Below are 72089 nucleotides of genomic sequence, written 5' to 3'. Positions count from 1 at the left end.
AAATTCAAACTGAAATTTGGGTATGAAGTGACTTGAGATTTTGAATCTTTCTTACTCCATTCCTCCCTTTGCTTAGCATCTTCAAAGCCATGGGGCAGTTCCTGCCAGAAGAGGAGCAGGAGAAGCTGCTACGCATCTGTTCCATTTATACCCAGAGTGGAGAAAATCTGGTGCAGGAGGGTTCAGAGGCTTCCCCCATTGGGAAGTCTCCATACACAGTGGACAACCTGTATTTGATCCTCAAACCAGCAGGCTCAAGCTCTGGGCCTGAAGGAGAAACCCAGCAACAGGAGGAGCAGGGCAATCTGAATGATGTCAAGGAAGATGAGAAGGAGAACAAAGAAGCTGTGGAAGACCAGGTAGAAGAGAATGAAGAAGAGGAAGAGGAAAATGATCACCAGAAGTGGGAAGAAGAGGAAGAAGATGATGGTGACGATGACAACGATGACGATGATGAAGATGAGGAAGACAGGATGGAGGTGGGACCTTTCTCTACAGAGGAAGAGTCCCCCACTGCTGAGAATGCCAGGCTCCTAGCCCAGAAAAGAGGAGCTTTGCAGGACTCTGCATGGCAAGTTAGCTCAGGTAAGAAGCCTGTTAACTATTTCTCCCCACATCTGTCTTCCCTCTCTGGCTGGCTCTTGAAGCTTCCTTTCAACCCTCAAGAAAGGATGGCAAGTAGCAGGAAGTAGCCAGCATGAGGCAGTATGTGGATGACAGCTGGTTTCCCTCCCGCTTAGGATGGAACATGTGAGCATCAGAGACCTTAGCACTGTCATGCTGCCAGCTACCCCATGCAGATATTGCATTCAGAGGAGTTGGTGTGAATGTAGGCACTGGGAAGCAAAACAGAAGGTGACAAGTTGGGGGAGGATATATGTGTGATTCTGCATGTGTGTTTTGCATGCAGTGTTTAGGTGCAGGGAGCTGAAGTATAGTGCTATCTGTGTATAAGTGAATGTATATGGGCATGTGGAGGCTGAGTGGTGATAGGACAGGATTTTGCTGTATGTATAAGAAGGAACCCAGAGGTATTCAGTTAGAGGAAGTGGAAATGAGATCAGAAGGGGGAGAATAAGGAACAGGACAGTTTTTTCGGTGAGCGTACAAGTTAGTGAGACAAAGCCAGTAGGAAGCAGGGGACTCGGATGATAGGTGAGGGGAACATGAATCTGTTCCTGAGGGTGGTGAATGTCCTCGTTTGGGTTGGGAAGCAGGGACCTTAAGGTAGGGGGATGCCAAAGGAATGAAAAGTCTGAGATGTTGCACATAGGCATGTGTACACACTTGAGGCAGGGGTAGATGTTGGGCATAGCCTATGTGATGGAGCCTGGGGGAGGGATGGAAGGAAAACAGCTGGGACTGGGTGTGGTATGGGGTAGACATGGTAGATTATAGAGGGAGAGGCAGAGGCAGTGAGGAGCTTAGGGTAAAAATGAAGTCTTTGCTTTTACATGGATGGAAGGGCTGGGACCCTGAGTGCTAGGGACCAAGGAACATGTTCATGTTTGCGTGTATGCACATGGGTATGTGCCTGCATGTGCTGGACACACCAAGGCACAGTGACAGAGAACTGTCTTAGGATAGGGAGGACTACTATGCTTGAAAATATCTAAAGGGAGGGGCAGTGACTGAGGAGAAGTATGTGTGTGAGAGAGAGAGAGTGAAGTGGAAGGAGGGAGAGAGAGTAAGGGTTGTAAAAAGAGAAGGTGTAAAGTGGGCTGTAGGTGCATCTGTACATACATGGTCATATATGTTTTTGGAAAAGGAAACAGGGTTGCCAAGACCCATGGGGACCAGGAGGCATATGTATGTGGGAGAGAAATGGAAGCAATAAGGCGGGGAGTAATATGGAAAGGCCTGAGAACAGGCAGTGAGACAGCCATCCATAGATGGCCTGTGTGGTCTGTGCTATCACTGAGGGGACATGTACAAGGGTATAAGGCTATAGAGGGGCAGGGGCAATGATGTAGACATAATTGGGAACATTAGTGATGGGGAGGGAGGGAGAATGGTCAGGTCAGTGGCAGACATGGAGGGAGTGGTTCCTGTGTACAGAGGTATCTTTGTATGCATAGGGCAATGCAGTCACAAATTCCTTCTTGTAAGAGAACCAGGGGTTAGGGGATGGGCAGGCAGAGGTACATCCCTTCCTGAGGGAGCTCTTTGAGTAACATAAAAGTTTGTAGTCCTGGGTTGATACTTTCCAGAATGCCAGGGGAGAGTTCTTTGGGTACCAGGGAGATGTAAGAGGCCAGAAACTGGATCTGTTTGGAAGAACTCACCAGTGAAGGCTTTGCTTGCAAACACTGAATGTACTAGTGTAAGGATGGGGAAGGGATTTTTTGGGGGGGATTTAGTATAATACTGTGTGGAAGGTACTTAAATGATAGGACATAATAGATGGGGAGTGCCTGACATCATCCATTCCTAAGTGGAGTATGGGGGCCTGGGCCAGGTTGGGGGTGGTGGTATTGTGAATGGGGAAAGGCTAGGGCATTGAAATCTTTCCCTCTCCCCCTCACTGTTGCTTCCTCTGTATGTGTATATACATATGTGGGGATGCAGGGACATTAAGATTTCTATATGAGAAAGATTTGTGTATGAGAGGCAGAGAGTAAAACTGGAAACATTGAGTGGAGGATTAGGTCTGTGTGCTTATGTATGTATATTTAGGTGTCTGTAGGGTGTGGGATATGCACTGAAACAGCCCTTCCTTAGAGAAGGGATGTTCTTTGTGTATACATCTGGGGGCAGTAGGACCTTGCAGTGGGGAGGAAGAGCAGGATACCTCTGAGAGAATATTCACCTTGAGGTAGTATGTGGGCCTGTATATGTGTCTCATATCTATCTCTCAAGGCAAGGCCACTAAGAAATGGTGTGGCTCTCAGACATACTGGGGGGACATATGTATGTAGGATATCCAGGTTATTCAGATATACAGAGGTATCTGGTTTTGAGGAGGAGATGCAATGGGAATTCTATTTGTGTAGGGACATGTTTGGGGAAATGGAAGAAGAACAGAGAGGAACAAAAATGTCTATAGTTGTGTACATGGTATGCAGGGGGTGGGCTGTGGTGGGGGTGCTGCTTGTGAACACACAGAACAGACATGAAGAGTGTATGGGGTACTATGGAAGAGATAGGGAGCACCAAGGTGGAGAAAAGCTCATGAGAAATGATGCATAGAGGAGTGGGGTTGGAGTTACACAGAGAACCTGTGCTACGTGGGGAAGTAAAGTGGGTAGATGGACAGGATAGGTGGGCTTGTGCAGCCATCAGAGAACTAGCTCATCAGCCCTCTCTTGCCTCCTCCTTTTGTTCCACAGAAGATGTGCGATGGGACACTTTCCCCTTAGGTCGAATGCCAGGTCAGACTGAGGACCCAGCAGAGCTTATGCTGGAGAATTACGACACCATGTATCTTTTGGACCAGCCTGTGTTAGAGCAGCGGCTGGAACCCCCAGCATGCAAGATTGGGTGAGTGCCCATGGCAGCAGGATTTCTCACCCCTTTCTTTGCCTCCTGCAGGAGGGAGGAAGGGAGGGAGGGAAGAACATAGAATGGGGTGGATGGGGGAGGTAACTGTCCCCAGTCAGGGTCTAAATGAATGAAATATAAGCTCTAGTCCCTGGCTGGGCCCTTACCAAGACTCCCAGCCCCTAGTGTGGAGGGCCAGTGAGGCACCCCCACACAAAACTGGCTTGGCATCCCTCTCAGAAGTGTCTGGTTTGTGTGTGGATACGTGTGTGTGTGTGTGTGTTTGTATGTATGTGTGTGTCTGTATTTTGGGAAGGGTCCATAGCTTTCAACAGATTCTCTAAAGGGATCCACTACTCCTAAAAAGTCAAGAACACCCGAGTGCTCTAATTCAGCTCTTCTTGTTCCTGAGGTGAAAACTGAGGCTCAGAAAAGGGTAGGGATTTGAGCAAAGGTGCACAGAGTAATCAATAGGCCTCCCTGTACTGTCCAGGCATCTTGGTAGCAAGGCCTATGCAGGGTTCCATGCTGTCCCTCGAAACTCACCTCTGGATCACAAGTGTAGGAGCCCTTGTGTCATCAGGTAGCCAGGAACCAAGCAACCCTTGCTGAGGGGTTCTGCTGGTAACACAAAGGAGCCCATCCAGAGGGCCTGTACGTTCTGGAATGCGGGGCTTTTGTGACCAGGACAATCCTGTGAGTACAAGACAGAGACCTCTGTGGGCCCCTGAAATAATCTGTCCCTGTGCCACCTGCCCACTTCATAGGAGATAAGCCCCTCTTCCCCTATACATTCAGAGAATGGGCTATGGAACACAGGGACCCCAGCAGCATGCCAGGCCCAAGGCAGTGTTGTGGACTCTGTTGTAGGTCGGGGCAGCAGGCCTCTTGGAGAGGAGAGGAAGCAGCTGGGGAAGCCAGGTGCTCTGTAGTTGGAAGTGGGTCCCATATGTCTTGCAAGAGAGCCCTCCTCTTCTTTGGGTAAGGCTGTCTTGATGAACATCAAGTTATCAAGGGTGAAGTGTGGGCAGGTAGAGCTATTAAATCCAGAAGGAGGCCCAGTCCTACATCCCTTGTAGTAGGGAGAATTCTTTAGCTGGGGCTGGCATGCCCACTCCTGCTCCTTGTCTCAGCTCTACTCTCACTTGTCTATGTGACCTTGAGCAAGTCCCTTCTCATCTCTGAGCCTCAGTTCCCTTGCCTGTGAGATGATGAATGATGGGAGGGGATGAGGCTAGATCATCTCTCAGGGTTTTTCAGCTACATTAGTGTAACCATGGATCTGAGAGGAAGGATGATGGCTTTGCTCTTAACTTTCACCCTTATCTACCTGGAATGACTTGACCTGCAGGAAGAAGGGGAAGCAAAGAGTATTCTAAGCAGGACCAGGGAAGGGGAAGGCAGACTTCTCCCTAGGGTAGTTTTGCAATCCTAGGATGGGAGCTGGGCCAAGCCCTGCAGCCTATAACTGGCCATGGGCCCCTTAATCAGCTATTGGAGTGGGAGGGATCCAACCCACTGTCCTCTGTGCTCCCAAGATCTAGCACCTTAGAAGAAAGCCTTTTAAGGCAGTCACTTTCAATACCTACCCAGGAGTGGGGTGGTGTGGTCTCCCTTTCCTACTTCAACCCAAATAGCTCTGCTTTAATCTGATTTATGTACTGGGATTCTAGATAAAGTTTCATTTGAAAAGTTCAATTCCTTTGCCTCTTCCTTCAACTGATGGGAAGGCAGAGCCACCCCTGGGGCCCATCTTGAAGTGGTTTCTCAGATATATTCCAGTCTCTTTGTAAAGCCAGGCAAGAAGGGAGGTCCTTCCCATAGACACACACATCAAGCACCCTTAACCCCTCCAGAGCCTAAAACTGCCTCCTTCCCTGACTGACCACTCTTCTCCGCTCTCTCTGTAGCACCCTAGGCCTGAGCTGCAGCAGTGGCAGCAATGAAAGTGGCAACTTGGACCAACTTCTGTGGAGCCAGGATGAGCTTCATATGCTCAAAACTGGCGTACAGCTCTTCTGATGACTGCCCTGGTATAGGTGTTCATTAAGTGTTAGTGGGCCAATAGCCTACCCTCCTTTGCTCCCCCAGTGTACCCACCTAATGCTCCAGAAAACAACCTGGGAGATAGCCTGCATCAGCCATATCAGCTCAGCTTTCCATCATAGTAGAATTTTGAATATATGTTGTTTTCTTTTATTTTGAAAAACAATAAACAGGCCAGAGTTGTTTTGTGAGATCTGGGGTTGTGTGCTTCTCCCTTTATTCTGGGGGCTCCTTAGAAGGTGGGATCATAACAGCAGAAGTAGGTCTACTGCCCCTTTTAAGCCTTTTTCCTGACTCAAACCATTTTTACTCCCTTTACTCAAATTTAATGTGGGGCCAGTTCACTTAGAAGCATCAGACCTCGGAAGAGACATTGGTCATAAAGCCCAGCCAGCATCAGGGGAATCAGCTCAGAACCTCCCTGACAGCTGGAAGATCCAGGTCTTCCTGTTGCTACCCAGCATGCTTCTGACCCATTTCCCTGCCTTCCCTCACTGGGCACCAAACAACAGTTGAAAGCCAAAGAGAAATCTTCCTTTGTCACTTGTCTTCTCCTTTTGCCTTGAAAAGATAAAATGGACCTCCCTGTGGTGGGCAGTGGAGCAGAGAAATGTCCTAGGGACTGACCCAGAGCTTTTCTGTGGTCACACAATTCCTTAAGACCCTCAGTGCCTACCCTGTCAGTCCTGAGCTGTCAAGAGACAGGGATGAATAAATTATGTTCTCACCCCTCAGAGCCCTCTGCCCAGTGAAAAAGAACAAAATTCACCAATTATAACCTGATGCCTTTATTAAGTATCTTAAGAAAGCCCTGGTGTACATGAGTTCTTTGTTTTTCTCTGGTGATATTTCCAGGGTGGTGGTTGGCTGAAGGTAAAATTGACTATAATATCCCCCACTCCAACTTAGGAGAGTGATAGCTGGCTGAAAGAGTGGGCACCTGCGAGGCCAGTTTGGGCCCGCACAAAACGAAACAAGGGACAGAACCAGGCCATATTCCAGCCAAGATGCTTGCTCTGTAAATGATTAAGATAAGCAATGATGAAGAGGAGAAGGCATATGCTATAAAATGCTAAGTAGGAATTGAATGGAAGTGTCCTGCCAGAGACTAGTCAAGGTTTTAAACTTGAGTTAGGACACTAGGGAGTTCACTTAGAGGATATCCTGAATATCTTCATGGGTATGTGTATGTAATCATTTTTCTAGAGCTAGTTCACAGATTTAATCAGATTATTGAAGGGACCCATGAGCCCAACAGCCCCAAAGGTTAAGATTTCCTGTGCTGTGTGGACCCAACCATCAGGCATGGGCAGAGCAGTCTGCACAGGTTAATGCACAGGTAAGTTTCCCTCCAGTGCTTCCCTCTCCTGTGAAATGCTGTCTTAGTGGCCAAAAATGTCAGAAGAGAGCCCTCAAGGAGCATCTAGGCCACATCTTTTCAAGGGATTTGCAAATATATATTCTGGGACACAGCCTCAGCATCTGCTCTGTGGGAAGATGGCTGCTGCAAACCCTTGGTTCTTCTCCAGCGCTTCTCTAAAGCACCCTGGATTTTTATTGTGTATGTATTGGTATCATATATAAAATTTCTATTTTTTCAAAATGGGCTTTGATGCTAAAAAAATGTTAGGAAATCTAGTCCCCTAATTTAGTACATTGAGACATTAATTCAGAGAAAAAGGGTAGGGGTTTGCCCAAGGACACAGGTTAACAGTTTGGTGTAGATCTGAGTTTCTGGTAATATCAGTACCACCTGGGTAATTGTTTAGTTACTAAGTTGTGTCTGACTCTGCGACCCCATGGACTGCTGCACACCAGGCTTCCGTATCTCCCAGAGTTTGCTCAAACTCATGTCCATTGGGTTGGTAATGCTATCCAACCATCTCATCCTCTGTTGGCCCCTTCTGTCTTCAATCTTTCCCAATATCAAGGTCTTTTCCAATGAGTTGGCTCTTTGCATCAGGTGGCCAAAGTATTGGAGCTTCAGCTTCAGCATCAGTCCTTCCAATGAATATTCAGGTTTGATTTCCTTAATAATTGACTGGTTTGATCTTGCTGTCCAGGGACTCTCAAGAGTCTTTCCAGTACCACAGTTCAAAATCACCAATTCTTTGGTGCTCAGCCTTCTTTATGGTCCAACTCATATCCAAATATAATGGCCAGAAAAGTCATAGCTTTGACTATATAGACCTTTATCAGCAGGTTGATGTCTCTGCTTTTTTATTTTTATTTTTTTAGTTTTTTATTTTTTAAATTTTAAAATCTTTAATTCTTACATGCATTCCCAAACATGAACCCCCCTCCCACCTCCCTCCCCATAACATCTTTCTGGGTCATCCCCATGCACCAGCCCCAAGCATGCTGCATCCTGCGTCAGACATAGACTGGCGATTCAATTCACATGATAGTATACATGTTAGAATGTTATTCTCCCAAATCATCCCACCCTCTCCCTCTCCCTCTGAGTCCAAAAGTCTGTTATACACATCTGTGTCTCTTTCCCTGTCTTGCATACAGGGTCGTCATTGCCATCTTCCTAAATTCCATATATATGTGTTAGTATACTGTATTGGTGTTTTTCTTTCTGGCTTACTTCACTCTGTATAATCGGCTCCAGTTTCATCCATCTCATCAGAACTGATTCAAATGAATTCTTTTTAACGGCTGAGTAATACTCCATTGTGTATATGTACCACAGCTTTCTTATCCATTCATCTGCTGATGGACATCTAGGTTGTTTCCATGTCCTGGCTATTATAAACAGTGCTGCGATGAACATTGGGGTACATGTGTCTCTTCCAATTCTGGTTTCCTCGGTGTGTATGCCCAGAAGTGGGATTGCTGGGTCATAAGGTAGTTCTATTTGCAATTTTTTAAGGAATCTCCACACTGTTCTCCATAGTGGCTGTACTAGTTTGCATTCCCACCAACAGTGTAGGAGGGTTCCCTTTTCTCCACACCCTCTCCAGCATTTATTGCTTGCAGATTTTTGGATCACAGCCATTCTGACTGGTGTGAAGTGGTACCTCATTGTGGTTTTGATTTGCATTTCTCTAATCATGAGTGATGTTGAGCATCTTTTCATGTGTTTGTTAGCCATCCGTATGTCTTCTTTGGAGAAATGTCTATTTAGTTCTTTGGCCCATTTTTTGATTGGGTCGTTTATTTTTCTGGAGTTGAGCTGCATAAGTTGCTTGTATATTTTTGAGATTAGTTGTTTGTCAGTTGCTTCATTTGCTATTATTTTCTCCCATTCAGAAGGCTGTCTTTTCACCTTGCTTATAGTTTCCTTTGTTGTGCAGAAGCTTTTAATTTTAATTAGATCCCATTTGTTTATTTTTGCTTTTATTTCCAGAATTCTGGGAGGTGGATCATAGAGGATCCTGCTGTGATTTATGTCTGAGAGTGTTTTGCCTATGTTCTCCTCTAGGAGTTTTATAGTTCTGTTTATGTTTGTCATAGATTTTCTTTCAAGGAGCAAGTGTTTTAACTTAATGGCTGCATTCATTGTCCCCAGTGATTTTTGGAGCCCAAGAAAATAAAGTCTGTCATTGTTTCCATAGTTTGCCCATCTATGTACCATGAAGTAATGGGACCAGATGCCATGATCTTCGTTTTTTGAATGTTGAGTTTTAAGCAGGTTTTATCACTCTCCTCTTTCACATTCATCAAGAGGCTCTTTACTTCCTCTTCACTTTGTGCCATTAAGGCGGTATCTGCATATCTGAGGTTGTTGATATTCCTCCTGGCAGTCATGAATCCAGCTTGTGATTGATTCATCCAGCCTGGCATTTGGCATGATGTACTCTGCATAGAAGTTAAATAAGCAGGGTGACAATAGATAGCCGTGATGTACTTCTTTCCCAATTTGGAACAATTCTGTTGTTCCATGTCTAGTTCTAACTGTTGCTTCCTGACCTGCATATAGGTTTCTCAGGAGACAGGTTAGGTGGTCTGGTATTCCAATCTCTTTAAGAATTGTCCACAGTTTGTTGTCATCCACACAGTCAAAGGCTTTAGTATAGTCAATGATGCAGATGTTTTTTCTGAAATTCTCTTGCTTTTTCTATGATCCAACAGATGTTGGCAATTTGATCTCTAGTTGCTCTACATGTTCTAAATGCTGCTCATATATCTGGAAGTTCTCAGTTCATGTAATGTTGAAGCCTAGCTTGAAGGAATTTGAGTATTACCTTGCTAGCATTTGAAATGAGCTCAGTTGTGCAGTAGTTTGGACATTCTTTGGCATTGCCCTTCTTTGAGATTGGAATGAAAGCTGACCTTTTACAGTCCTGTGGCCACTGCTGAGTTTTCCACATTTGCTGACATACTGAGTGCAGCACTTTAACAGCATCATCTTTTACGGTTTGAAATAGCTCATCTGGAATTCCATCACCTCCACTAGCTTTGTTTGTAGTAATGCTTCCTAAGGCCCACTTGACTTCACACTCCAGGATGTCTGGCTCTTGGTGAGTGACCACACCATCAAGGTTATCCAGGTCATTAAGATCTTTTTTTGTACAGTTCTTATGTGTATTCTTGCCACCTCTTCTTAATGTCTTCTGCTTTTGTTAGATCCTTGCCATTTCTGTCCTTTAGTGTGCCATCTTTGCATGAAATGTTTCTTTGGTGTCTCCAGGTTTCTTAAAGAAGTCTCTAATCTTTCCCATTTTATTGTTTTCCTCTATTTCTTTGCATTGTTCATTTAAGAAGGCCTTCTTATCTCTTCTTGCTATTCTTTGGAACTCTACATTCAGTTGGATTATCTTTCCCTTTCTCCTTTGCCTTTTGAGTCTCTTCTTTTCTCAGTTATTTGTAAGGCCTCCTCAGACAACCATTTTGCCTTCTTGCATTTCTCTTTCTTTGAGATGGTTTTGGTCACTACCTCCCGTACAATGTTACAAACCTCCATCCATAGTTCTTCAAGCACTCTATCAGATCTAATCCCTTGAATCTATTTGTCACTTCCACTGTATAATCGTAAGGGATTTGATTTAGATCATACCTGAATGGTCTATTGGTTTCTGTACTTTCTTCAATTTGTGTATGAATTTTGCAATAAGAAGTTCATAATCTGAGCCATAGTTGATTCCACATCTCATTTTTTTCTTACTGTATAGAGCTTCTTCATCTTCAGCTGCAAAGAAATAATCAATCTGATTTCAGTATTGACCCTCTGGTGATGTCCATGTGTATAGTCATCTCTTGTGTTGTTGGAAGAAGTTGTTTGCTATGACCAGTGTGTTCTTTTCACAAAACTCTGTTAGCCTTTGCCCTGTTTCATTTTGTGCTGCAAGGCCAAACTTTCCTGTTACTCCAGGTATCTTTTGTCTTCCTACTTTGTATTCAAATCCCCTGTGATGAAAAGTACATCTTTTTTTGGTGTTAGTACTTGTTAGACATACAAATTACTGAACCTCACTCCAGATGTACTTCAGAATGGCTGACAGTGGCCAGCAGTCTGGTTTAACAAGCCCTTCAGATAATTCTGAAGCACACTAAAGTCTGAATTGCTCTGGTGCAGAGGAAGAAGCTACCCAAAAATATAGGTTCCAGGCCTTGGAAGAAAAGAGCTGTGATGAACCTAGACAGCAAGTTAAAAAGCTTAGACATCACTTTGCTGACAAAGGTCCATATAGTCAAAGTTATGGTTTTTCAAGTAATCATGTATGAATGTGAGAGTTGGACCATAAAGAAGGTTGAGCACTGAAGAATTGCTGCCAATGCTTAATATTCTTTGGAAGGACTGATGCTGAAGCTCCAATACTTTGGCCATCTGTTGTGAAGAGCCAACTCATTGGAAAAAACCCTGATGCTAGGAATGATTGAGGGCTGGATAAGAAGGTGGTGACAGAGGATGAGATGGTTGGATGGCATCACTAACTTGATGGACATGAATTTGAGCAAACTCTGGGAGATACTGAAGTACAGGGAAACCAGGTGTGCTGCAGTCCATGGGGTTGCAGAGTTGGACACGACTGAGCGACTGAACAACAACACACTCTACCACTTAATGAGAACAACCTTGGGCAAATCATGCCACAGTTTCTTCATTTGTTGAAGAAGGATATTTACCTCATGGGCTTGTAAAGATCAAAAAGATCATAGATATGAAGTTTCTCTTAAAGCTTTCTATGTGTGATTTCTGTGGATTCATGCCAGGGTTGGTAGACTTGAACTCAGGACTCAAGTCTTCATATAACCCAGGAAAAAGTGCTCTTCTGTAGCCCTCAAAGACTGACCTAAAGATAAGAAGTAAGCTATTGAAGCCCATTTCTAAGTCCATGGAGAGTAAGCCCATTTCTAAGTCCATGGAGAGTAAGAAGCAAAGGTCGTCACTGGTTGTAGTCCTCCTGAAACCTGAGATTTCTGAAGCCAGGTTCATGGAAGAGCAGACACCACTGTGATAAAGGGCTCACTGGCTTGAGAGCAATGAGGCTTGGGGTTCTACTCTTGGCCCTGTTCAGCCTCAATCAAATCTCTTCAGTTCTTAGTGCCTCAGTTCTCATACCTATACCTTGATGGTGTCCATGCAGCTGAGCGCTCCCCACGGTCCCCACGTGACTTCTCTATGAACTATAGGGTTCTCTAGGCTGCTTTTCGCTCTGATATTTTGGCTAAGGCTCAGCAGATGATGTCTCTGTGGACCTGAGGCTATTCAGTGGGGAAACGGTGAGTCATTTAGAGAAATAAGCCTGACCCCTTATCCCTCCACCAAGTTCTAACCCACCAGTTGGAGGCCTGGTCCAGCCCAGCCCTGTTGGAAAAGCCAACTGATTTGCACTTTTAGCTTTGTTAGTATAAAAAAATTAGCATATATTTACTGTGAGGGCTTCCCCGGTGGATCAGTGGTAAAGAATCTGCTTGCAAATGCAGGAGATGCAGGTTCACTCCCTGAGTCGGGAAGATCCCCTGGAGAAGGAAATTGCACCGCACTCCAGTATTGTTGCCTGGAGAATCCCATGGACAGAGGAGCCTGACAGGCTACAGTCCATGGGGTCACAAAAGAATCGGATATGACTTAGTGACTAAATAAAAATGTTTACTGTGACAAAATTCAGATGAACTCACTTGGGGAGATCCCTCCTCTTATTGCTTATCTCAAGATGCAAATCCAAGGACAGAAATCTAAATCTTTAGGAGGTGAGTGTGTGGTATGGCTTTTATTACTGATATTTGTAAAGAGACAGAGCCATTAGTGGTTAGTAAACAAAAAGTTTATGCAGTAATTAAATGTAGTTACAGTTCATTGTTGTCAAGGATACAGCATTTTCCATCATGACTATAAGTGAAACAAAACCTCATGAAGTAGTCAGCACATTCATGCTAGTGAGAACATATTGCAAAACATTGCACATGCATTTCAGGTGCAGACAAAACTGGGAACAGGATATGTTTTCTCTCACCTCTGGTTAGCTTTGTGCACTTTGTCATTAAGACTTACATTTATGTTTGGGTCAAACAAAGAACCCAAAGATATTTTATAAAAGCTTACAGCCATTATACAGTATCATTTAATCCCACAAATGGATAAAGCAAACTTCTATAGCTCAAAGATATGCAAACCAGGGCTAAAATTAGTCAATCTGCCTATGTATATAGCTAGCTGCAGTATGATAGATATGGAATATGCTGAGTCTTTTGGCATCAACTATTTAGACAAGCAAGTTCCCAAAATATACTGGTTTGATTTCCAGTGAGAACTAAGTGTAGTGCCATTTTAGTTGCAGATTATGCACACCTCAGTGTCAAGCCTGAGGAAAAACCAACTAGGGGAAGGTAGAGAAGGGTTGGAAGGACACCTGAGCAGGGCTCTTTGGACAACTTGACATTACTTTCCCTGTGCAGCTCCAGACCTGGTTCCCAGAGTTAAACAAAGTGTATTGAAATTGTTGGCCCTCAAAAAGGGTGTTTATACAAAGTCCCATACTTAAAGCATACATAAAACAGTAACTGAGTGCCTCTCAAAATGAGCTCTTCTATATAAGAAGAAAACCCAGTGCCAAGAGTTAATGGATGTAAGTGTTTTAATTACTGTATAAAGATAATTTATTCTAAAATAGAAAAAATGGATTTAGAAGTATTCTCCTGGAAACTAGGAGAGAGTGTGTGTGTGTGTATATATATATATATATATATATATATATATATATATATATATATCCACATTTCATTACTTAGAAGAAAAGTTTTGTATACCATTTCCATAAGGCATGTGTCATCCCCCCTTCCATTTCTTGCACCTTAAGAGAGCATGCAATGGCTGTATGTTACCTTTGAAAAGGCTCCTTTTCCTTTGAGCCATCTTACAGAAATGGTGCTCTGGATTGACTATGCCACTCCAGAGTCACACTTCTTCAGGTTGAAATAAAAATAACAATAAAACAACAAAATCACAAAAATAAAATCACAAAATCTATAAAATCTAAGGCCTGAACAGGCACAGACTTGCTATGAGTTCAGAAAGTCAGTGAAGGAATTAAAATTACAAAGCACCTCTTGCAAAATATACTTCTTGAAAACCACACAAAACACTGTGCAGTAACCCCTACTTAGTACTTGGAGGTAAGTATCCTGAAGAACACACACTTAGCCCCAGGATGGAAGCTTGATTTCATTATCAAGAATACCAAAGGGGTTTCAATGTTTCTTTGTATTTGCTATTTTATAATTGCAGACAAAATGGAACAGTCAAGTGTGCAGACCTCAATATAAACAAGCTCAATTTATGCATTCTTAGTTGTACAGCTCCATTTATAGGTTCTTACAGGTGAACAACTAACACAATTTTGTACACAAAATCTCTTTTGCAAGGACATATTAAATTTAATAGGCTAAAGAGAAACTTATGCCATATAGTGCTTGAAACTATGCACAATATCTATTGCACATAGTAATCAAGAGGCCTTGAAAAATTGTCTTTATCTATAAACTACTGCCCTTTGTAAATAAAAGCTCCCTCATGATCCTGGGCTATTCCCTTGTGACACACAGTGCCACAAACATCATAATGAAAAGTCAGTACCAAACCTAGTTTAAGATGAGTTTTGTACATTTGTTTCTATACAGTCAGGAGAAAAAGAGATACAATTTGTATCAACAGAAGGTCATTTCTGGTTATTTGAGGCATTGCTCCTAGCTGCTTTGATTCATACACATTTTATGAGAAGAATGACAATTGTTTTTAGGAAATAAATACATATGCTGCCTTAAAAAATATTTCCTATATTGGGAGGAGCTTACATTTTTTTTTGATTGCTTAACATAAATATGTTCCAGATGAACTGTATCCAAGAAGATTAATCTTGTGCTTCTCTGTACAGTGTGCAGCTAGTGGATACTGTGGTACCATTGATGATTTTTGTAGGAAGGTGAACTATCTGGCACGAAGGCAGTAGAGTCATCTAAGATTGTCACATACCCTGACTTAGACATGGGACAGATTTAGAAGGTCCAAAAAGTTGAAGGTATGAAATGGTGTTTGTGTGAAACAGCAAGCACTTCGCTCTCTAGGGACCTGCTGCTAAGTCGCTTCAGTCGTGTTCAACTCTGTGCAACCCCATAGACGGCAGCCCACCAGGCTCCCCTGTCTCTGGGATTCTCCAGGCAAGAACACTGGAGTGGGTTGCCATTTCCTTCTCCAATTCATGAAAGTGAAGTCACTCAGTCCTGTCCGACTCTTCACAACCCCACGGACTGCGGCCTACCAGGCTCCTCCGTCCATGGGATTTTCCAGGCAAGAGTACTGGAGTGGGGTGCCGTTGCCTTCTCCACTCTATGGACCTTCCTGGCAGAAAATACTTTTACTCCTCAGTACACTGGGAGATAGAAAGATAAAAGGGTAGGAGATGAATGTGAACTGTGGTAAACTGAAAAGAAACACCGAGAGGAAGTTTTGATTAACCAGGACAGAGACAGAAAGCCAGAAAGCAGCATGCAAGCCGTTATCAAACCACCAGAAATAACCCTGACTACAGTCTCACATTCGGAGTGTTTCACAGTAAGAAACATTTATAGGCAGTGTCACACCTTCTCATGAAGAAACAAAAGGCCAAGACCAGGCCTTCTCAACTTTCATGAAAAAAACTACCATAGAAATTAGCAAGTTCCAGCTCAAGAAATAGTGAGCTGGTCATGGTTCAAAATGTTGCAATATACAATGGATTCAAAAAGGGGTTTATTTAGTGCAGCTGTTTAAAAAAACAAAAACAATAAATGCCTCTTCTAGAGGCATTTAGCTACAAAGGTTCCCACCCTGAGCAAGATACAAGTTGCCCATATAGTGCTGTCAACTCAAAGTCCTGCCTTCCTTAGTAATCCATTTAAGAATTACCTAAGGTCAAGTGCACCCTCTGCATGCATTTGAAGTATGTAACTGAGCCAGCTATTAGCAAAGATGTAGTATCCCCTTTTGGAAGCTTTTTCCGCCTAGAAAATCCCCTGATTTTGTTTCCTAAAGAAGTTCTGCTCCACCAATGATAGACCTTATTGCCCAAAGGTTAGATGGCAGGAGAAAGTGGATTACATGATGGTGCACTGTCCTTCAATGCCTTTCATCCTGTGATGTTTAATACTGCATAGGTCAGAAGTCCAAAGAGCATCCATTGGACCCCCCCCCCCCTTGAATGCAGCTTTTTGTGTTTGTCATTTAATCTCTCCTGGGATTAAGGGAAGCAAATTCTGGTAGTAAATCCCTTGGTCCTGGTCCAACTCTTCTGTGCTTGTCTAGCACACGCAACTACTATGCTTCGAACTTGAGAGTATCAACTTGGAACTATCCATCACCTCTTCTGCAGAAGGCATCAATCTGATCCCTAATTTACTAAGGTGAAGAGACTTAAAAGTGAAGAACTCTCAATAAATGTTGACAAGTAAAAAGTGCAAAGGAAATAGAGCCAGTTTGCTCTGGTGCCTAAGAAAGCAAGATTCAAATATTGGGATGTAGTTTCACTTTCAAAACTAGTTGAAACTATGAAATATGATGTAAAATCATCAACTCAGATTTGTGATGTATACAGCTATAGACTAAAGACTGTGCAAAGTCTGTCTTTTTATCACCACTGTTCAAAAGGTTATATAGAGATACACATACACACACCTCAAATTAAATACATACAGTCATACATGCAATATAATTGCTAACAATAGGTTTGAAATATAACTCTAGAAACTTCAATGTGACCCTATATCTGAGTTAATAAAGGTATTGAATGGTCAGATATCCATGCAATAAAGTATGTCTTTACTTTTAAATAGATTTAAATATTCTTATTAAAAAGCCTAAATGGATTGATCCTGATACTCTTGCTCTATAAATTAGATATGCCATTGATACTTCATAATATAGAATGTGTGACTAAGAAAACAGTTGGTAATGGAATCCCTTGGAGCCTCTTGCATTTAGGCCTTTCCCCTGGGTTTTGTCCTCCATTACCTGCATGGTGCAGTGCAAAAGGGTATAGGACTTGGAGTCAGAGGACTTGGGTGTGAGTCTTGACTTGGTCACTTGCTAGCAGTGTGACTTCAGCAAGTTACTTTTAAACTCACTGAGCTTCAGTTTCCTTGTCTAGAAAACAAGACATTAGTAAGACTTTCCTCACAGGGTTGTTATGCACTTCAATGACAAACAGTTTGTAACTTGTAAAGTGTAACACAAAACTATTAGTTACTATTATCATAGTATTAGTGCATTATTGGTATTCATATTTATATAAAGAAATAAGTCCTATGTCATGTCAACGTGCAGCCCTAAGCTTAGAAACAATCAAGGCTGCTAGTTGCTGGGCATCTGCTGTGTGGGGATTCTTCTCCATCACTGAAAGAACAATGTTTGAAGGGAAAATATTGCAGAGGTTCTTGTAGGTCTGATACTGGTGCTCTGGGATCATTTGCTCCCTGGAATCATTGCACATTCCAATCCAAGGATTCATCCAAAGCTGCTCCATCTTTTCAGGCACACTCCGTACCATGACTGGCTCATAGCATGGTTGCATGAGGCTGTTACTCAAGGGATAGGAGTGGTAGCCATAGGAGTCAGTTGCACAGGGCAGTGGGTCCCAGCTGGCATGCTGTTCCCGACACAGAGGAGGACGTCTTTGCCTCATGGGATTGTTCTCATATAGGCGAGAATCAGAAATGCTGTCCATCCGAGTCATCACCAGGGCACGTCCTGGCTGGGGAGTTGCCCCAGGATGGATATTGGGAGGCATGGGATAGTCTCCAGGACAGCTGGAGCGTGCTCCAGTTGTTGGGTGCTGGGCATGCAGAACTAAATGGGAGACTGATTGCTTGTGGGGGGCTTGCTTAGAGTCTTCTGGGCCATAGCTCTGCACTCGCGTTAAGGCTTCATGGTAACCATGAGGAAAAGGCTGAAGATGGTTCTGAGATGCTGAGCGATGCAGCTTCAAACTGCCTTCAGGATGAGTATCAGCTACAGCCAAGTACAGGTTGTTGTAAGAGGAATAGTTGTCGTTCCTGGTATGGCTCATACGATTGTCAGGACAGAGGTTGGGATTCCGGGCATACAACCCCCGGTCTGCTTCAGCCATGTAGTACTCTCGATTATGCATGCTGTTGATGTTCAGTTTGGAGAAGTCGCCTAACACTGAATAGTAGCTGTGGTCCCCTAAGGGCTCAAACTTTGGGTATTGCTCAGCATAGCTAATAGGGTTCCCGTGGCTATTGGTAACCAGGATGGGTGGGTACTGCATGCTGGTCATGTGCTCCAAAGAGGACTTCTGGTGGGAGAAATGAGAGGATCCTGGTACTGGGCTGCTGGCTGAACGGGTGTTGAGGGCACCCACTGCATGGCTTTTGGGGGGTGGGATTGTGGGGACACTTAAAGCAGTCACAAGTGAGGGGACAGAGCTGGCCTCAGGCTTACGGGCAATGGACAGCCATTCCTCAGGCTCCACAGCCACGGACCGGATGCTGGGATCCGATTGACGCTTGGGGGTCACGCGTTTGACTTCTGAGGTTATATCACCTTTGGCACTAGACAGCCCTGTGCCACACTTGGCCAGGGTGCCTTCACTCATGGTTTTTATTGTGGACAGTTTGGCACTGATGCGGAGCTCATCAGCCACCGAACGCTGCGGTTGGTTGGCCCGCTCCGGATGGTAGTATTTGCACTTGTGGCCGTAGGTGCATTTTTTGCCTGAAAAATAATGCCCTGGGGTAAGACTCTCTCTCACAGTGGTGCAACTCTCTGTGCCAGAGGCTGTTTTAACAATCTGGTCACTCAGGTTAGAGTTTTACTTTATTAACTGTTCTTAAAGACGGGAGACAGACAACACCATGGTGGCATCACACACTGTGAGTGGAGAGGAAAGAAGTGGAAACCTAGGGAGGAAACTGCAATGTGAAAGGTAACAGTGGTCATTGAACAGTCTTCATTTTCCTGAAATTCACAACTTTGTCTAGGCATAACCTGCATGCTGAGGCATAGAACAGTAGCAGGCAGGGTGGTTCAGTGCAAAGAGCATTGGCCTGGAGGCTGGTCAGATCTGAGCTTTAATTCCAGCTATGTCACTTACTAGCCATGTGAACTTGGTAAGTGATTTTTAATTTCTGTGCCTCATTTTCCTATTCTGTAAACAAGGTTCATAATAATGTCTTTATTATAAGGTCATTGTGAGGATTAAATGAAGATAGTGAACATGAAATATTCTATGATATGAATAAATGATAGGTGAGAACAAACACCTAGATGTCTTATAAATAAATGATTATTCAAAAGCAGTGAACATTCAAATTTGCCTCAGACCAGGCAGCACATATCTTACTGTTAGGCTCACAAACTTTGTGTCACAGGGACTTGCATAAGATCATGAAAGCACTCTAGAAAGCTATATTTATTTATTTACTTTATTTTATTTTGAATTAATTAATTTACTTTAATTGGAGGCTAATTACTTTACAATATTGTAGTGGTTTTTGCCATACATTGACATGAATCAGCCATGGGTGTAGAAAACTATATTTGAAATAGGAAATGAAGATAAAGTTTGGAAGCAAACTGGAAAATGCAGATTGGAAGAAAAGGGTAATATTGAAAGAGGGCACAGTCACCTGCCTGAAAGACACATCCTTCTTGGGGCCAAATGCAGTTTGTCATTGCCCTTTCTTCTTCCACAGATCAAGTAAGTTTCTGCACTTCCCTGCCCCCAACAACACTACTCAGGACAGAGACAGTTAGAAGACAAAAATCATTTTAACTAGTGACAATTATTCTTTCCTTCAATTCTAGTTACCTGTTTCTCAGGAAATTTCTAGGATGGTTCTTTAAATGCCTAATTGAAAATATATGAAAACACAGACTTTAACTCACAGAATGGACAAGCCAGGATTTTCCCTTTGAAAGGGAAACCTTGAAGAGAAGAGTATTCACAGACTTCTTCAGTTTTGCATATAGGTACTCACCATAAGGACATGGTTGCTTCTTGTGTTCAGGAACAACGGGTCTCTTTCTTAAGAAGTTTTCAAGGCTTGGGCCATGACGTCCTAAAGGATCATCTGGAGGCATAAACCTGAAAGCAAGCAAGCAAGAGGTAAACTATCCCTTATCAGGAGTTCAGGCCTTCATTACATGTTGCTTATACTATTGTCATAGCCTTCTAATAGCCCTTTGTACCTCAAGTTTATCTTCTGCTAAGTCAGCAGTTCTTCCCTCTGTTTCCACTTGAAGACAAGAAAGGAATGATTTTTCCTATACATCATTCTTCTGTGGATTATAAGTTCCAACCACACTGACATGTCTGCCGGTTCCCCAAACGTGCAACCCATTTTCACATTTTTATAGCTTTATTCATGATGTTCTCTTTAGCTATAATGCCCAGAAGCCCTCTTTCCTCTGTCTGTAAACTCCATCTCAGATGTTATTTCCTCTGTGAGACTTTGTCATATCATTTCACATAGACAAAGCAATTTAAAAAATTCTAACCATAGAGTTTATCCCAATACTTTGTGGGAATCTCTTCTCTAAGTACACTTTGAGCTTCTTAAGGGTGAGTCTTGTTATTTATTCAGCCTTTTATTATCATGGCAACCAGCATAATGCACAATATACAGTAAGTGTTCAGTAAATGTTTATTGAAATGAAATTAAATCTGTCCTTAGTGGTAATTTGGATTTAGGCTATTCAGAACCTATAGGAAAGAAACGTACTTGTCATTCACAAAAGAATACATCAGCAAGCGCTCCTCTATAAACTTCTTCCATTCTGGCTTTTCGACTTGAAGGTCTCGGTAGTTATCATTGGATACAATGATGCCATCAGAATCAAAAGCCAGTTTGACTATGAACCGGTCATCATAGCAAACAACTCTTCTGCCCTGGACCCTTCGGGATGGTGTGAAGACAAGAATCTTTTCCTTTTCCAGTTTACGTAGGATATCTTGATCTGTTGAAATATGGATTATATGCCACAGAATACAAATCATCTTTGGAAATCAACAGCATTATACCCATATTAAAAAATATAAAAGTTGATACTAGCTTAATATATTATTTGCTCTTAGAGAAAATGCAGCCACTATTCCTGGCTATGGCACCATTTTGGACTGTAATTTTAGCCAAGTTGCTTTCCCCTTTCCACTCCAGTTTTCTTTCAGATAAAACAAAGGAAATAGATTAAATTGCATCTAAGTTTTTTGAAACTAGCATGAACAGTAAGAAATAACATTGATATCCTAACATTTTTGAGGCTTATTTTGCCCTTTGGCTGCAGCACCAGGTTTTGGTTGCTGAAGAAGCCAGGGAAGTATGATGAGAATGTGTCTGGCAGGAGGAAAACAATGTATCTTTCTTAGGGACAAACATTTTTGCCTTCTGCCTGAAGGAAAGCCACCACTAAGGAAAACTATTAAGTGGTAGCATATGAGTACTGACCCTCTTTACTTTTAGCCTCTTTAATAATGAAGAAAGAAGTTTGAGTAGGGCCAGGATACACTCTTGAAGAAGGCAATGGCAACCCACTGCAGTACTCTTGCCTGGAAAGTCCCATGGACGGAGGAGCCTGGTGGGCGGCAGTCCATGGGGTCGTTGAGAGTCGGACATGACTGAGCGACTTCACTTTCACTTTTCACTTTCATGCCTTGGAGAAGGAAATGGCAACCCACTCCAGTGTTCTTGCCTGGAGAATCCCAGGGACAGCAGAGCCTGGTGGGCTGCCGTCTATGGGGTTGCACAGAGTTGGACACGACTGAATTGACTTAGCTGCAGCTTAGCAGCAGGATCCACTCAGACTGAGGCTTGGAGCCTGTTCAGCAGTTGGCAGACAACCCCATGACACTGAACCTTCTCATTTTGTAAATAAGGCAAGACCTGATACTCAGAGAATTGGGGTATTGATGCTCTCAAATGCTGTTAAGAGCTAGCTTTATATACTATTATAAGTGAATGTAGTGATCCTCCTGCCAATAGGGCCACATCATAACTTTTGTGGACTTTAGGCACTTTTGCCTTCATGGGTCTTTTCTTCCATAAAGAAATGTTAGGTTTATACTTTACAACTATGTTGGTATAAACACAAATAATCCAGTTAGGTACATTATTATATATTTACTGCTATATTCAATTTTCCCCTCTGATGTTAAAAAGCTAATAAAATTAAACCATTTACACGGGATCCTATAAGTATATATTATGAACCCTAGGCACTTGGCCTACTGTGCTTCATGGATAAATTAGCTTTGAATGCTGTGGTACTTTTCTCTTTTTCTGTTCTAACCCCTAATTTGCAAATCCCACAATAACTTATCTGCTACAGGATGAGATCCATTGTCTATGGTGGTTTCTTTAGTATTTTGGAAAACTCAAGTCATGTTCGTAATCAAATTCATCCCCCTTTTTGTCTGAAGCTTATGGTCAAATAGAAACAAACACTCTTTTTTTCAACTATGTGCTTTATTTTTTGCTTGAAATTCAAGTCTCTATTTAACTGCTCTGTGCCATAGCACAACAGATTATTTGGATCAGGAGAAATCTGCTTTAAAATACACTTAATAAAAAAAACATTTTAAGTGTACTCAATAGATTTAGAAAAGTACTTATCTAATTTAGGAGCATTGGGCTCTCACCAAACTATCTTGCCAGCTTTGCTTCTGGATGAGAAGAAATGTCTTAATTGAATTAGTACCTGTAATTGGTGCATCAGGGCGGGATTGCTCCTTTCTCCATGCAGGCACAAATACAGTAATATCTTTATGGCCTTTATCTAGGAACCAATCCACAGCAAGTTGTATTCCTCTGCAGGAGAACTCTTCTTTATTCCCATGGCTTCAGGAAGATAGGGAATGAGAGTAGAGAGGATTGATAACAAGTAACAAAGAAATACTCCAAATAGGCTTTTTCTTAGTGCGAAGACATTAACAACAGATATATTACTTTTTGAGGATGCCAAAAATGTATTTTTTAAGAGAATAAATAAAATTCTTTTAAAAATTCCATTATTACAAATATTGCCATTTTCATTACACATTCATTCAAGGCCACAGATAGTTAATAACAACTCTCAAATTATAGCAGCCCTAGTGGCTATTTCCTATCATTATTTCTATTTTCTCTCATCTCTTTCTGTTTCTATTACCATTTCTTTTTCAAAGATTCCTATATTTATCAGATGAAAAAAGAAGTGTCACCAGAGGTTTGGATAAAGTTTATAGAGAATTAGTTGGAAATGAATTTTAAGTACATAAAGTAAGCTTAAAAAATAACACTGATAGCAAAAAAAAGATACACTGAAATGCTGACTGAAAATAGTTATCACAATTAATTAAATATGATTTGCCAACAAAAATTGCAGTCTTGAAAATTTTAAGATGTGGGAAATGCTCACAATATAATGCTAAAAGAGAAAAGGAAGGCTTTAGACTACATATAATGTAATCCAAATTTTATAGAAGAAAGTCTATGTACAGTATCTCCTTTATTTGGTTTCATGATACACATTTTCATTTAATGATTGTTCAAAGACATTAAATAGAAAACTCCAGAAATAAGCAATTCATAAGTTTTAAACTATGCACCATTCTGAGTAGAGTTATGAAATCTGGTGCCATCCCATTCCATCCTGCCTGAGGTGAATCATCTCTTTGTCCAGCATACCCCACCCATAAGTCATTTAGTAGATCTCTTGTTATCAGGTTAACTGTTTCAGTATCACAGGGCTTGAGTTCAAGTAACTCATTTTACTTAATAATGGTTCCAAAGCACAAAAATAGTGGTGCTGGCAATTTGGATATGCTGAAAAGATGGTAAAGTGAAAAGGTGAAAGTTCTTAACAATTAAAGAAAGAAAAAAAAACTCATATGCTGAGGTTGCTAAGATCCATTCAAGGCAGGAGAAGGAGGCAACAGATTAGATAGTTAGATGGCATCATCAATTCAGTGAACATGAATTTGATCAAACTCCTGGAGATAGTGAAGGGTAGGGAAGCCTGAAGTGCTGCAGTCCATTGGGTCATAAAGAGTTGGACATGACTGAGGGACTGAGCAACAACAATGACAACAACAAAAACAACAAATAATTGCTTGAAGCTATAATCAGAACTAAAAAAGGCTGCTAGCACTGACTCTGCCTCTCCTTCTGCTCTTCCCATATATCCTCTTCTATTTGAACTGCCTGGATGAGACAGTTTTTCTCTTCCAACTCTTCTCCCTCCTGCTGCTTTCCTTTTCCCAGGAAAGGAAGATAAAAAAATCAGAAATGATTATAGCTCCCTTAAGGAGAAATCTATTACAGGGCGAAATGAATTGTTCTTGTTGCTTTCCTATACATCCAGGATGCAAACAGAACTTAGAGCCTTGGCTAAGAAATTTCCCAGTCCAACTCAGAATGCATTGGGATTTGCTAAAAACTTTGAATTAGCCATCTGGACTTAAGAGCCCAGGTTTCAGATCCATATCAACTAATACAGCAGTGGACAAAGGTTCAACAATGCTAGTGAAGATAGAATGAATCAATCTAGACTATTATGGGAGATTGAGAAAGAAACTTTTAAGCAATATTTGGGCTTGACACCTGAATCATTCTCTAACCACCAAAATGATCCTTTGCTTAACTCTGCCTTTCAGGAAGGCTTAGATGAGAATTTGTCTACTCTAGTCAAAAAGACAGTCCAGGTTGGTCTGAGTTACACACAAAACACCCTTGTTATATTGGCTAACCAACTTTTCAAAACCATTAAAAGGAAAGAAAAGGAAGTATCTATGAAAATTATGACCCTTCATTTGCACCAAGTTAAGTACATAATGCCAGTTTAAGGTTAACCAGCCCCCAACCAGTTTAATTCCCAAACAGTAGAGAAAGTTTCACGAAAAAGAAATCTCTTTAGAATTCTTGCCCAGAGGGAATAATTCCTACTAAGAAAAATAGATTTTCCCTCCCTATACCTCTAGACCAGAGCTCTCTGGACAACTTATCTAGACCATCTCTACTTCCTAAAACTGAGTAGGGGAAAAAGGGAATGAAGCCTTTTAAAATTTTCGTATTCCAATTTGTATTTATTTAGTGAGTTTTATATTATGATATCTGATACATGACTATGTTTAAAAAATGAAGCTAGATCTCACATTGTGTCTGTCTGGATATGTGTATGTCTCAGCATGTGTCTTTGTCTTTGGCTAATATCGCTGAGGTTAATTTGTGAATGAATTCTAATATAATTGGCCTAAAGAAAAGTAATTGCTTACAAATCAAACAACTCTAAATACAATAAAAATTAACCTAAATGTATCTCAGGTTCACATGAACTGGGAAATATTCAGTATGAAATACTTAGTATTAATATTTGTTTGTTCATCTAATTAATGTAGACATGTCTGAGTCATTAATATCAAACATAGCATTTTCATTGTGCCTATGTTTAATATAAGTTATATCTGTTACAAGTTTGTCAGCAAGGAAATTAACTTGAGAGAGGAAACTTTTAAGAAAAGAAAATGTAGATGAGATAGGAGTTTTTAGATAAATTCTATTAAGAATAAAATATACTTTAGGAATGTCTATCTAAAATATTCTTTCCAGATTTGGGTAACTCTAATTTCTAGGTTTGTGCTAAACTAAGTGATGGAAGTTTATTGAATAGCTAGGTCATTCCCAAATAAAATAAGATTCCAAAACATTAGTTACTGAACACTAACTTCCTCTTACAGAGAAACTAAAGAGATTTTAGAATATTAATGAATAATGTTTGGTGCCATCTTGAGATATTCTCTATAAGAAAGTAAATGTTTTTAGAAATTATCATTGGTATTTACATTCACCAATCTACCGAATGCTAATACAAAGAAGAGTTCATGGTTGCTTAAGGAAAGTAGGATGTGTGTTTTCAGTAAAGAAGGCATGAAGAATGAAATTGCATTTTGTTAAGGGAAAAGGCATCAGAGGGGAGACATACAAACCATAATCATAGAAAACTAGTCAATCTAATCACACGGACCACAGCCTTGTCTAACTCAATGAAACTAAGCCATGCTGTGTGGGGCCACCCAAGACGGGCAGGTCATGCCGGAGAGGTCTGACACAATGTGGTCCACTGAAGAAGGGAATGGCAAACCACTTCAGTATTCTTGCCTTGAGAACCCCATGGACAGTATGAAAAGGCAAAATGATAGGATACTGAATTAGAAACTCCCCAGGTTGGTAGGTGCCCAATATGCTACTGGAGATGAGTGGAGAAATAACTCCAGAAAGAATGAAGGGATGGAGCCAAAGCATAAACAATACCCAGTTGTGGATGTGACTAGTGATAGAAGCAGGGTCTGATGCTGTAAAGAGCAATATTGCGTAGGAACCTGGAATGTCAGGTCTATGCATCAAGGCAAATTGGAAGTGGTCAAACAGGAGATGGCAAGAGTGAATGTTGATATTCTAGGAATCAGTGAACTAAAATGGACTGGAATGGGTGAATTTAACTCAGATGACCATTATATCTACTACTGTGGGCAGGAATCCCTTAGAAGAAATGAAGTAATCATCATGGTCAACAAAAGAGTCCAAAATGCAATACTTGGGTGCAATTTCAAAAACGACAGAATCATCTCTGTTCGTTTCCAAGGCAAACCATCCAACATCACAGTAATCCAAGTCTATGCCCCAACCAGTAACACTTAAGAAGCTGAAGTTGAATGGTTCTATGAAGACCTACAAGACCTTTTAAAACTAACACCCAAAAAATATGTCCTTTTCATTATAGGGGACTGGAATGCAAAAGTAGGAAGTCAAGAAACACCTGGAGTAACAGGCAAATTTGGCCTTGGAATGCAGAATGAAGCAGGGCAAAGACTAATAGAGTTTTGCCAAGAGAACACACTGGTCAAAGCAAACACCCTCTCCTAACAACACAAAAGAAGACTCTACACATGGACATCACCAGATGGTGAAAACTGAAATCAGACTGATTATTTTCTTTGCAGCCAAAAATGGAGAAGCTCTATACAGTCAGCAAAAACAAGACTGGGAGCTGACTGTGGCTCAGATCATGAACTCCTTATTGCCAAATTCAGACTTAAATTGAAGAAAGTAGGGAAAGCCACTAGACCATTCAGGTATGACCTAAATCAAATTCCTTATAATTATACAGTGGAAGTTAGAAATAGATTTAAGGGACTAGATCTGATAGATAGAGTACATGATGAACTATGGAACGAGGTTCATGACATTGTACAGGAGACAGTGATCAAGACCATCCCCCCAAAAAAAACATGCAAAAAAGATAAATGGCTGTCTGGGGAGGCCTTACAAATAGCTGTGAAAAGAAGAGAGGCGAAAAGCAAAGGAGGAAAGGAAAGATATAAGCATCTGAATGCAGAGTTCCAAAGAATAGCAAGGAGAGATAAGAAAGCCTTCCTCAGCGATCAATGCAAAGAAATAGAGGAAAGCAACAGAATGGGAAAGACTGGAGATCACTTCAAGAAAATTAAAAATACCAAAGGAACATTTCATGCAAAGATGGGCACAATAAAGGACAGAAATGGCACAGACCTAACAGAAGCAGAAGATATTAAGAAGAGGTGGCAAGAATACATAGAAGAACTGTACAAAAAAGATCTTCATGACCAAGATAATCACAATGCTGTGATCACTCACCTAGACCTAGACCTCCTGGAATGTGAAGTCAAGTGGGCCTTAGAATGCATCACTATGAACAAAGCTGTTGGAGGTGCTGGAATTCCAGTTGAGCTGTTTCAAATCCTGGAAGATGATGCTGTAAAAGTGCTGCACTCAATATACCAGCAAACTTTGAAAACTCAGCAGTGGCCACAGGGCTGGAAAAGGTCAGTTTTCATTCCAATCCTAAAGAAAAGCAATGCCAAAGACTGCTCAAACTACTGCACAATTTCACTCATCTCACACGCTAGTAAAGTAATGCTCAAAATTCTCCAAGCCAGGCTTCAGCAATACATGAACCTCGATCTTGCAGATGTTCAAGCTGGTTTTAGAAAAGGCAGAGGAACCAGAGATCAAATTGCCAACATCTGCTGGATCTCAAAAAAGCAAGAGAGTTCCAGTAAAACATCTACTTCTGCTTTATTGACTATGCCAAAGCCTTTGACTGTGTGGATCGCAATAAACTGTGGAAAATTCTGAAAGAGATGGGAATACCAGACCACCTGACCTCCCTCTTGAGAAACTTATATGTAGGTCAGGAAGCAACAGTTAGAAGTGGACATGGAACAACAGACTGGTTCCAAATAGGAAAAGGAGTACGTCAAGGCTGTATATTGTCACCCTGCTTATTTAACTTCTATGCAGAGTACATCATGAGAAACACTGGACTGGAAGAAGCACAAGCTGGCATCAAGATTGCCGGGAGAAATATCAATAACCTCAGATATGCAGATGACGCTACCCTTATGGCAGAAAGTGAAGAGGAGCTAAAAAGCCTCTTGATGAATATTAAAGAGGAGAGTGAGAAAGTTGGCTTAAAGCTCAACATTCAGAAAATTAAGATCATGGCATCTGGTCCCATCACTTCACGGGAAATAGATGGGGAAACAGTGGAAACAGTCAGACTTTATCTTTCGGGGCTCCAAAATCACTGAAGATGGTGACAGCAGCCATGAAATTAAAAGATGCTTACTCCTTGGAAGGAAAGTTATGACCAACTTAGATAGTATATTCAAAAGCAGAGGCATTTCTTTGCCAGCAAAGGTCCATCTAGTCAAGGCTATGGTTTTTCCAGTGGTCACATATGGATGTGGGAGTTGGACTGTGAAGGAAGCTGAGCGCCAAAGAATTGATGCTTTCATATTGTGGTGTTGGAGAAGACTCTTGAGCGTCCCTTGGACTGCAGGGAGATCCAATCAGTCCATTCTAAAGATCAGTCCTGGGTGTTCTTTGGAAGGTCTGATGCTAAAGGCGAAACTCCAATATTCTGGCCACCTCATGGGAAGAGTTGACTCATTGGTAAACACCCTGATGCTGGGAGGGATTGGGGGCAGGAGGAGAAGGGGACGACAGAGGATGAGATGGCTGGATGGCATCACCTACTCAATGCACATGAGTTTGGGTGAACTCCAGGAGTTGGTGATGGACAAGGAGGCCTGGCGTGCTGCGATTCATGGGGTCGCAAAGAGTTGGACACGACTGTGACTGAACTGAACTGAAGGGAAAAGGAATTAGGTCTGACTTACAGGTGTTATTCTGAATGGGAAAATAAAATTGTGAATACAGAAAGTGTAACAAGGTTTGTGGAAAGTGGACCATGAGAAAAGAGTTTTGTGCGTGGTCAAGACTGACTCAGTTTAAAATCAATTTAATCAAGTAAACGAATTTAAAAGTAAGTTTCTGTAAAACTTGAATTTGGCTTTTCTGTTGATTAAGAGGATAAGCTTTCTTCAGAAATTGAAGTGCATTTGGGAAAAGATTGTTAACTTTCTTTACCTCATAAATGATCTGTTCTGTATTTGCCTTTAAAATCTTTTTACTTTGGCCAAGTGAATAACTAGTGTTTCATAGTGACCTATAATCCTATTTGAGTATTTTAAACCCTTTTGATATTTATGGAGAAAGCTTCCTAAATAAAATTCGAATGAAGCAATTTTGACCTCTAGCTAACTTTGGGATACTTCAACGACCCCTGAAACATCCCAAGGAGAGATATTCAGCTGATTAGGTCCATTGGATATGTTGGATTACATGGGACAGATTATCAGATGAGTAATAAATCTCCTCAGGTTATGTTGTGTGGTAAATATTACTAATATTGATATCCTAGAAATTACATGGAGTTCCTAAAATTCTGATATGTCCTGGGAAAATGTTATCAGCCATAATTCTAGATACCATCTTAAAGTGTTGTCATAGCAGTAACCAAATTTCTTTGCTAATGCATTGTAATAAGATTTTAAACATTTCTTCTTAAGTCTTTTGTCATTATAGACAGTTATGGTTTTATTTTGCTGCTTTTGCAAAAATGTTTCCTCTCCAAGAAGATTTATAGAAAAGACTTTTGGGTTTCTGACTTTCAGACCATAATTCTGTACTGGGAAAGAAGTTAAAAGATTCTATTGGGAAGCCTGATTGCTTCTTTGAAGATTAACAAAAGAACTCAATTAATGGGTGAATATGCTTATAACTTTTATGATTTCTAGCTGAAAAATTACTGATTTGAATCTGTCTTTTCCAAGTGTAAGGAATCCCTTCCCCTCTAGTTATGATTTAGAGTAATTTAGTGAAATTATACTTTTGTAAGCAAAATCAAAACACTCGCCTTTTCTATTAGACCCCTCCAGAAATTGGAAACTCTTAGGCTTCCAGTAGCTTTATCAGATAAGCCAGGAAGGCTGTCTCAATAACAGGTATAGAAATCTCAAGGAATTTTGGAGAACTTGAGAAGGGAGAAATTCACCTAGATCTGCTAGGCGAAATCTGTGATGTGCCTTTGGTGTGAGTTTCCTAACCTTGAGATGTTTTTGTTTGTTTGTTTGTTTGTTTTGTTGTTGTTGTTGTTTCTTGAGATGTTTTTTAAAAGTTCAGTTTGAGACTCTTTATAAAAGTTTCAGCCAAACAAATAAAGTCTAGGATCAATTATGTTTATGTAAGTCATCAAGCCAAATTTATTGAAACCAGACTTATTTTTCAAACAAACTAGTTTAGTTTGGTTATATTTGGTAAAACTGAGGGTAATTTTGGGGAGAAAAAGATGTTTAAATGAATGTTAAATGCTTTTGGTAATGGAGGGCTGTATCTACTAACACTCACTTCCTGGATAGTTCTTTGCTGTTATGCTACATAAATGTAAAATTTAATTGAATTCTTAAAGGACACTCTAAGGTGTTTTTTTTTTTTTTTTTTTTTCTGAAGCTTAGTTCAGTTATCTTTGGATGAAGATCAGATGTGCCATGATCTGAAACAAGGAAATTGTGTATTATATACTAGAAAAGACATAATTTAAAGGGCTGTCTCCAACCTGGATGGAAGGACATTTTTATCAAGTACTCTTAACTAGCTCAAGCTCAGGGAAATTGAAGGGAAATTGACTCTTGGATTAATTTCCAATTTCAAAGGCTCCTACACCGAGAGGACTGCTGATTTCAAACTCACTTTACAATGACACTCAAATAGAAGAGGAGCTACACTCACACCAGGACAAGAAGAAGACATCAGAAGTAGACAGCGTGCCAAGGATGTTGGGTCTGAGTCATATGATTATTTATAACATTTTCTTCACTTCTTGGACTTTTGCATATAAATCAAATGTTTTCTATCATGGACACAATCTTATGCTAATTTTAAAAGATCAGTCCAATTGTTGGGTTTGTTGCCAATTATCTATGTCTAATACTTCTAAATTATCTTAATGTATTTCTCCACCCCAAGGCTCTAATTGTATGACCCTTAGGAAGTTTATTTTAGAAGGATAATTCAGTCCTGTTCTGCTTACTCATGATACTGCTAGATGGATCTGGCCAATTAATAATACCTTCTCTGACCCTGGCCATAGATTTAAATTTTCTTTTAAGGTCACTCAAGCTCAATCAGAATGATAAGCTAAGTCTCAATCAAAAACTGTAACCTCTCATCTATTAAAAGGAAAGCTCCCACCATTATGGGATGAATCTATATGGTTAACACCGGTCTATAGTCATTTAAGTTTAAAAGTTCGTTTATTTGGGGAACAATTAAATCATACTAAGGATGATCAAACTAGTAACATTAGGAAGCTAGGCTGGATACCTTACGAACAATGCCTGCATATTATTACCCTTAGAGATAATGATTAGCATGGAACTGACTGGATCAGACCAGAGATTCACTGGGTTGTATCTAATGGAACTCAGTGGGTTTGTAGTACTAATTTGTGGCCTTGGCTTCCACCTAGATGGATAAGAAGGCATATCCTGGGATTCCCATGGACTCAAGGTCATATATGTAACAAATTAGAGGTGACTCCAGCCAATCTACAATTAGTGTGAGCCCAATGGGTCAAGAGATCTCTATTCCACTTGTATGACTATTGGCAGCTATTTTTGTGTTTTCAATAAGATTGGAGGATATAATTGGCCATATCAAAGTCTTGACACCTTTCACTCAACAAACTAAATGATAGTAACCAGGCTATTAACCTATTGAATTCTGAGGTCTCTATGATGGAAAAAGCAGTGCTACAAAACTGCATGACATCCTTATAGCATCTCAAGGAGGTGCCTGTGCCATAATTCAAGCTGAATGCTGTGTTTTCATACCTAATGATTCCTTTAATATAATATATTTGAGAAACTATATAAAAAATCAGATTTCTGCTTTAAGTGACCCATTCCCTAGTCTTGACAATGTTTTCAAAAACTGGTTTTTAGTGGGAAGCTCTTGCCTGAAATATTTACTTATAACTCCATTAATGTTACAATTTGTATTTTGTCTGTTTTATAGGATTGTTTTTCCTTGCAATTGCCAACTATGGAACTGACCCTCCAACAAAAATAATGACTAGGTGGCTTGCAATAGTTGATCAAATATATAGTTCTGTATGTTATCAATGATTATAAGAGTGTAACTCTAGATATCAGAAGATGCAATAAGAGGGAACATTTTCCTGGACCATTAATAGAAGACAGATGTCCAGAGATCTTCAACAATTAAGACCTAGTCCAGTAATACCACATTGAGTGGCCTATTAGCAAAATCTTCTCCAGAACTAGGAATGAGCCTTCTTAGCACTGTGGGATGAACTGGTCATGAAATGCCTCCCAAAGTATGGTTGAATTTATAACCATGAGCAGAGCCTGTCAACTACAAATTGGCACTTGCCAAGGGCATTTGCAATCTGCCTCTACAGAAATTGAATCCTGTGCTGCTGTAGCTATTGACCTTTGACACCCCAAAAGGAGTTTAGGGTGGAGAATGAGGCACTTTGTGGTCCAGGGAGACTTGTGGAACAAGTCTTTAGATAGTTAGATATTTTTAGGAATTGATTTCATGATCCCAATCCTTCAATCTCTTCATATCTAGAAAAGCACTAAATCCCTTCATGGTTACATCAGCTCCTCATACTTAGAAGAAAAAAATTTGTAAAATCAGTGCTTGATTGCACTGAACTTCACCAAAATCATATATATTGACCACCAAAATCATATATATTGAACTTCCCCCACTACTTCTTTGGAGCAACTTCTCAGAGCTATCTGAGGTGCCATCTCCCCACCTGAAGTCCTCATTTTGCCGCAAATAAAACTTAACTCACGACTCTCACATTGTGCATCTTTTTTTTTTTTTTTTTTAGTTGACAGGAAAATGTATTTAACTGCCAAACAACTATGAAGAAGCCTTAGAAACAGCTACCACTGATTTCTTCTAAAAAATTGAGCGAGTAAATTGGGGAAGCCCAAGGCTCCTAAAGGGTTATTATTGGATGAATCCCGTATAAAACAGACATGTAGGGAAGATACTCAGCTGTGGTTTTTCCCACTGCTATAGTGCTGATAAGTATAACCTGAACTCAGGAAAATCATCAGAATTGCCATTACAGGGGAGATTTGGAGGAAGGGAATGGGATTTCATTTCACTTGACTCTGCAATGTTACAAGTAGTCTAAGACCAGAAATAAATGCAAGAATAACAATAGCTGTTGGATACACAATAGCTATTATATTTTATCCTATCAAATCCCTTGTTTAAAAGATCCTTTCATTACTATAAAAGTAATACATACTTATAAAATGTAGAAAATACATAAAATATAAAGGAAAGGAAAGAAAGAAAGAACCCTTGCAAAATCCAACCATTTTTCTACCACCAAGAGACAAACACTGTTAATATTTTAAAGCATCTATAATACTAATTTTTAAAAAAAATTCATATTTTAATTAAAAGATCATTGATTTACAGAATTTTGTTGTTTTCTGTCAAAGCTCAAATGAATCAGCCATAGATATACATATATCCCCTCCCTTTTGAACCTCCCTCACATCTCCCTCTCCATCCCACTCCCCTAGGTTGGTACAGAGCCCCTGTTTGAGTTTCCTGAGACATACGGCAAATTCCCACTGGCTATCTATTTTACATATGGTAATATAAGTTTCCATGTTACTCTCTATGTACATTTCACCCTCTCCTCCCCTCTCCCTGTGTCCATGTCTGTTCTCTATGTCTGTTTCTCCACTGCTGCCCTGCAAATAAATTTTTCGGTACCCTCTTTTTAGATTCCATATATATGTGTTTGTATGCAATATTGATCTTTCTCTTTCTGACTTACTTCACTCTATATAATAGGATCTAGGTTAATTCACCTCATTAGAACTTACTCAAATGTGTTCCTTTATATGGCTGAGTAATATTCAGTTGTGTATATGTACCAGAACTTCTTTATCCATTCATCTGTTGATGGACATCTAGGTTGCTTCCATGTTCTAGCTATTGTAAATAGTGCTGCAGTGAACATTGGGGTGCATGTGTCTTTTTCAGTTTTGATTTCCTCAGGTTATTTGCCTAGAGGTGGGATAGCTGGGTAATATAGTGATTTGATTCCTAGTTTTTCAAGGAATCTCCATACTATCTTCCATAATGGCTCTATCAATTTACATTCCCACCAATAGTGCAAGAGGGTTCCTTTCTACACATCCTCTCCAGCATTTATTGCTTGTAGATCTTTTGATGATGGCCATTCTGACCAGTGTGAGATGATATCTCATTGTAGTTTTGATTTACATTTCTCTGATAATGAGTGATGTTGAGCATCTTTTCATGTGTTTGTTAGCCATCTGTATGTCTTATTTGGAGAAATGTCTGCTTAGGTCTTTCCCCCACGTTTTGATTGGGTTGTTTATTTTTCTGGTATTGAGCTGTATGAGCTGCTTGTATATTTTGGAAATTAATCCTTTGTCAGTTGTTTCACTTGCTATTATTTTCTCCCATTCTGAGGGTTGTCTTTTCACCTTGATTATAGTTTCCTTTGCTGTGCAAAAGATTTTAAGTTCAATTAGATCCCACTTGTTTACTTTTTTAAAAGTTTCATTACCCTAGAAGGTGGGTCATAGAGGATCTTGCTTTGATTTATGCCATTGAATGCTCTGCCAATGTTTTCCTCCAATAGTTTTATACTTTCTGGACTTACATTTAGGTCTTTAATGCATTTTGAGTTTATCTTTGTGTATGGTGTCAGGAGGTGTTCTAATTTCATTCTTTTACATGTAGCTGTCCAGTTTTCCCAGCACCATTTATTGAAGAGGCTGTCTTTGCCCCCATTGTATATTCTTGCCTCCTTTGTCAAAAATAAGCTGCCCATACATGCATGAGCTTACTTCTGGGCTTTCTATCTTGTTCCATTTGTCTATATTTATGTTTTTGTGCCAGTATCACACTGTCTTGATGACTGTGGCTTTGTAGTATAATCTGAAGTCAGGAAGGTTGATTCCTCCGGCTCCATTCTTCTTTCTCAAGACTGCTTTGGCTATTCGGGGTCTTTTGTGTTTCTGTATGAATTGTGATTTTTTTTTCTTCTAGCTCTATGAAAAATGACATTGGTAATTTGATGGGGATTGCATTGAATCTCTAGATTGTATTTGGTACTATAGTCATTTTCACAACATTGATTCTTCCTACCCAGGAACGTGGAATATCTTTCCATCTGTTTTTGTCATTTGGTTTCTTTCATTAGTGTCATAATTTTCTGTTTACAGTTCTTTTGTCTACTTAGGTAGGTTTATTCCTAGATATTTGTTTCTTTTCTCTCTCTCTCTTTTTTTTTTGCAATGGTGAATGCGTTTGATTCCTTAATTCCTTTTCTGATTTTGCATTGTTAGTATATAGGAATGGAAGTGATTTCTGTGTATTGATTTTGTATCCTGCAACTTTGCTAAATTCACTGATTAGCTCTAGTTCTTCTGATATTATCTTTAGAGTTTTCAGTGTATAGTATCATGTGATCTGCAAACAGTGAGAGCTTTACTTCTTTTCTGATCCGGATTCCTTTTATTTCTTTTTCTTCTCTGAATGCTGTATCTCAGACTTCCAAAACTATTTTGAATAATAGCAGTGAGAGTTGACACCTTTGTTGTGTTCCTGATCTTAGGGGGAATGCTTTCAGTTTTTCACCATAGAGAATAATGTTTGCTGTGGTCTTATCATATATGTCCTTAACTATGCTGAAGTAGTTTCCTTTTATGACCATTTTTGGAAGAGTTTTGATCATAAATGGGTGCTTAATTTTGTCAAAGGCATTTTCTGCATCTATTAATTATCATATAGTTTTTATGTTTCAATTTGTTAATATGGTTTATCACATTGATTAACTTACGTATATTGAAGAATCCTTGCATCCCTGGAATAAACCCAACTTGATCATGGTGTATGAGCTTTTGATTGTGTCATTGTATTCTACTTGGTAGAATTTTGTTGAGGATTTTTGCATCTATGTTCATCAGTGATATTGGCCTGTAGTTTTGTTTATATTTATTTATTTATTTATTTATTTATTTATTTTTGTGTTTGTCTGGTTTTGATAAACAGGTGATGGTGGCCTCATAGAATGAGTTTGGAAGTGTCCCTTTCTCTGAAGTTCCTTGAAAGAGTTTTAGAAGGATAGGCATTCGCTCTTCTCTAAATGTTGGATAGAATTCTCCTTTGAAGCCATCTGGTCCTGGGCTTTTGCTTTTGGGATATTTTTGATCACATTTTCGATATCAGTGCTTGTGACTGGATTGTTCATAATTTCTATTTCTTCCTGGCCCACTCTTGGAAGATTGAACGTTTCTAAGAATCTGTCCATTTTTTCCAGGTTATCCATTTTATTGCCATATAGTCATTCATAATTATCTCATAATCCTTTGTATTTATGCACTGTCGGTTGTAACCTCTCCTTTTTCGTTTCTAATTTTGTTGATTTGATTCTTCTCTCTTTTTTTCTCTTCATGAGACTGGCTAAGGGTTTGTCAATTTTGTTTACTTTCACAAAGAACCAGCTTTTAGTTTTATTAATCTGTACTATTCTTTCATTTCTTTTTTATTTATTTCTGCTTGGATCTTTATGATTCCTTTCCTTCTGCTAAGTTTTTTGTTGTTGTTGTTATTCTTTTTTTCCAGTTGTTTCAGGTGTAAAGTTAGGTGTTCTATTCAATGTTTTCCTTGTTTCTTGAGGTAGGATTGTATTACTATAAACTTCTCTCTTAGAACTGCCTTTGATGCATCCCATAGATTTTGAGTTGTCGTGTTTTCTTTGTCATTTGTTTCTAGAAAATTTTTAATTTCCTTTTTGATTTCTTCAGTAACCTGTTTTTTATTTAGAAACGTGTTGCTTAATCTCTATGTGCTTGTGTTTTTTTACAGTTTTTTTTTTTCTTGTAATTGATATCTAGTCTTATAGTGTTGTGGTCAGAAAAGATACTGATAATTTCAATTTTCTTAAATTTACTGAGAAATTTCTTAAATTAAATTTACAATCTTCTTAAATTTTCAATTTGCTTATATTTACTTAAATTTACTTTTCTTAAATTTGCTGTAGTTTGATTTATGACCCAAGATACGGTCTATCCTGGAGAATGTTCCATGTGCACTTGAGAAAGAATGTGTATTCTTCTGTATTTGGATGGAATGTCCTGAAGATATCAATGAGATCCATTTCATCTGATGCATCATTTAAGACTTGTGTTTCATTATTGATTTTGTGTTTTGATGATCTGTCCATTGGTGTAAGTGGGGTATTAAAGTCTCTTATTATTATTGTCTTACTGTCATTTTCTCCTTTTATGTCTGTTAGTGTTTGTCTGATTATGTATTGAGGTGCTCCTATTTCGAGAGCATAGGTATTTACATTTGTTATATCTTCTTCTTGGATTTATCCCTTGATCATTATGTAGTGTCCTTCCTTATCTCTTGTAACATTCTTAATTTTAAGGTCTACTTTGTTTGATATGAGGGTTGCTACTCCAACTTTCTTTTGCTTTCCATTTGCATGGAATATACTTTTCTATCCTCTCACTTCCAATCTATACGTGTCTTTAGGTCTGAAGTGGGTTTCTTGTAGAAAGCATATATATGGATCTCATTTTTGTATCTATTCAACTAGTCTGTGTCTTTTGGCTGGGGCATTTAATGCATTTACATTTAAAGTAATTATTGATATATATGTTCCTATTGCCATTGTCTTGATTGTTTGGGGTTGACTTCATAGATCTTTTCCTTTGCTTGTATTTCTTGACTATATAAGTCCCCTTAACATTTGTTGTAAAGCTGGTTTTGTGGTACTGAATTCTCTTAACTTGCTTGTCTGAAAAGCTTTTTATTTCTTCATTAATTTTAAATGAGATTCTTGCCAGGTAGAGTACTCTTGGTTGTTGATTTTTCCCTTTCAGTGCTTTAAATATATCCTGCCACTCCCTTCTGGCCTGCAATGTTTCTGCTGAAAGATCTGCTGTTAAGTGTATGTGGCTTCCCTTGTATATTACTTGTTGCTTTTCTTTTGCTGCTTTTAATATTCTTTCTTTGTGTTTAATCTTTATTAGTTTAATTAGTATGTGTCTTAGGGTGTTTCTCTTTGGTTTTATCCTGTATGGGACTCTTTGCACCTCTTGGACTTGATTGACTATTTCCTTTTCCATGTTGGGAGAATTTTCAACTATAGTCTCTTCAAAAATTTCCTCATACCCTTTCTTTTTCTCTTCTTCTTCTGAGACCCCTATAATTCATATGTTAGTATGTGTAATATTATTGCAGAGGTCTCTGAGACTATTCTCAGGTCCTTCCACTCTTTTTACTTTATTCTTCTCTTCAACAGTTATTTCCATCATTTTATCTTCCAGCTCACAGATATTCTGCTATTGATTCATTCTATAGTATTTTCAATTTCAGTAATTGTGTTGTTTGTCTCTGTATGTTTATTCTTTAATTCTTCTAGGTCTTTGTTAATTGATTCTTGCATTTTCTCCATTCTATTTTCAAGGTTTTTGTTCAGCTTTATTATCATTATTCTGAATTCTTTTCCAGGTAGTTTGTCTATTTCCTCTTCATTTATTTGAACTTGTGCATATAGTTTGTTCCTTCATTTGTGCAGTATTTCTCTGCCTTTTTATTACTTTTTTTTTAAACTTAGTGTGTTTGAAATCTCCTTTTCCCAGGCTTCAAGGTTGAATTCTTTCTTCCTTTTGATTTCTGCCCCCATAAAGGTTGGTCCAGTGGTTTCTATAAGCTTCATGTAGGGTGAGATTTGTGCTGAGTTGTTGTTGTTGTTGTTGTTGTTGTTGTTTCCCTCTGATAGGCTGAGTGAGGAGGCAATCCTGTCTGCTGATGATTTGGTGTGTACTTTTGTCTTGTTTGTTGTTTGGATGAGGTGTCCTTCAGAGGGTACTCCTGCCAGTTGGTTAATGACAGGTCTTGTATACAAGTGGTTGCCTCTGTGGGAGTTCTCACTATTTGATACTTCCTAGGGTTAGGTGCAGATGACACCACCCTTATGGCAGAAAGTGAAGAGGAGCTAAAAAGCCTCTTGATGAAAGTGAAAGAGGAGAGCGAAAAAGTTGGCTTAAAGCTCAACATTCAGAAAATGAAGATCATGGCATCTGGTCCCATCACTTCATGGGAAATAGATGGGGAAACAGTGGAAACAGTGGCAGACTTTATTTTTTTGGGCTCCAGAATCACTGCAGATGGTGACTGCAGCCATGAAATTAAAAGATGCTTACTCCTTGGAAGAAAAGTTATGACCAACCTAGATAGCATATTCAAAAGCAGAGACATTACTTTGCCGACTAAGGTCCGTCTAGTCAAGGCCATGGTCTTTCCTGTGGTCATGTATGGATGTGAGAGTTGGACTGTGAAGAGGGCTGAGTGCCGAAGAATTGATGCTTTTGAACTGTGGTGTTGGAGAAGACTCTTGAGAGTCCCTTGGACTGCAAGGAGATCCAAGCAGTCCATTCTGAAGGAGATCAACCCTGGGATTTCTTTGGAAGGAATGATGCTAAAGCTGAAACTCCAGTACTCGGGCCACCTCATGTGAAGTGTTGACTCATTGGAAAAGACTCTGATGCTGGGAGGGATTGGGGGCAGGAGGAGAAGGGGACGACCGAGGATGAGATGGCTGATGGCATCACAGACTTGATGGACGTGAGTTTGAGTGAACTACGGGAGATGGTGATGAACAGGGAGGCCTGGCGTTCTGTGATTCATGGGGTCGCAAATAGTCGGACACGACTGAGTGACTGAACTGAACTGAGGGTTAGGTGTCCTCTGGTAGTCTAGGGTCTTGGAGTCAGCACTCCCATTGCAAGGTCTAAGGGCTTCATCTCTGGCCAGGAACAGGGATCCCACAGGTGGTTTGTTATGGCATTAGATGGGATTAATACAAATACCCAGAAATGAGAAACCAAAGATGAACTCCAGGTAAATTGAAGTTACAAAATTAAGTAAATAATCACTAAAATAATGGAATATACACACATATTTATCTATGTATATAAACCCACAAGCAAATTCAAATAGTCCAACAAAAGTAAAGATTGACATGGCGAATGAAGGAAACCAAAAATTATATCCACAAGTTAAAAGCAAAACTAACTAAAGCATAAACTAGAAAACAAAACTAAAGCAAGATGCCAACTGGGGAATAAAGCAATGAAGACAAAAGTAATAAATATAGTGAGAAAAAGAAAGGTAAGAAAGAAAGAATAGAAATGCAAAATTAAATAGCGGTAGACAAAGAAGACATATATGATAAAGATTAGCTTCAATGCAAAAAGAATAGGAAAATTAAACAAAAGAATAAATGTAAAAAAATAATGTTTAAAAATTTAATATTTAATTTAAAAAAAAGAGAGAAGAAGAAGAAAATAACAACTGGAGGGGAAAAAAAAGAAGGGAAAAAGATTAAAAAAAAAAAAAAGGAAAACTCCGCAGAACTGCAAAAAATCACCCTAGAGGCAGAGGTTTATAACAGCAAGAAAAAGTGTGATTAAAAAAAAAAAAAACTTAAAAGCATAATTAGATTTCATAGTGCTGTTAAAATCGACAACTACAACAGAGGATAAAAAAGTAAAAAAAAAAAAAAGAAAAAGAAAAAGAAAAAGTCCAAAAGAAACTACAGAGCAAGTCAAAATATACGAACAATACATGTTTCTCTTGAGTCTCTGCTGTCAGTGTCCTTTCCCTCACCGAGAGTCACAGTCGACTTCACCTCCCTAGGATGCCCTTCAACACTGCCCTGGTCTCTGGACCTGCTGTGGGGTCCGGACTCAAATCTTGTCCTAATCCTGTGTGTTCTTACCTCCAATGTCCACAGGTATCAGAGTTAGTGCTTTTTCTTTCGTGGGCACTCGCACGGTCCTTTTGTATATTCCTTAGACACAGAGTCTGCCTAATTGATTGTGTAAATTTAATCTGCATCTTGTACAGCCAGTGGGAAGATTTGGGGTCTTATTCCTTAGCCACACTGCCCTTGGGTTTCAACTGCGGTTTTATTTCCACCTCTGCATGTGGCTCATCCACTGAGGTTTGCTCCTGAGGCTGGCTGGAGGACTTGGGTCTGCCCTAGTGAGGGCCAGGAGTGGAGATGGAGCAGCTCCTTTGGTTGCAAGGGCTCTGGCGGCACCAGGTACTCAGAGTTGGTGTCTATGGCAGCAGAAAATACAGTGCTCTAGAAGGGTATGGCAACCCACTCCAGTATTCTTGCCTGGAGAACCCCACTGACAGAGAAGCTTGGTAGTCTACAGGGTTTTAAAGAGTTGGACATGACCGAAGTGACCTTGTGTGCACAAATGCAAGACTGTTTTTTGCTTGTGGCAACTCTGCCCCCGTGAGTGTTGAGCATGAAGGTAGTGCAATTGCTTGGGTTACAGGGACCCTGAAAGCTTCAAGTGTGCAGGGTCATGGACTGCCTCAGCTACAGGAGTTATGGCCCTATCAGAGCCTTTTTTCAAGCTTCTGGTATCTGGTGATCAGAAGGCCTTTTTGGCTAGTCTTTCTCCATAGCTCTGCTCATTCAGACACTTTGAGGGCTCCCTTGCCTGAGGTTCTTCTCTGTTGTTTGGCACGTCAGGCACATAGAGCGCCTGCCACCCCTCCCCCCACCCCCCGCCCCTGGCTGGGGTCCTACTCTGTAGATCAGTGCATCAGGTAGTTAAAGGGGCACCCTAGGTGGGGTTCTACTCTGTTGTTCCATGTACCAAGCACTTGATGGGCCAGATTTTATATTGTTAAGCTGAGAATGCTGGCATGTAGGGAGAGAGAGGCTATGGTGATGGCTCCAACCGTGTGCATGACTCAGCACGATTGCCTTGCATCCATGGCTGCCTGACTTTCCTCCACAGTCTTTTCCCACCACAGTCTCCTCCCTCACATCCCCTTGATCCATCTCTCCACAGTCAACAGCAGCCCTTCTTCTGGGATTGCTCCACAATCACTGTGCTTCAGCTCCCAGCCACTAAACCTGCTAGGGGACCTGCATCCCTGTCCCGGGTACCTATAGTTGTGCCAAGGACTGTCTGATTCTCATTCCATTTAGGCTGCCACAGATCAGCTGCTTCACTCTTAGCCTTAAATGTTTCTCCTCTGATCCAGACAATTGCCCTGATATGGAAATCAGACCCCTAGTTCAGTTGCCCCACTCGCCAAGGGCAGGTTCAGTCCTACTAACACTCCTGTTTTTCCCCCTACTTCCTTCATCCTACAGAGTTTTGCATGGTTCTTTTCTACTGGTCAGGTACTCCTGTTCGCTCTCAGCTGGTGTTCTGCCTATAATACTAATTTTTAACAGTGAGAATAGTTGTGTTAAGAAAAAGTGTAAAACACCTGTAATATTCCATTGAGAATATATTAAAATCACACCACTGGAGTATCCCATTTGTTGCTTAATGGCTAAGTCATGTCTGACTCTTTTGTGACCCCAAGGACTGTAGCCCACCAGACTCGTCTGTTCATGGGATTTCCCAGGCAAGAATCCTGGAGTGGGTTACCATTTCTTTCTCCAGGAGCATCCCACAAATCACACCAAATGCCCAGTAGGCATTTCAAGGTGGCAATGAAGTCCTACAAAAGGGCCTAGTATGCAGAGTTTAAGGCTCAGTAAATCTTTAAGGAATAAATAAATGAAAAATGGTAACTTTCTCAGTCAGACAAGGGAAGAGATGCTAACAAGGACACAGTTGACAATTAGAAAAAAAGAATCATGTGACCCATTATGCACTATTTTAACATGTTCCTAAAAATAGGGTTGAGTGCTGATTTTTTTGTTTTATTTAAATTGTATGAGGTAGCTTTAGTGTAGCAAATCAGCTACTACAAATTGCAAAATTTCATCTTCTGGGACTTCCCTGATAGTCCAGTGGTTAAGACTTCACTTTCCAATACAGGAGGTGCAGGTTCAATCCCTGGTGGGTGAGTTAAGATCTTACATGCCTCATGGCCAAATAACCAGAACATAAACAATAGAAGCAATATTGTAATAAATTCAATAAAGACTTTAAAAAATAGTCCACACTAAAAAATCTTTTAAAAAAGAAGTTCATCTTTCTATCATCATGACAGTTTACAACCAGCTCTGACTAGATGTTTTGAAACTAATTACTTTAGCAATTAATCTCTTCATTATTCCATACAAAGCAAAATAATCATAAAGTAGCCTTTATAATCAGTAATCCTTTAACTTAACTCCAAAGACAAGGCAGATTTTATATCACCATGAAGTCAATGTTCTCAGAGAAGTTCTGGGATCTTCTCATCCTCACCTCCAAAGCACAAAACACTTAAAGAAGGGCAGATCTTGGAAAACAGGTCCAATCTAAAGTATTTTGTGTGGTCTGATCTGGTAAAAAATTGATTTTAGCAGATTCATACCTGTTCCCCCCCAATAATTACTCCAGTTTATGCCTATTGAGGGGGGAAGCAGATACCTTTGGTCCTTTGAACACAGAAATCACCCTCTGCTTTTCACTGCCCACTGCATTATTCTGATTACTGGAATATTATGCACAGGTTATTCAACTTTCTTGTTACTATGCTTCTAGTTTTCCTTCATTAAACAGGGGGCAACATCTAGCCCTCTTTATACAATGTATTATTGTGTTATGATTTTTAAATATATGTGAAAGTGGGAGAAGCAAGATGGGAAAGAGGACATTGAACTCACTCCCCCACCCCAAACACAGTAAAAATGGTGGTGTTACTCTCACTGAAAACTAACTGGAGGTTGGAGAAGTTCTGGGATCTTCTCATCCTCACCTCCAAAGCACAAAGCAGAAAGTCTCTTCTACAACCAAGGCTGTCAAGAAAGATCCACAAGGAGTCAAGTAAGGAGGAGAAATGATCATGTTGGGACCTACACCACTAGTAGGGGACACAGAAGAGGAGGGGGATGTCATAAGCTGGAGATACTTCCTATAGAGTGAGAGATTCTAGCCACATGTTTGGCACTGCAGCCCTGGGATCTGACACTGGGAAGATGAGTCCCCTCATCTGGTTTGAAAATCAGTGGGATTTATTATAGGGGCTATGAGAAACTGAGACTTTATCATGAAGAGTATGCACACACACTTCCTTACTCCCAGGAACATAACCAAGAAAGCATATTAAAAACAGCCTGGGGCTCTGGTATATTTCTCACAACTGCCCCAGGGTGCACTCCAGCTCTCACAGGGCTACTGTTCCAGCTCCACTTTCTCTGGTTCTGCTCTCCACTAGGGTGGAGGTGCTGTTGCTAGGGGAGAATGCACACTTAGAGGGAATGGGACCAGCTTGAGCCCAATCTTTAGGGCTTCTATTCCAGTGCCATGGACCTCAGCCCCATGTCCGATAAGGTGGTGACCACCATTAAGCATAGGAGAAGCCCCAGCTCACATATGTCTCTGTCTCTAGCCTCTCCATATTCAACCCTACCTCCAACTAAGGTGGTAGCTGTCAGAACACCAAGGGGAAGATGTGACCTGTGTTCATTTCACATTCAGCTCTTCCACCAAAGCCACTGGGTATACACAGACTGCATAGGGACACTACCACACAAGGACACCCCTTCAAGATCAGAGTACTAACAGTTTCACTTGATTCTGTAGAAATAAATTTAAACAAAATTAAAAGATAAAGGAATATGTTTTAAATGAAAGACAAGAACACTGCCCTCCCCCCAAACCCTAAGAAAACAAACATAAATAATTTACCAGATAAAAAGTACAAAGCCCTAGTAATAAGAATGCTAAATGAACTTGGAAAAAGAATAGATAAGCTCAGTGAAAATTTTAACAAACAATTAGAAAATATAAAAAAGAACTTGTCAGGGCTGAAGAATACAATAACTGAAATTAAAAAAAAAACACTAGAAGGAATTATCAGCAGAATAAGTGATACAAACAAATGCATAAGTGAACTAGAAGATAGAATAATAGAAACCACCCAATCAGAACAGTAAAAAGAAGAATTTTAAAAAATGAGAATAGCTAAAGGGGTCTATGAGACAACATCAACCACAGTAATATTCACATAAGTGTCCCAGAAGGAGAAGAGAGAAAGAAGTAGAGAATGTAGTTGATTAAATTATGGTTGAAAAATTCCAGAAGAAATTTCCTGGTACAAGAAGAATAGTAATCGCAAACATAAACTCAAAGAGACACATTATGATTAAAATGGCAAAAGTTAAAAACAAAGAAAAAAATTTAAAGGCAGCAAGAGAAAAATAAGAATCACATGTAAGAGAACTCTTGCAAAATTATCAATTGATGTTTCTACAGAAACTTTGCTGGTCATAAGGGACCGGCATGATATATTTAATGTACTGAAAGGAGAAAACCTACAACTTATGATACTATATCCAGAAAATTTATTCAGAATTGAAGCAGAGGAAAAGCACTTCTCAGACAAAAGCTGAAAAAGTTTATCAATACTCAACTGACCCTACAGGAAGTATTAGAAGGTATCCTCTAAGTAGAAAAGAAAATGTTACAAGAAGTAAGAATTTAAAGGAGAGAAAAAATCCCACTAGCAAAAGCTAATATATAATAGACGTGATGGATCAACCACTTACACGAGCAAATATGAGATTAAAAGACAACAATTGTAAAATCACTAAAATAAACAGTTAAGGGGTGGACATGAAAGTAAGACATAAAAACACAAAATGTGGGGGAAGAGAGTATAAAATGTAGTTTCTTAAGCATGTGTTTGAGCTTTAGTGACTGTCAGTTTAGAATAATTACAGGAAGAAGAGGGTGGGATGAAATGAGAGAGTAGCATTGACATATCCAGTGGATCAGAGAGTAAAGAATTTGCCTGCAATGCAGGAGACCTAGGTTCGATTCCTGGGTTGGCAAGATCCCCTGGAGAAGGCAATGACAACGCACTCCAGTATTCTTGCCTGGAAAATCTCGTGGACAGAGGAGCCTGGTGGGCTATAGTACATGGGGTTGCAAAGAGTGGGACATGACTGAGCGACTAATACACACACATATACTACCATGCAGTATATATAAAATAGCAGATTGGCAGCAGCTGTATAGCACAGGGAGCTCAGCTGAGTGTTCTGTGATGACCTAGAGGAGTGGGGTGGGGAGAGGCAGGAGGGATGCTCAAGACCCAGGCGATGTATGTATGTATAGAGTTGTTTCACATTGTTGTACATCAGAAACTAACACAACATTGTAAAGCAATTATACTCCAATTAAAAAATGATAATGGGGATGAGGGGAGGGTGGTCCTAAGATGGTGGAGGAATAGGATGGGGAGATCACCTTCTCCCCCACAAATTCATCAAAAGATCATTTGAATGCTGAGCAACTTCCATAAAACAGCTTCTGAACACTGGTGGAGGACACCAGGGACCCAAAAAGGCAGCCCATTCTGTTTGAAAGGAGGTAAGACAAAATAACGCAGAAGGCAGTGGTAATGCACTCCAGTACTCTTGCCTGGCAAATCCAATGGACAGAGGAGCCTGATAGGCTGCAGTCCATGGGGTCGCTAGGAGTTGGACACGACTGAACAACTTCACTTTCACTTTTCACTTTCATGCATTGGAGTAGGAAATGGCAACCCACTCCAGTGTTCTTGCCTGGAGAATCCCAGGGATGGGGGAGCCTGGTGGGCTGCCATCTATTGGATTGCATACAGTTGGACATGACTGAAGTGACTTAGGAGTAGCAGCAGAAGCAGAACAAAATATAAAAGATTAAAAGAGATGCAAGAGTTAGGGATGGAGATCCATCCCTGGGAGGGAGTTGTGAAGGAGAAGAAATTTCCAAACACCAGGAAACCCTCTCACTGGCAGATCTGTGGGGAGTTTTGGAATCTCAGGGGGCAGCATAACCAGGAGGGAAAACACACACACACACACACAAATTACAATGTACCTAACCGCAACTCCCAGTGGATAAGTAGCCCAGACACTCATGTTCCTCAACAGTGAGTGGGGACTGAACAGGGAGGCACCAGCTGCATGCTTAGGGTAAGGACCAGGCTTTAATGTCCTGAGGACAGTCTGAGGGAGCTAACATGAGATAGGAACACAAACTGTGGGATAGCCAAAGAGAGAGAGAGAGAAACAAAAAAAAAAGAGAGAGAGAGAGAGAGAACTTTCCCATGAAAAGCTCTAACCTAAGGCACTGCCAGGCCTGCTCACAGAACAAAGGATTGAGAGAATACCAGAGGAGTGCTAGCCATCTGCAGATTGGCCCATCCCTCCACCAGAGGCAGGGAGGCAGGTGGGCGGCAGCCAGAGCTGGAAGGCGAAGAGCAATCTCATTCCCAGAGATGGCATCCTCCACCAAACCAAGGGCAGGCTCCCAGTTGCTAACCAAGTCTTCCTGGGATCCTGGGTGGTTGACATCCACCAGGACAGTTGCAGTCAGAGATCAGCTCCTAAGAGGAGACATATGGCACTCCTGAGGCGGCACTCCTGCTGCACACCCAGGAAACCTAAGGGCTGGGACCGGGGAGGTGATAAGATGCACTGCCTTCCTGGGAGAGTGTGCTCACCAATAACCTGGTTGCCTGAGCTGCTTGGACCTGGGAAGGGTGAAAAACGCAGACCCAACTGAGTCTGTGCCTTTGTGGAGTACATGAGAACCTGAAACTGAGCAGCTTAGACCTGGGAAGTGCATGCAACCCAGGGCCTGCTTTAGACAGTTCCGCTGCAAAGCAACCTGAGCAGTGTAGATGAGGAAAGCACACATGCAATGAGCAGAGGCAAACCCAGTGTGGTGCAGACACTGTGAGCACTCCCCACATGCGCCAGGGTTATTTGTTTGCATTGTTCCTCCCTCACCACAGCACAACTGAACAACTGAGCCTAAATAAGTGACCACATTTGCCCCTTGTGTAAGAGCAGAAATTAGATACTGAAGAGACTTGCAAGCAGAGGAAGCCAAAATAAAAAAAAGAAGAGGGAACAACTTTGGAAGTGACAAGTGCAACAGATTAAAACCTATATTGGAAAGGGCCTATAGGCCCTTGAAAAGAAGCATGAGCTGGAACAAGGAGCTATCTGAAACTGAACATACACAACATTAACCTCAACAGCTCCAGATAAATTCCAAAATATATTTTATTATTATCATTTTTAATTTTTTAAAATTTTAAGTTATTTATTATTCCTTAATTTTCATTTTTATAACCTACTACTAACTTGCAAAAAAGACTCTATTTTTAAAGCAAATTTCATATGTATATGCTTTACAACTTTTGTGATTTTTTAAAAAAATATTGTATTTTTGAGAGTCTAACCTCTACTCCAGATTTTTAATCTTTGCTTTTTGGTATTTGTGATCAGTTTTGTACCTGTAAGAATCCAATCTTCAGTACCCATTTCATTACCTCTCTGAGTGTTCCAGATGGTGGAGAGTACATAGGGAATTGATTACTGGCTAGATTGCTCTCTCACTTTTTGATACCCCCGCTTCTCCTCCTGGTTGTCTCTATCTCCCTCCTCCCTCTTCTCTTCTCCATGTAACTCTGTGAACCTCTCTGGGTGTCCCTCATTGTGGATAATCTTTTTACCATTATCCTAGATGTTTTATCATTGGTGCTGTATGGATGGGGACGTATTGAGGCTACTGTAAGAAAAATACTGCCAGAGGCAGGAGGTTTAAATCCAAAAACGTGAGAACACCAGAAAACTCCTGACTCCAGGAAATATTAATTGAAAAGAGCTCATCCAAAAGCCTCCATACCTACACTGAAACTAAGCTCCACCCAAGAGCCAACAAATTTCAGAGAAAGATATACCATGCTAATTCTCAAACAATTCAGGAACATAACCCTGGTGGCCAAAAGTCACGCCAAACTCATAGACACTTCAAAACTTACTACTGGGCACTTCATTGCATTCCAGAGAGAAGATATGCAGCTCCAGAACACCAACGTAAGCTTCCCTAGCCAGGAAACCTAGACAAGTCACTCATCCAACCCCACCTACAGGGAGGAAACTCCACAATAAAGAGGAACCACAAACTTCCAGCATACAGAAAGGCCACCCCAAAACCAGCTATCTAAACAAGATGAAAAGGCAGATAAATATTCAGCAGGTAAAGGAACAAGATAAATGCCCTCCAAACCAAACAAAAGAGGAGGAGATAGGGAGATTACCTGAAAAATAATTCAGAATAATAATAATAAAAATAATCCAAAATATTTAATACAAAATGTAGTTATAGATAAATAGTTTGGAGACAAGGATTGAGACGATGCAAGAAATGTTTAACCAGGATCTAGAAGAAACAAAAAAGAGTCAATCAATAATGAATAATGCAATAACTGAGATCAAAGCACTCTGGAGGGAACCAAGAGTAGAATAATTGAGGTAGAAGATAGGATAAGTGAGGTTAAAGATAGAATGCTGGAAATAAATGAAGCAGAGAGGAAAAAAGAATTAAAAGAAATGAGGACAACCTCAGAGACATCTGGGAAAATGTTAAATGCTGCAACATTCGAATCATAGGAGTCCCAGAAGAAGAAGGCAAAATTTAAGACCATGAGAAAATACTTGATGAGATAGTAGTGGAAAACTTCCCTAAAGTGGGGAAGGAAATAGCCACCCAAGTCCAAGAAACCCAGAGTCCCAAACAGGATAAACCCAAGGTGAAATACCCCAAGACACATATTAATCAAATTAAAAACAAAGAACAAATATTAAAAGCAGCAAGGGAAAAAGAACAAATAACACATTAGGGGATTCCCACAAGGATAATAGCTGATCTTTCAATAGAAACTCGTCAGGCCAGAAGGGAATGGCAGGACATACTTAAAGTGATGAAAGAGAAAAACCTACAACCCAGATTACTGTACCCAGCAAGGATCTCATTCAAATATGAAGGAGAAATCAAAAGCTTTACAGACAAGCAAAAGCTGAGAGAATTCAGCACTACCTAACCAACTCTTCAGCAAATGCTAAAAGGTCTTCTCTAGACAGGAAACACAGGAAAGGTGTATAAACTCTAACCCCAAACAACAAAGTAAATGGCAATGGGTTCATACTTGTCAATAATTACCTTAAATATAAATAGGTTGATTGCCCCAACCAAAAGACAAAGACTGGCTGAATGGATACAAAAACAAGACACCTATATATGGTGTCTATAAGAGACCCACCTCAAAAGAAGGGACACATACAGACTGAAAGTGATGGGCTGGAAAAATATATTTCACTCAAATGGAGACCAAAAGAAAGCAGGAGTAGTAACACTCATATCAGATAAAATAGACTTTGAAGTAAAGGACATGAAAACAGACAAAAAAGGACATTACATAACGATCAAAGGATCAATCCAAGAAAAATATATAACAATTATAAATATATATGCTCCCAATATAGGAGCACTGCAATATGTAAGTCAAATCTTAACAAATATGAAAAGGGAAATTAATAGTAACACAATAGTAGTGTGACACTTTAATACATCACTCACACCTATGGATAGGGCAAATAAACAGAAAATCAGCAAGGAAACACAACCGTTAAATGATATAATGGACCAGATTGGCCTAATTGATATCTATAGGACATTTCACCCCCAAACAATGAATTTCACCTTTATCTCAAGTGCACAGGAACCTTCTCCAGGATAGATCACATCTTGGGCCATAAATTGAACCTTGGTAATTTCAAAAAAATCGAAATCATTTCAATCCTCTTTTCTGATTATAATGCAGTAAGATTAGATGTCAACTACAGGAAAAAAAAAAACTATTTAAAATACAAAGATATGGAAGCTAAACAACATGCTTTTCAATAACCAACAAATCACAGAAGAAATAAAAAAAGATAAAAATATGCATAGAAATGAGTGAAAATGAAAACACAAAAACCCCAAACCTATGGGATTCAGTAAAAGCAGTGCTAAGAAACCTGCCTCTTGAGAAACCGATATGCAGGTCAGGAAGCATCCGATAGAACTGGACATGGAACAACAGACTGGTTCCAAATAGGAAAAGGAGTACCTCAAGGCTATATATTGACACCCTGCTTATTGAACTTATATGCAGAGTACATCCTGAGAAACCCTAGGCTGGAAGAAGCACAAGCTGGAATCAAGATTGCTGGGAGAAAGGTCAATAACCTCAGATATGCAGATGACACCACCCTTATGGCAGAAAGTGAAGAGGAACTAAAGAGCCTCTTGAGGAAAGTGAAAGGGGAGAGTGAAAAAGTTGGCTTAAAGCTTAACATTCAGAAAACTAAGATCATGGCATCTGATCCCATCACTTCATGGGAAATAGATAGGGAAACAGTGGAAACAGTGTCAGACTTTATTCTTTTCTGTTCCAAAATCAGTGCAGATTGTTACTGCAGCCATGAAATTAAAAGATGCCTACTCTTTGAAAGGAAAATTATGACCAACCTAGATAGCATATTCAAAAGTGGAGACATTACTTTGCCGACAAAGGTCTGTCTAGTCAAGGCTATGTTTTCTCCAGTGGTCATGTATGGATGTGAGACTTGGACTGTGAAGAAAGCTGAGCGCTGGAGAATTGATGCTTTTGAACTGTGGTGTTGGGGAAGACTCTTTTTTTTTTTTAATTTATTTGGAGAAGACTCTTGAGAGTCCCTTGGACTGCTAGGAGATCCAACCAGTCTATTCTAAAGGAGATCAGTCCCGGGTGTTCTTTGGAAAGAATGATGCTAAAGCTGAAAGTCCAGTACTTTGGCCACCTCATGCGAAGAGCTGACTCATTGGCAAAGACTCTGATGCTGGGAGGGATGGGGGGCAGGAGGAGAAGGGGACAACAGGGGATGAGATGGCTGCATGGAATCACTGATTTGATGGATGTGAGTTTGAGTGAACTCCGGGAGTTGTTGATGGACAGGGAGGCCTGGTATGCTGATATTTATGAGGTGGCAAAGATTCGGACACGACTGAGCGAATGAACTGAACTGAACTGAACTGAACTGAAGGGGAAGGTCCATAGCAATACAAGCTTACCTCAAGAAACAGGAGAAAATCATATAAATAACCTAACTCTACACTAAAAACAACTAAAAAAGGAAGAAATTAAGAACTCCAGGGTTAGTAGAAGGAAAGAAATAAAAATTAAGGCAGAAAAAAATGAAAAAGAAGCAACAGCAACCACAGCAAAATTCCACAAAGCTAAAAGCTGGTTCTTTGAGAAGATAAATAGACAACTCATCAAGAGTTAGCCAGACTCATCAGGAATAAAGGGAGAACAATAAAATCAACAAAATTAGAAATGATAATGGATAAATCACAACAGACAACACAGAAATACAAAGGATCATAAGAGACTACTATCAGCAACTATATGCCAACAAAATGGACAGCTTGGAAGGAATGGACAAATTCGTAGAAAAGTATAACTTTCCAAAACTGAACCAGGAAGAAATAGAAAGTCTTAACAGATCCATCACAAGCATGGAAATCAAAACTGTAGTCAGAAATCTTCCAGCAAACAAAAGCTCAGGACCAGACAGCCTCACAGCTGAATTCTACCAAAAATTTAGAGAAGAGCTAACATCTATCCCACTCAAACTCTTCCAGAAAATTGCAGAGGAAGGTAAACTTCCAAACTCATTCTATGAGGCCACCATCACCCTAATACCAAAACCAAACAAAGATGCCACAGAAAAAGAAAATTAAAGGTCAATATCACTGATGAATATAGATGCAAAAATCCTTAATAAAATTCCAGCAAAGAGAATCCAAGAACATATTAAAAAGATCATACATCATGACCAAGTGGGCTTTATCCCAGGGATGCAAGGATTCTTCACCATTCGCAAATCAATCAATATGATACACTGCATTAACAAATTGAAAGATAAAACCATATGATTATCTCTATAGGTTAGAGAAAGATTTTGACAAATTTCAAAATCCATTTATGATTAAAAAAAAAAAAAACCTTCCAGAAAGCAGGTACAGAGGGAACTTACCTCAACATAATAAAAGACATATATGATAAACCCTCAGCAAACACCTCAGTGGTGAAAAATTGAAAGCATTTACCCTAAAGTCAGGAACAAGACAAGGGTGCCCACCACTACTATGCAACATAGTTTTGGAAGTTTTAGCCACAGCAATTAGAGAATAAAAATAAAACAAAGGAATCGAGATTGATAAAGAAGAAGTCAAACTCTCACTGTTTGCAAATGACATGATCCTTTACATGGAAAACCCTAAGACATCACCAGAAAACTACTAGAGCTAATCAATGAATATAGTAACATTGCAGGATATAAAATTAATGCACAGGAACACCTTGCATTCCTATACACTAACAATGAGTAAAAAGAAAGAGAAATTAAGGAAACAATCCAATTCACCATTGCAACGCAAAGAATAAAACACTTAGGATTAAACCTGCCTAAAGAAAAAAGGATCATCACATCTGGTCACCTAACTTCATGGGAAATGGATGGGGAAGCAGTGGAAACAGTGGCAGATTTTATTTTGGGGGGGGGGGGCTCCAAAATCATTGCAGATGGTGATTGCAGCCAGGAAATTAAAAGACGCTTACTCCTTGGAAGGAAAGTTATGACCAAACTAGATAGCATATTCAAAAGCAGTGATATTACTTTGCCAACAAAGATCTGTCCAGTCAAGGCTATGGTTTTTCCAGTGGTCATTTATGAATGTGAGATTTGGACTGTAAAGAAAGCTGAGTGTCAAAGAATTGATGCTTTTGAACTGTGGTGTTGGAGAAGACTCTTGAGAATCCCTTGGACTGCAAGGAGATCCAACCCATCCATTTTAAAGGAGACCATCCTAGGTGTTCACTGGAAGGACTGATGCTGAAGCTGAAACTCCAATACACTGGCCACCTCATGCGAAAAGTTGACTCATTGGAAAAGACCCTGATGCTGGGAGGGATGGGGGCAGGAGGAGAAAGGGACGATAGAGGATGAGATGGCTGGATGGCATCACCGACTTGATGCACATGAATTTGGATGAATTCCGGGAGTTGGTGATGGACAGGAAGGCCTGGAGTGCTGCGATTTGTGGGGTCACAAAGAGTCGGACATGACTGAGGTACTGAACTGAAAGGAAAAAAAAAAGACCTATATATAGAAAACTATAAAACTGTGATGAAAGATATCAAAGACGACACAAATAGATGGAGAAATATACTTTGTTCATGGATCAGAAGGATCAATGTAGTGAAAATGACTATACTACCCAAAGCAATCTATAGATTCAATATTATCCCTATTGAACTACCAATGGTATTTTTCAGAGAACTAGAACAAATAATTTCACAGATTGCATAGAAATACAAAAAAACCTCGAATAATGAAAGCAATCTTGAGAAAGGAGAATGGAACTGGAGGAATCAACCTGTTTGACTTCAGACTACACTACAAAGCTACAATTATCAAGGCAGTATGGTACTGGCACAAAGACAGAAATATAGATCAGTCGAACAAAATAGAAAGTCCAGAGATAAATCCACACACCTATGGACACCTTATCTTTGACAAAGGAGACAAGAATATACAATGGAGAAAAGACATTCTCTTTTAACAAGTCATGCTGAGAAAACTGGCCAATCAATTGTAAAACAGTGAAAATAGAACACTTTCTAACACCATACACAAAAATAAACTCAAAATGGATTATAGATCTAAACATAAAGACCAGAAACTATAAAACTCCTAGAGAAAAACATAGGCAAAACACTGACATAAATCACGGGATCATAAATCTATGATCCACCTCCCAGATTAATGGAAATAAAAGCAAAAATAAACAAATGGGACCTAAACTAAACATAAAAGCTTTTGCACAACAAAGGAAACTATAAGCCAGGTGAAGAGACAGCCTTCAGAATGGGGAGAAAATAATAGCAAACAAAGCATGTGACAAATAATTCATCTCAAAAATATACAAGCAGTACATGCAGCTCAATTCTAGAAAAATGAACGAGCCAATCAAAAACAATGGGCCAAAAAACTAAACAGACATTTCTCCAAAGAAGATACACAGATGGCTAACAAATATGTGAAAAGATGCTCAACATCACTCATTATCAGAGAAATACAAATCAAACCCACAATGAGGTACCATATCATGCTGGTCAGAATGGCTGGAGGGTGCAGAGAAAAAGAAACCCGCTTATACTGTTGGTGGGAATGCAAACTAGTACAGCCACTATGGAGAACAGTGTGGAGATTCCTTAAAAACCTGGAAATAGAACTGCCATATGACCCAGAAATCCCACTGGTGAGCACACACACTGAGGAAACCAGATTAGAAAGAGACACATGTACCCCAATGTTCATCACAGCACTGTTTATAATAGCCAGGACATGGAAGCAACCTAGATGTCCATTGGCAGATGAATGGGAAAGAAAGCTGTGGTACATATGCACAATGGAATATTACTCAGCCATTAAAAATAATGCATTTAAATCAGTTCTAATGAGGTGGATGAAACTGAAGCCTATTATACCGAGTGAAGTAAGTCAGAAGGGAAAACACCAATACAGCATACTAACGCATATATATGGAATTTAGAAAGATGGTAATGAATACTCTATATGCGAGATAGCAAAAGAGATACATATGTAAAAACAGACTTTTGGACTCTGTGGGAGAAGGCAAGGGTGGGATGATTTGAGGGAATAACATTGAAACATGTATATTATCACATGGGAAATAGAGTGCCAGTCCAAGTTTGATGCATGAGACAGGGTACTAAGGGCTGGTGCACTAGAATAACCCTGAGGGATGGGATGGGGAGGGAGGTGGGAAAGGGGTTCAGGATGGTGAACAGATGTGCACCCATGGCTGATTCATGTCAATGCATTGCAAAAATCACTGCAATATTGTAAAGTATTGAGCCTCAAATTAAAATAAATAAATTAATTTAAAATTTAAAAAATGATTATAAAAATAAAATTATGTATAAAAGCAGGTACATATAGTTACAGGTCAATATATATGAGCCTCATGGTAACCTCACAGCAAAAATTTACAATAGATACACAAAAATCTAGAAAGGAACACAAGGATACCACTAAAAAGCATCAAATTATGGGAAGACAGAAATAGAGAACTATAGAAATAACCAGAAAACAAGTTACAATATGGCAATAAGTACATACCTACACATAATTATCTTTTTAAAAAAATTTTAATATCTTTAATTCTTACATGCATTCCCAAACATGAACCCCCCTCCCACCTCCCTCCCCATAATATCTCTCTGGGTCATCCCCATGCACCAGCCCCAAGCATGCTGCATCCTGCGTCAGACATAGACCGGTGATTCAATTCTTATCGCAGCACTGTTTATAATAGCCAGGACATGGAAACAACCTAGATGTCCATCAGCAGATGAATGGATAAGAAAGCTGTGGTACATATACACAATGGAGTATTACTCAGCCGTTAAAAAGAATTCATTTGAATCAGTTCTGATGAGATGGATGAAACTGGAGCCGATTATACAGAGTGAAGTAAGCCAGAAAGAAAAACACCAATACAGTATACTAACACATATATATGGAATTTAGGAAGATGGCAACGACGACCCTGTATGCAAGACAGGGAAAGAGACACAGATGTGTATAACGGACTTTTGGACTCAGAGGGAGAGGGAGAGGGTGGGATGATTTGGTTGTCAATGGATTAATATTCTAAATCAAAAGATACTATATAAACAAAACATTAAATTATCCAGAAAAAAACACTAGAACTAATAAATATATTCAGTAATGTTACAGGATACAAATTTAATATAAAAAATCTGTGGAATTTCTATACACTAACAATGACCTTTCAGAAAGTGAAATTAAGAAAACAATCTCATTCACCATCTAGTAAAAAAGAATAAAATAGTTAGGGATAAAGCTACCTAGATCTACCAAATAAAGCTACCGAGTATGACCTAGATTAAATCCCTTATGAATATGCAGTGGAAGTGAGAAATAGATTTAAGGGGACCAGATCTGATAGACAGAATGCCTGATGAGCTATGGATAGAGGTTTGTGACATTGTATAGGAGACAGAGATCAAGACCATCCCCAAGAAAAACAAATACAAAAAAGCAAAAGGGCTGCCTGAGGAGCCGTAACAAATAGCTGTGAAAAGAGAAGCAAAAAGCAAAGGAGAAAAGGAAAGATATACTCATTTCAATGCAGAGTTCCAAAGAATAGCAAGGAGAGATAAGAAAGACTTTCTCAGTGATCAATGCAAAGAAATAGAGGAAAACAATAGAATGGGAAAAACAAGAGATCTCTTCAAGACAACTATAGATACCAAAGAAACATTTTATGCAAAGATGGGTTCAAAAAAGGACAGAAATGATAGGGACCTAACAGAAGTAGAAGATATTAAGAAGAGGTGGCAAGAATACAAAGAAGAACTGTACAAGAAAGATCTTCATGACCCAGATAATCATGATGATGTGATCACTCACACTCACCTAGAGCCAATGTGAAGTCAAGTGGGCCTTAGGAAGCATCACTACGAACAAAGCTAATGGAGGTGATGGAATTCCAGTTGAGCTATTTCAAATCTAAAAGATCATGCTGTGAAAGTGCTACACTTAATATGTCAGCAAATTTTGAAAACTCAGCAGTGGCCACAGGACTGGAAAAGGTCAGTTTTCATTCCAATTCCAAAGAAAGGCAATGCCAAAGAATGCTCAAACTACCGCACAATTGCACTCATCTCACACGCTAATGAAGTAATGCTCAAAATTCTCCAAGCCAGGCTTCAGCAATACATGAACTGTGAACTTCCAGATGTTCAAGCTGGTTTTAGAAAAGGCAGAGGAACCAGAGATCAAATTGCCAACATCTTCTGGATCATCAAAAAGCAAAGAGAGTTCCAGAAAAATATCTATTTCTGCTTTATTGACTATGCCAAAGCCTTTGACTGTATGGATCACAAAAAACTGTGGAAAAATCTGAAAGAGATGGGAATACCAGACCACCTGACCTCCCTCTTGAGAAACTTATATGTAGGTCAGGAAGCAACAGTTAGAAGTGGACATGGAACAACAGACTGGTTCCAAATAGGAAAAGGAGTACGTCAAGGCTGTATATTGTCACCTTGCTTATTTAACTTATATGCAGAGTACATCATGAGAAACACTGGGCTGGAGGAAGCACAAGCTGGAACCAAGATTGCTGGGAGAAATATCAATAACTTCAGATATGCAGATGACACCACCCTTATGGCAGAAAGTGAAGAACTAAAGAGCCTCTTGATGAAAGTGAAAGAGGAGAGTGAACAATTTGGCTTAAAGCTCAATATTCAGAAAACTAAGATCATGGCATCTGATCCCATCACTTCATGGGAAATAGATGGGAAAACAGTGGAAACAGTGTCAGATTTTATTTTTTGGGGCTCCAAAATCACTGCAGATGGTGATTGCAGCCATGAAATTAGAAGACACTTACCCCTTGGAAGGAAAATTATGACCAACCTAGACAACATAGTAAAAAGCAGAGACAATACTTTGTCAACAAAGGACTGTCTAGTCAAGGTTATGGCTTTTCCAATGGTCATGTATGGATATGAGTGTTGGATTATGAAGAAAACCGAGCGCTGAAGAATTGATGCTTTTGAATTGTGGAGTTGGAGAAGACTCTTGAGAGTCCCTTGGACTGTGAAGAGATCCAACCAGTCCATTCTAAAGGAGATCAGTCCTGGGCGTTCATTGGAAGGATTGATGTTGAAGTTGAAACTCCAATACTTTGGCCACCTGATGTGAAGAGTTTACTCATTTGAAAAGACCCTGATGCTGGGAAAGATTGAGGGCAGGAGGAGAAGGGGACGACAGTGTATGAGATGGCTGGATAGCATCACTGACTCAATGCACATGGGTTTGGGTGGACTCTAGTAGTTGGTGATGGACAGGGAGGCCTGGTGTGCTGCGGTTCATGGAGTCACAAAGAGTTGGACATGACTGAACGACTGAACTGAAAGCTACCTAAGAAGGTAAATGCCATGTGCTCAGAAAACTATAAGATGATGAAAGAAGTTGAGGAAAACACAAATAGATTGAAAGATACACCCTGTTTTTGAATTCAGTTCAGTTCAGTTCAGATTAGTCACTCAGTCCTGTCTGTCTCTTCTCAACCCCAAGGGCCGCAGCACACCAGGCCTCCCTGTCCATCACCAACTTCCAGAGTTTACTCAAACTCAAGTCCATTGAGTCAGTGATGCCATCCAACTTCTGTCATCCCCTTCTCCTCCTGCCCTCAATCTTTCCTAGAATCAGGGTCTTTTCCAATGAGTCAGCTCTTTGCATCAGGTCGCCAAAGTATTCAAGCTTCAGCTTCAACATCAGTCTTTCCAAGTAACACCCAAGACTGATCTCCTTTAGGATGTATTGGTTGTATCTCCTTGCAGTCCAAGGGACTCTCAGGCGCATTCTCCAACACAACACTTCAAAAGCATCAATTCTTCAGCACTTAGCTTTCTTCATAGTCCAATTCTCAAATCCATACATTACCGTTGGAAAAACCATTGTCTTGACTAGACGGACTTTTGTTGGCAAAGCATTGCATCTGCTTTTTACTATGCTGCCTAGGTTGGTCATAACTTTCCTTCCAAGGAGTAAGCGTCTTTTAATTTCATGGCTGCAATCACCATCTGTGGTGATTTTGGAGCCCAGAAAAATAAAGTCAGCCACTGTGTCTACTGTTTCACCATCTATTTCCCATGAAGTGATGGGACCGGATACCAAATCTTAGTTTTCTGAATGTTGAGCTTTAAGCAAACTTTTTCACTCTCCTCTTTCACTTTCATCAAGAGGCTCTAGTTCTTCTTCACTTTCTGCCATAAGGGTGGTGTCATCTGCATATCTGAGGTTATTGATATTTCTCCCAGCAATCGTGATTCCAGCTTGTGCTTCCTCCAGCCCAGCGTTTCTCATGATGTACTCTGCATATAAGTTAAATAAGCAGGGTGACAACATACAGCCTTGACGTACTCCTTTTCCTATTTGGAACCAGTCTGTTGTTCCATGTCCACTTCTAACTGTTGCTTCCTGACCTACATATAAGTTTCTCAAGAGGGAGGTCAGGTGGTCTGGTATTCCCATCTCTTTCAGATTTTTCCACAGTTTCTTGTGATCCTTACAGTCAAAGGCTTTGGCATAGTCAATAAAGCAGAAATAGATGCTTTTCTGGAACTCTCTTGCTTTTTTGATGATCCAGAAGATGTTGGCAATTTGATCTCTGGTTCCTCTGCCTTTTCTAAAACCAGCTTGAACATCTGGAAGTTCACAGTTCATATATTGCTGAAGCCTGGCTTGAAGAATTTTGAGCATTACTTCACTAGCATGTGAGATGAGTGCAATTGTGCGGTAGTTTGAGCATTCTTTGGCATTGCCTTTCTTTGGGAGTGGAATGAAAACTGACCTTTTCCAGTCCTGTGGCCACTGCTGAGTTTTCAAAATTTGCTGACATATTAAGTGTAGCACTTTCACAGCATGATCTTTTAGATTTGAAATAGCTCAACTGGAATTCCATCACCTCCATTAGCTTTGTTCGTAGTGATGCTTCCTAAAGCCCACTTGACTTCACATTCCAGGATGTCTGGCTCTAGGTGAGTGTGAGTGATCACATCATCATGATTATCTGGGTCATGAAGATCTTTCTTGTACAGTTCTTCTTTGTATTCTTGTCACCTCTTCTTAATATCTTCTGCTTCTGTAGGTCCCTATCATTTCTGTCCTTTTTTGAGCCCATCTTTGCATAAAATGTTCCCTTGGTACCTCTAATTTTCTTGAAGAGATTTCTAGTATTTCCCATTCTATTGTTTTCCTCTATTTCTTTGCATTGATCACTGAGGAAGTCTTTCTTATCTCTCCTTGCTATTCTTTGGAACTCTGCATTGAAATGAGTATATCTTTCCTTTTCTCCTTTGCTTTTTGCTTTTGTTTTCACAACTATTTGTTATGGCTCCTCAGGCAGCCCTTTTGCTTTTTTGCATTTGTTTTTCTTGGGGATGGTCTTGCTTCCTGTCTCCTGTGCAATGTCACGAACTTCTGTCCATAGTTCATCAGGCACTCTATCAGATCTAGTCCCTTATATCTATTTCTCACTAAGAATTAATATTATTGAAGTGACTATAGTACCCAATGTAATCTACAGTTTCAATGCAGTTCCTATCAATACACAAAAATAGTTTTTCATAGAAAAAAAATAAAACAAATAATTTTAAAATTTTTATGAAAAAAATACCTCAAATAGCCAAAGAATTTGAGAATGAACAAAGCTGAGTAGTCATGTGCTCTGGCTTTAGAATATGCTACAGAACTACAGTAATCAAAAGAGTATGTTACTGGTTCCAAAACAGACACATAGCTTAATGAAACATAATAAAGACCCCAGAAAAAAATCCCCATACACTTATGGTCAATTAATCTGCAAAAAAGGAGGCAGGAATATGAAATGGAGAAAAGACAGTCTCTTCAATAAGTGTTGCTGGGAAAACTGGACAGCTATATGTAAGAAAATGAAATTAAAGCATTCTCTAACACCATAAACAATCAGAGCATCTTATACTAGCAGGTTTTTCACTTGATTATCCCATTGTCTTTGAGGGCAGGACCTTGTTTTATATGTCCCTATTTTTTTCCCAGAGCACATAGCACAGTACTGGATGCTTCCACATCTCTGGGGATGGGGGCAAGTGTTTTGAGCCATACATGGAATATTTAGCAGGAATTGCTTAGCAGACTATCTGAAGGTACATTTTAATATATAGTTCTGTATAATCTTCATAAAAACTGTGTTTTACAGATGAGAAATCTAGAGTTCAGCAAGGTTAAATGACTTGGGAACACTTGTTATAGATAATATGTACAAAGTGAGAACTTACGTTTTCTGACTTCAGATGAATAAAATGAAACTAATATTTATAATTTATTCTGTGCCAAGTACTTTGCATATTCTGATTTAGCCTGCAGATGAGCAGAGATTGAGTTCAGATATTGAATAACTGCCCAAGGCTACACAAGTTATAAATGACAGTTTGTATTAAAATCTTACTCCAGTGCTCCTGCAATATAGTATGTGGCCATTAGTTTTATTAAGAACACTTGATGCAATTTCTAATAGCAGGGAATACATTTACAGAATCCTTTCTTCAAATATTATATTTTTTATTTTTATTAAAGTACAGTTGATTTATAATACTAGAATAGTTTCAGATGTACAACATAGCCATTCAATAGATGGCATCAGTGACTCAATGGACATAAATTTGAGGCAGTTCCAGGAGATAGTGAAGGACAGGGAAGCTTGCTGTGCTGCAGTCCGTGGGGTTGTAGAGTTGGACATGACTTAGTGACTGAACATCAGCAAAGTTGTTTTTTTTTTTTTTAAATAAAATATTGACTGTATTTTTTTGTGGTGTAAAATATATCCTTGTATGTTATTTATTTTATACATAGTACTAGGTATCTCTCAATATCCTAACCCTATTTGGCCTCTCCTCCATCTTTCTTCCCAGTAGTAATCATTAGTGTGTTCTTTATATACTTGAGTCTGTTTCCATTTTGTTATATTCCATCTTATTTTTTAGATTCCACATATAAGTGATAGCATACAATATTTGTCTTTCTCTGTCTGACTTTTTCACTAATCATAATACACTCTAGATTCACCCATACTGTTGCAAATAGTCAATTTTCATTCTTTTTTATGGCTGAGTGATATTTCATTGCATATATACCACAGGTCCTTTATCCAGTCATCAGCTTAAGGACACTAAGTTTGCTTCCATATTTTGGCTATTGTAAATAATGCTACTGTGAACATTGGGCTGTGTGTGTGTGTATATATATATATTTTTTTTCCCCCAAATCAGTGTTTTTTTTTTTTCCCTTCAGATATATACACAGGAGTGGAATAGTTGGATCATATAATAGTTCTATTTTTACTCTCTTGAAAAATATCCTTGCTCTTTTTATAATGGCTATACCACTTTACATTCCCACCAACAGTACAGTAGGGCTCTCTTTTCTCCACATCTTCACCAACACACTTGCTATTTTTTGTGGTCTATTTGACAATAGCCATTCTGACATGTGTGAGGTGATGTCTCACCATAGTTTTGATTTGCATTTCCCTGATTATTAGCAGTGTTGAGCGTCCTTTCATGTGCCTATTGATCATCTGTATGTCTTCTTTGGAAACATATCTATTCAAGTTTTATGCTCATTTTTAAATTGAATTGTTTGGCTTTTTAAAAATATTGAATTGTATGCACTGTTTATGCATTTTGGACATTAATCCTGTCAGATCACTAGCAAATATTTTCTTCTATTCAGTAGGCTTTCTTTTCATTTTTTCAAAGGTTTCCTTTGTTATGCAATAGCTTTTAAGTCTAATTTCATGCCATTTGTTTACTTTTACTTTAATTTTCTTTGCTTTAGAAGACAGGTTTAAAAGCATATTACTATGATTTATGTCAAAAAGTGTTCTGCCTATGTTTTCCTTTAGAAATCTTATGGATTATGGTCTTACATTTAGGTATTTAATTCATTTTTGCTTAATTTTTGTATGTGGTATCAGGGAAGCCATAGCTTCCCGACGAAGAATCCGTCTGCAATGCAGGAGACCCCAGTTTGATTCCTGGGTCAGGAAGATCCCCTGGAGAAGGGATAGCCTACCCGCTTCAGTATTCTTGGACTTCCCTTCTGGTTCAGCTGGTAAAGAATCCACCTGTAATGTGGGGGACCTGAGTTCAACCCTGAGTTGAGAAGATCCCCTGTAGAAGGGAAAGGCTACCCACACCAGTATTCTGGCCTGGAGAATTTCAAGGACTGTATAGTCCATGGGGTCGCCAAGAGTCGGACACGACTGAATGACTTTCACTCACTGGCTCAGGAGATAAAGAATCTGCCTGCAATGCAAGGGACATAGGAGATGCAGGTTCATTTCCTGGGTCAAGAAGATCCCTGGGTTGAGAATACTCTCCAATATTGAGAACACTTCAGTATTTTTGCCTGAAAAATCAAGATGTTGGCAAGGCTGTGTTATTTCTGCTAGCTGCAGAGAAGAATACTTCCCTTAACTTCATCAGTTTCTGGAGGCTGCTCACATTCCTTGGCTCACGGTCTCTTTCTTACACCTCTCCAACTTCTTGTTTCTGTCATCAAATCACCTACTATTCATTCTGAGCCTGTTGCCTCCCTCCCTCTTAAAAGGACCCTTGAGGTTACATTGAGTCCACCATAAAATACAGGATAATCTTCCCCATCTCAAGGTCATTAGCTTAATCACATTTTCAAAGTTCCTTTTTATCATGTAAGAAAATATATTCTCAGATTCTAAGGACTAGGATATGGACATCATTAGGGGACTATTATTCAGTCTACCACGTTACTTCAGCTCAGAAACAATCATTGGGATGAGAAAAGTCATAATGGTACTTGTGGTTGTAATACAACTTGAAGGGTATAAAGACAAGGAGGTGATCACTCCTAGACTGAAAAATGACATAAACCCATGTAGTGGGGGTAGGAATCATCACAATTTACATGGAGTTTGTTAAAGAGATTAATATAAATGCAGTATGCATGAGAGATACAATCAAGTAAGAGGAGGGAAAGATCAAATCACAAAGTCAAGCAAAGGGATACAAATTTGAGGTAAGCTTGGAAATTTTGAATTACTAAAAGCTCCCAAGTAAGCCCCCCAAAGACATTATAAAAGCACTATCTTCAGGATGATTTGTTTAGCCAAGTAGAGGTGGGAGAGGGGACCTCAAGAGGAACAAATGCTGGTTGGTTACATCTCCTCTGAAGTATCACTGATGTCTAAGGTGCTTTCAGAACACCAGAAAACAAGATGGCAACAATTTCAAAGGCAATATAAAAGGCCAGTCAGGATCATTTTAGCATCTGTCCATCAAGAGGAGCATAAATCACAGACAACTAAGGGCCTCCCATATTGTAAAGGAAGCCAACTCCTATGAGGTCAAGGCAGTTTTAAAGAAAGAGAAAGAAAATATACCAGTCTTACCTCATTGCCACATTACTTCCATCTATGACAATTGGCCTCAAATTGTCACTGTTGTCTATTTCATCTTCAAGAGACAGCTCAGGGCTTGTGATCTCTCTGGAGCTGGGCCCTCGAGGCCCTAACAGATTCAAGTTGACTTGCCCTTCCAAATCACCTTTGTTCCCAAGTCTGACAAGCTCTGCCAATACATCATTAATAAGCGATTCTGGACCCAGCTTGTTCAGCACTGATTGAATCTGTTCCTCTGCATAACCCAACTTTAAAGCAAAATCCATCTTGGTTTGGTATTCTTTTTCCAAGTCAAGCTTCCCATCATGTAGAATGCTGCTCTGGGAGAAGCTTGGATGATCTAGGCAGGGTGATCTACATAGCTGGCGGTGTGGCTTAGAAAGGATCTCCTTTTTATTCAATTGAACATCTCCCAGTTGGCAGCTATTGTCATTGGTGCTGTTTTTAAGGCTCATTTGTTCAGGATCACTCTCACAGCCCAGCCACTCTTCAGAATCAGGATTGCCTTGCTCCGTATTCTCTTGCTTAGACTGCTGCTTCTCTTCCTTGGAGGCACTCTTTTTCATTTTTGGTGTTTCCACTGCAGCGGTGGCTGTCATTCCGTTCAGTGGTCAGTCTAAGGTCTAATCAGCTTTTTTCTTTCTAGCCTGCTTGGAAGTCATGTACATTGGCATTCCTTTGCATAAATTTGGTGGCAGTGGTGGCACAAGAGTTTGCCTGCTTGGTTTGTTATGTTTAGATGTTACCAGTTCCTACAAATAAACACACATATCATAATCATGTTTAGTAAACTTATGGAAAATTATTTTAAATATGGTGCTTTCTTCCTAAGAAACTACAGGCTGTCTGATATATTTTTCTGCTTAAAATGATTGGACTCAAAATAATATTAAATGTCTTTTCAGATCACAGCAGTATGAGACTGTAAAATCAACTACAAGAAAAACAACTAAAAGAAAAAAAAAAGCACACACATGGCGTCTAAACAGCATGCTACTAAACAATCAATGGGTCATTGAAGAAATCAAAGATAAAATTAAAAAAATATATATCTTGGGATAAAAATGTTAACACAGTGACACAGAAATCTATAGGGCTGCAGGAAAGTAGTTCTAAGAGGGAAGTTTATAGTGATTCAATCCTAACTCAGGAAACAAGAAAAATCTCAAACAAACCAACCTAAGTTAAAGGAACTAGAAAAAGAAAAAACCCACAGTTAGTAGAAGGAAATAAATAATAAAGATTACAGCAGAAATAAGTGAAAAAGAGACTAAAGAGCAATAGAAAAGATTAATGAAATTTAAGAACTGGTTCTTTGAAAAGATATACAAAATTGAAAAACTGTTAGCCAGAACTAATCAAACAGAGGGTTTCCCTGGTGGCTCAGATGGTAAAGAATCTGCCTACAATGTGGAAGACCCAGGTTCAATCCCTGGATCAGGAAAGTCCCCTGGAAAAGGGACTTGCTACCCACTCCAGTATCCTCACCTAAAGAATCACATGGACAGAGGAGCCTGGTGGGCTAGAGTACATGGGGTCTAAAAGAGTTGGACACGACTGAGTGAGTAAGAGACACATCAAAAAGAGAGAGGGCCTAGATAAATAAAATCATAAATGAAAAGAAAAATTTACAACTGAGAGCACAGAAATACAAAGAATAACAAGTAAATTACTATAAACAAATATATGCTCCAAAAATGGACAACCTAAAAGAAATGGATAAATTCTTAGAAATATAGTCTCCCAAGACTAATCAGGAAGAAATAGATAAAAATAAAAACAAACCAATTGCCAGGAATGAAATTAAATCTGTAATTTAAAACTTCTCAACAAACAAAAGTCTAACACCAGTATAACTTCACAGATAAATTCTACCAAACACTTTATAAAGAGCTACTGGCTCTCCTCAGGCTATTTCAAAAATTGAAGAGGAGAAAATGCTTTCAATGCTGCTTTCAAGCCAGTATTACCCTGATTTAAAAAATATATAGACAAAGATAATCTAAATAAGAAAATTGCAGGCAAACATCACTGATAAACATAAATGCAAAAACACTCAACAAAGTATTACCAAACTAAATTCAACAGTAAGTTAGAAGATTCACACACCATGATTCAGTAGTATTTATCAAAGGGATGCAAAGATCTTTCAATATCCGCAAATCATTGTGATTCACCACATTAACAAATTGAATAAAATCATATGGTCACTTCAATTGATGCAGAAAAAGCTTTTGACAAAATTTAGCGTCTGTTTCAGAGAAGGCAATGGCACCCCGCTCCAATACTCTTGCCTGGAAAATCCCATGGATGGCAAAGCCTGATAGGCTGCAGTCCATGGGATCGCTAAGATTCGGACACAGGTGAGCAACTTTACTTTCACTTTTCTGTTTCATGCATTGGAGAAGGAAATGGCAACCCACTCCAGTGTTCTTGCCTGGAGAATCCCAGGGACGAATGAGCCTGGTGGGCTGCCGTCTATGGGTTCACACAGAGTCGGACATGACTAAAGCTACTTAGCAGTAGCAGCAGTGTCTGTTTACAATAAAACCTCTCCAGAAAGTGGGAATAGAAGTAATATACCTAAACATAATAAAGGCCTTATATGCCCCTACAACCAACAATATACTCAATTGTGAAATTCAGAAAACACTTCCTCTAAGATCAGGAACAAGATGAATTTGCCCACTCTCACTGTCTTTATTCAACAGAGTACTGAAAGTTCTAATCACAATTATACAAGAAAAAGAAATGAAAGTAATCCAAATTAGAAAGAAGTCAAAGTTCTTGCAGATGACATGATACTATATACAGAAACCCTAAAGACTCCACCAAAAAAACCTTATATCTGATAAATGAATTCACTAAAGTTACAGAATACAAAATTAATACACAGAAATCTGTAGTTCTTCTATACAATAAAAACCATCTATCAGAAAGAAAAAAATTAACAATCCCACTTATAATTGCATCTAACAGAATCAAATGCTTAGGAATAAATTTAACTGGGGTGGTGAAAAGCCTGTACTCTGAACAGGATAAGACATTCACAAAATAAATTGAAGAATACACAAACAAATAGAAGATATACCTTGCTCATGGATTAGAAGAATTAATATTGTTAAGACATCCATATTACACAAAGTGATCTACAGATTCAATGCAATCTCAATCAAAGCATCAATAGCACTTTTCACAGGACTAGAACAAATAATTGTAAAGTTTATATAGAACCATGAAAGGCCCTGGATAGTCAAAGCAATTTTGAGGAAAAAACAAACAAAAAAAAAGCTGGCGGTATCACACTCCTTTACTTAAAACTTTACTACAAAGCTATAGTAATTAAACCAGCATGTAACTTGGTACAAAAAGACACATAAATCAATGGGAGAGAGCCCCCAAATAAGCCAATGCCTATAGGATCAATTAATTTGTGACAAAGAAGACAAGAATATACAATGGGGAAAAGAGAACTTCTTCAATAAATGGTGTTTGGGAGGACAGAGTGGGATGAATTGAGAAGGCAGAACTGACATATATACAATATAAAGTGCAAAATAGCAAGTGGGAAGCAGTTGTATAGCACAGGGAACTCAGCTCAGTGCTCTGTGATGACCTAGAGGGCTGGGATTGGGGCGAGGCAGAGCGGGGCTCAAGAGGGAGGAGATATAGATATACTTATAGTTAATTCACATTACTGTGTAGCAGAAACCAACACATCATGGTAAAGCAACTATACTCCAATTAAAAATAAATTAAAAATGGTGTTGGGAAAAATTGAATACCTGTATGTAAAAGAATCAAACTGGACTAAATTCTTATACTACATACAAAAATAAATTCAAAATTAATTAAATATTGAAGTGTAAGACCTGAAACCATAGAACACTTAAAAGAAAACATAGGCAGTATGTTCTTGCCATCAGTCTTAGCAACACTTTTTTGGTGTGTCCTTACAATCCTGCAGCAAAAGGAAAAAAAAAAATGAGACTACATCAGACTAAAAAGTGCTCACATAGTGAAGGAAATTTTCAACGAAAGTAAAGCAACCTACTAAATAGGATAAGATATTTGAAAATAATATGTTTGATAAAGGCTTAATATAAAAAATATATAAATAACTCATACAACTCAATAACAACCCCCCCAAACTTTCTGATTAAATATCAGAGGACCTGAGTAGACATTTCCCCAAAGAAGACATACAGATGGCCAATCTCTGACACATGAAAAAATGCTTAACTTCATTAATCATCAGCGAAATGCATCAGAACAATATCACTTCCCACCTGTCAGAATGGCTATCATTGAACAGACAACACATAACAAGTGTTGATGAGGATGTGGAGAAAAGGGAACCCTCCTGAACTATTGGTGTAGATGTAAATTATCACAGGCAATATGGAAAATAGAATGAAGGTTCTTCAAAAAAATAAAAATAAGACTACCAGTATTCCCACTTATGGATATAAAGTAAGCAAAACACCAACTCAAAAAGATATATGCACCCTTATGTTCATTGCAGCATTATTTACAGTAGCCAATATATGAAATAATTTTAAGTATCTATCAATAGATGAATGGATGAAAATATCTGGGAGATATATATGTACATACACACAAACAATGGAATATTATTCAGCTATAAAAAGGAAAGAAATCTTGCCTTTTGAAACAACATGAATGGACCTAGTAGGCATCATGTTTTGTTTGTTTTTGCCTTGTAGTGCAGCTTGTGGGATCTTAGTTCCCCAACCAGGAATCAAACCTGGGCCCTTGGCAGTGAAAATGCAGAATTCTAACCACTGTACCTCCAGGGAATTCTCTAGAGGATATTAAGTGAAATAAGTCAGACAGAGAAAGACAAATACTCTAAATTTCACATACATGTGGAATCTAAAAAAAAAAAAAAAACAACAAATGAATAAACATAACAAAACAGAAACAGAATGATAGATCAGAGAACAAACTGATGGTTGCTGCTTGGAGTGAGGTTGTGGGAGTAAGGGGTTGGGTGAAATAGGTGAAACAGATTAAGATTTATTATTTGTCATTATTTATTGGATTTATTATTCCAACAATAAAATAAGTCTAATGCAGAGAATAAGGAATATAACTAATAATACTGTAATAATTTTGTATGGTGTCAAGTGGTTACTAGACTATTTAGGGTGATCATTTTGTAATGTATTTAGATATTAGATCACTATGTTGTAAACCTGGAACTAATTATATTGCACATCACCTATATTTCAATAAAAAATGTCTGCACTCACCTTCTGTAAAAAAAATATAGTCTCTAGAAATCCAAAGTGCTATCCATTGTGCTACAGAGACTCCTAAGAATCTCTATTTCTCTACTAATTCTAGACACAAAATTTTCAGTGATGGTCACAGTGCTTTAATTCTTCCCCTCTCAAAAAAAATCATAGCCAAATTTAACTGCTTATCACAAAAACTTGAAGGGAAACATGGCATTTCAACAGGGTAAGAAACATATACATCCTTCAAAGAACTCTTTATTCCTTTATGTCAGGTAGTGTTAGTTGCTCAGTCATATCTGACTCTTTGCAACCCCACGGACTGTAGCTTGCCAGGCTCCACTGTCCATGGGATTCTCCAAGCAAGAATACTGGAGTGGACTGCCATTCCCTTCTCCCAAGGATCTTCCTGACCCAGGGATTGAGCTTGGGTCTCCTGCATTGCATCTTTACTCTTTGAGCTACAGGGAAGTCTGTGTCAGGTAAAATTTCCAAATATCGTACCATATTCTTCTTGTTGGGCTTCCCTGGTGGCTCAGACAGTAAAGAATCTGCCTGCAATGGAAGAGATCTGGGCTCCATCCCCGGATCGGGAAGATCCCCTGGAGAAGGGAATGGCAACCCACTCCAGTATTCTTGCCTGGAGAATTCTGTGACAGAAGAGCCTGGCGGGCTACAATCCATGAGGTCACAAAGAGTTGGACATGACTGACTAAAATACACACACACACACACACACACACTCTTACTAAAGCTGAGCTTCACTCCTGAAGAGGACAACTTCTCTAGCATCACATTTTTTTATTTTTTTGCAAAATATCATTGTCCCTATCTACTGGAGACAATGGAAAATCACTAAAATTGTTTTCAAGCAATTGCACCTGGTTATAAGGGTCGCAAATAGAGATGTGTGCTTCAGTTAAGGAAAAAGTTGTGTGCATACTCATGAATTGTATCTGTACCCTCTTTTATCTATTGTAATTTTATTTATTATACTGTAAAAAAGATAAAATCAACTCAATTTGCATAAGAAACTAGAATATTTTAAAATAACATTAATTATAGATTAGGGTCAAGGGGCAATTTTATTTCTAAACTTCTTTCAGCTACATCATCTGTCCCTTCAGGTTTGAGTTGTAATCAGGTCAAGGTGTTTCACTTGCCTCGAGCCTCAGTTTCTTCATATATGAATTGAGGATATGGATAGTTACTTCACAGAACAAGGATTGCATCAAATGAGTGAGGAAAGTGCTTAGAAAAGTGAACAGAACATAGTAGGTTCTCAGTATGTGTAAAGAGGACAACAGACACCACCGGTAGTTTGGTTTTAAAAAAGCAAAGAAGATACTGACAGTAAGGCAAGACTATATAGACCTGTGAGCACTGAAAAGCTCTTCAGATAGTAGCTGTGCTCACTAATTTAAACCAGACTGTTACTGGTGTACTA

At 39.4% G+C, this 72089-nt stretch overlaps 2 protein-coding genes across 18 annotated transcripts in view; one reads left to right on the top strand and one right to left on the bottom strand.

The window, feature by feature from the left end:
- LAS1L (LAS1 like ribosome biogenesis factor) overlaps positions 1 to 5717 on the top strand; it is a 19856-nt gene extending 14139 nt beyond the window's left edge. For 6 of the 17 annotated variants that reach the window (XM_070289955.1, XM_070289953.1, XM_070289961.1 and 3 more), the window contains 3 exons: positions 77 to 585; positions 3330 to 3480; positions 5391 to 5717. In XM_070289955.1, the coding sequence (XP_070146056.1) occupies positions 77 to 585; positions 3330 to 3480; positions 5391 to 5502 (772 nt within the window). In that variant the 3' untranslated portion in view covers positions 5503 to 5717. Of the gene's footprint in view, positions 1 to 76; positions 586 to 3329; positions 3481 to 4350; positions 4462 to 5390 lie in introns of all 17 variants that reach the window. The other 11 variants (XM_070289951.1, XM_070289949.1, XM_070289963.1 and 8 more) reach the window with 3 other exon arrangements.
- Positions 5718 to 17261: 11544 nt separating this feature from the next.
- ZC3H12B (zinc finger CCCH-type containing 12B) lies at positions 17262 to 65980 on the bottom strand. Its single transcript, XM_070289948.1, has 5 exons — positions 65373 to 65980; positions 22664 to 22803; positions 20692 to 20926; positions 19948 to 20054; positions 17262 to 18682 (listed from the first exon to the last, which is right to left on the bottom strand). Exons 1-5 carry the CDS (start codon positions 65978 to 65980, stop codon positions 17262 to 17264), a joined length of 2511 nt encoding a protein of 836 aa, XP_070146049.1.
- Between the last annotated feature and the right edge of the window lie 6109 nt (positions 65981 to 72089).

This window comes from Ovis canadensis, chromosome X (assembly GCF_042477335.2).
Source record: "Ovis canadensis isolate MfBH-ARS-UI-01 breed Bighorn chromosome X, ARS-UI_OviCan_v2, whole genome shotgun sequence".
NCBI classification, from domain to species: Eukaryota; Metazoa; Chordata; class Mammalia; order Artiodactyla; family Bovidae; genus Ovis; species Ovis canadensis.
This window is presented reverse-complemented; position numbering and strand designations above follow the sequence as displayed.

Excerpts from the sequence above, each read along its gene's own strand:
- ZC3H12B (XM_070289948.1), bottom strand. The coding sequence starts at position 65,980 with ATGACAGCCACCGCTGCAGTGGAAACACCAAAAATGAAAAAGAGTGCC. Across the intron at positions 22,804-65,372 it reads GGAAGTAATGTGGCAATGAG|CCATGGGAATAAAGAAGAGT; the intron begins GTAAGACTGGTA and ends ATCTTCCTGAAG. Across the intron at positions 20,055-20,691 it reads TATTCTTTTGTGAATGACAA|GTTTATGCCTCCAGATGATC; the intron begins GTACGTTTCTTT and ends GCTTGCTTTCAG.